We start from the raw sequence: 72,089 nt of genomic DNA, 5'->3' as shown, positions 1-72,089 counted from the left end.
CTTGTACACGTGTTTGTCCAAACCAGAAGAAGCCACACCTCTTATATTTCCACCCTATCAATTGCACTCGCATCTTCATTCTCTGAATTGAATTCTCCTCGTGATATAATATTCATGATGGTCTTAGTGGCTTGACCAACAGCACGGGAAGTCTTCTTTGCAGCACCAGCAACAACTGGCTGCAGGGAGATGATTGGCAGACTAGCCCTCTCTTGAATCATAGCTGGATATCAAATAATAGACACAAAATCATCAGTTCTGTAAATAACAAAAAACAAACAATTTGACTTGCTGTGGGAAAGATAGGCAGCACAAGAACCTACACATAGTATGTTGGTGAGCAAGTGCACCAATCTGTCGAATTCCAGCTTCTGCTGCTTGAACTGCTTGAGCTGATTTATTGACCCCATCAGTTATCTCTTGGCTGTATGTCAATTGAGATAAACCATATTATTGTACCTGAACAGTATCCGAGAAAATGAAATTGGATACTTACAGGCCACTAAACTTTATAGCTCATCTTGTTAAGGTCGTGGTTGTTCTCTAGATATTAGTAATACTGACCATAATGCTATCATCAGACAGGCTCTCACCAAGACAAGTTGAACATCTTAATGACTAAGGCGGACATTAGACATCTATAAATTACTATGAAATACATAAATAGACACAGCTAAAGGGCCTATAAATCCTCATGGAACTTTTTTACGTCCCCCCAGCATCAATATGTCACAGTCAAATCACTTCCTTTTACTGGGGTAAGGAAACCCGTGTTTTGTTTATAAGATAGGACAAAGTAAACGGACATGATCAGGCTCTTGCTTATATGTTCAAGAAATACAAAATGTTCTTAACCGGCATTTGGACCAATGGAAAAGGGGAAAATTTTATGAAAAGAATTAATGATAAACAAAGAGTTGTCATGAGAATTTGATTGTCACCTCAAATCACTTAATTCCAATGTAAGATCACTTATTTCCATGCCTGAAAGCCTAATTGCAGCCATTGTACTGGGCAGTTCCTCACGAGCTGTATCTGCTAGCTTCGAAAAAGATGTTGCTGCTTTCCCCATTGCCTGTCAAGCAGGGAGGAAAAAATAGAAGAAAAGGAACCAATATTGACAACAGAACACTAGAATCGTTAAATTGCATAGGATAATTTGTATGATATTAAAATCTTCACAAATAGGAACTTACAATTACAAGAGTAACAGACAGTTTCAAATATCCAGAAGAACTAAAACTCTAAGGATACGATAAAATGAAAATGCACAAAGCAACTAAAGGAACTGTTGAAACCCTTTAGCTGAAAATTAACTAATGTTGGATTTGACTTCCTAAAGCTTGCACATTGGAAGCGGCTTGCAGGTAGTTGATTACCAACATAATTATAGTTATGTTATTTTCATAACATGGATCTAGTAACAAGGACTTACATGGCAGGCTACTGTTTAAAAGTAAAAGACTATCAACTATAATTTTTTAGATATCATACAACTTTTCCTCCATAATTAGCTTGCCCTCCTTTTAACTTACAACTCCAAGAAATCAGGCATTCAGTTTAAGCAGAAAGAATCAGGAAAGTGTAATTTCCTGATGGAAAAATCAACTGTCAGTTTCTTAAAATCTCATAATAAGAAAGCTTGGCATAGAATTTGATGTTGGACGGTCAACATATCTGAATCATCAAACCCTAGCAAGCAAGCTAATCACTGATAGACCATTAAAGCAACTGATGCATCACACTGCACAAGCTACTACTATTGGTCATAGCTACCCCAGGTCAAATCTCAAGAAATGCATGTCGTGAGACCAGCCTTCTTAAAACAGAAACAGCTAAGGGAAAGTTAACTAATTTAGTATCAATTAGCTTAGTAATAATAACCTTTCTTAAAACATAAACAGCTAAGGGAAAATTTAACTAATTTAGCATGCAACCAGCATAATTACCCAAACAACCTATCATCAGCATTCTACTCATACAAACATACTGAACAATACATTCATCAGCACAGTAAACCAAAGTGCATCCAGAAGATCGTCACCAAGACCAAAAAATGCACACAAGCAGATGATACATATATGTCAAATGTAATAGAGCAGAAACAGAGGCAAAACACTATGAAGAAACAGAGCAAGCATATCAATAAACATTTTTACTAATGTCAGGATTTAATAAGAAATCTAATAATTCTCCAAATAATATTCTAACTGAAGAAAGAAAAAACAATGTCAATCTTTTATTCTGACACTCAAACTAGACCAGTTAGTCAATAGATATTTCTTCTTATGAAATATGATATCACCATCAGAAGTCAGCAAAAGCCACGTTAAGATGTCAGAAGTGCAGGAACTCCCATTAGCAATCCCTGCTTCAAATGACATTACCTAACATTTCTTTCTTTCAAACCAAGGTCATTATGGATTGATTAAATTCATGGGTGTCAATTTCTTTTCTGTCACTAAAAAATAAAAGCATGTCAGTCAAGCTTTGTCTCATGATGCATCACCTAAGTTTGCAAGAAAAATATGCAATGCAACATCTGTTGCTTTCCAACAATACTAAAATTAGCAAAATGGACATAATAAAATACAAAAACAAAGCAAAAGTAGAGGCAAGCAGATTTACTAAAGAAAAAAAAAGAAAACAAAAGGAGTAGTGACAAATAAAGAGAAATAAAGAAGGAAACAGAAATGGGGGGAAAAAAAGAGAAATGGGAAAGGTAGGTTGGAACAAAATCTAGCAAACAATCCTACGCTTGCAGTTATGAAAAGAGAACTGCACTCAGATGTAAAGTCAGATAACTTACATAGAGTGTTGGAACAGCAGCAACAACAAGGCTTGTAAATGCTATAGAAGTCTGCAAGACATCAAAGTAAGCCACATTTATCAGTAATCAAAAAATTGAGTTCAGTCATTGCCAACAACTGCATTACCATCAAAGGGTAAAGACAAAAGTCGTGAACATTTCAACTCAAAGAAATTATAGTTTCACAACACTGTCCAGCTGAAATATTTACCAACACACCTATCACAAATGCAGCATATTTTGATTGGAGGATTCAACTGAATCCGAACTATCAAAGTTGGAAAAAAACAATCAACATACCTAACAAATATATTGATTTGCTGCATCTACACCAAAATAATACAAACAGGTGGTCCTATGCAAGCAATTCAGAGCTTCTAGTTTTCTCAGAGAAAACACAAACCATAGCATGTTATAAATGAATACCAATACAGTAAAAACAGTTTACAATTCCCAATTCTAAACAATCTAACAGCACCTTCATAAGCCCCAAATTAGCACAGCTAAAAAGCAGCTATCTTTCTAACACAAACCACCCAATAAAAAAGACCCATCAAGAACTTCATAGCCATTAAGCTCAAAAGGGGGGGGAAACCCAACTTTGCAGACAAAAGAATTTAATAGCCAAAAGTCTGTTAAACATCCTAAACACAAAAACCAAGTTAATTTGTAAGAAAAAGGGACCAACAAATAGTACCAAATTAAGCTAATAAAACTGAAAACAGAGAGAGAGAGTACCGTGCAAGCAATAAAAGATAAGAGAAAGAAAGCTTGATCACTCAAACTAAGCTTAGTCCATGACTGAATATAATTGGGAACAATTGGATTCCCAACTTGGACATTCAAGTTCCTCTCCAATTCATCTGCACCAAGAACTTCAACATTTGAATTCAATGACACTTGTTCATTAGTGGAAGTGGATTGTTTTCTAGTGGGATTTGAAGAAGAGCAAATTGGAATTAAACGAGAGGGTCTTGAGGAGTTGGGGTGTGGGGATATTACGGAGAGAAAATGATTGGGGAGTGGAATTGAATTTCTGGGAAATGGAATTGAATTCCTTGTTAGTGAACTTAATGAATTAAAAATAAGAAAGGAATCAGCGTTTAGGAGATTGGGTTTCATTTGTAGCAACTTTTTGAGAGAGCCGTTGGTTTTGAGCTCTTCTTTAACATTAACACTACTCCATTGGTTATTTCTTCCTTGTTTTTATTATTAGGGCTTTGTCCAGAAAGAAGAGAAGAGACTAGCTCCTCCTTTTCTATTGTTTCCAATATATATATATATATAGATGGGTTGTTAACCCTACGCCTGGTCCGAGTTAAATTTTATTAATATAAAAAAAATATTCAGGTTATAACAAAATTCGAGAAAACTTGTGTTAATTTTAATAAAATATAATTCGGGATATGAAATTAAGATAATTTATAAAAAAAAATAAAATTGCAAGCCTAAAATCTAATAACTTAATATCAAAAAATGAAACAAAAACAAAATTTCAAAAACTATAACGTTGAAGAAGAAAACCTGATTCAATTCGGGCTGATTTGACTAATTCATGATCCGCTATACGAGATTGAGATAAAAAAATAGAATTTTAAAAGAAAGACCTAGCAAAAAAGATCAAAGTTAAGAAAAAAAATAAAAATACCAAGATAATTCAGGTTAACTTTATTAACTCACTCTCGGGATAACCTAACAAAAAGAAAAAACAAAACAATGACAAAGCTTAAGAGTCAATAATTAAATGTAAAATGAAGAAATTGAAAAAAAAATCAATGTCATAAAAAAAATGTGAAGGGAAAAAAAACGTAAATCAACCTGAGTTAGCTCAATTAACCTTCCACCCGCAACATGAGAATGGAATAAAAAAAAATTAGACTTTCAAAAGAAAGACTTAGCAAAAAAAAATTGAAGTTAAAAAAAAAGACATTGAAAAAGAAAACTCAAGCTTAGGTTAACTTGACTAACTTGTACTCGAGATAACACAACAGAAAGAAAAGCAAAAAAATCACAAAGCTCAAACGCTAATAATCTAATGTCAAATAATAAAATTAAAAAAAATTAATTTCATAAAACGACATTGAGAAAAACAAATCTAATTCAATCCAGATTATCTCGACTAACTTATTATCCTGGATATAAAATTAAGATAACTAAAAAAAATAGAACAAGTAATGAATACAAGGGATTAATTGTTGGTGTGAGTTATTGCAGAAAATTTGGAGGATAAGGAAGGAGAAATTAAACAGTTCTAGCTATATCTATGTGTGAGAATAATTACCTACCTAGATTAGAATTTCTTGTATAGCCTATGTAATTGTATACTTGTGTACTGATTTGCAATCAGAGAGATATAAAATATTCTTAATGCCTTTTTATCATGGTATCAGAGCAAAAGAATCTAGGACTCTGCAAGCTTATTTTTTTAGAGAAAAGCTACGGCATAACAAATACCCTTAATAGAGAGTTCCCATGGCGAAAGTCAAATCCTTACAGAACTAAACCACCAAAATATCACAAATATTGAATCAAACACTTACCCCATTAAATTAAGAAACCATTGGTGCACCAATTAGGATCAAGTTGGACGACAACAACTATGGCCTTTGGTCTCAAGTTGTTGAGATGTATATCTCAAGTGAAGACAAGTTAGGATACATAAATAGGGATGTCCCACAACAGCACGAGAATGATCGTAATTTCAGAAAATGGAGAATAGAAAACGCATTGGTAAAAGGGTAGCTAATTAATTCAATGGATCCAAAGCTGATCGGAAATTACATCAGATTTTCAATGGAAAAGGCAATATGGGATGCTATTTTTACAACCTGTTTTGATGGTAGTGACACCTCGCAAGTTTATGATCTTAGAAGGAAAGCAATGAGACTTAAACGAGGTGGAGGATCTATCGAAACATACTATAATAATCTTCAAGGTTTATAGCGAGAAATCGACTTTCATAGTCCAAATCTAATGAAGTGTAAGGCTGACATACAGAGCTATAACTCTATTTTACAAGAAGATAGAGTGTACAGCTTTCTGAATGGACTAGATGATCGGCTGGACAAAGTTAGAGGAGTCATGCTCCAAATCCAGCCCTTCCCTACCGTGGAACAAACATATGAATATGTTCGAAGGGAAGAGTTAAGGCAGGTTGTAATGTTGACAAATGAAGGCTGTACACCAAGTGGAGTCATACTCTCAGGAGGTAGACAAAGGCCATAACAAGCATCACTCCAGCTGTTGTCCAAACCAACGAAAACAAAGCAACATGTGGAAGGCAGAGGCTGCACACACTGTGGAGATGTCAAGCACACAATAGAAACATGTTTTAAATTGCACGGGTACCCAGATTGGTGGCATGAACTAAAAAAAAAAGAAACGAGAGGCTGGTATAGAAGAGACATAAGACAGAGCATCACTTCTCAGCACTGAACCTCAACTGTCCCTTACATCTCAAAAGGTCCCTTCCCCTGCTTTAGCCAATAATTTTGTGGCTCATGATAATCCAGGTAATCATGGATGGGTTGTTGATCTAGGGGAAACCGATCACATGACATTTGATCCACAAGATTTTTCCAAAATCACCCAACCAAACTAAAATAGCAAGAAAATTAAAGATTTGGGGTCAATTAAGGGCTAAACTGAAAAACTTCACAACCAAAGACTATTTTACAAAAGGCACCGAACTCTAGAGACCCAATCGACTGAAATTATGGGTGAAATTGAAGAAATTTGAAAGTTTAATTGTCAATTAGAGGTTAAATTGAAGAAATCTGAGACCAAAGACTAAAATAAAAAAGGTGTTGGAATTGAAGTTCGTCAGGGGCAAAATTGAATAAAATTGAAAGTTTAAAGTCAATCAGGGGTGTAATTGAGACAAATCATAAATCAAAGGACTAAAATGTATTTTGCCAAAACAGCGCTGTTTATGGGTGACTGTTCATCTTCTTCTTCAGATTTTGGCTGAAAAGGCTACTCAAATGGCCACCTTCCCAAGGCATTTTATTCTTCACCTCTCCACCAAGATTTGGCACCAGTGGAGACCAAACGTCCCTCTTCCACCCCAAGGTTGTCAAAACGCTTTTTTAACACGACACGGAATATATAATATAAACTCGGATCGTAAACTTGAATCGTAAAATCTTAAAATTATAAGTAAAATATTTTAACTAATTATATATTGACAATTTCAATCAAGTAGTAAATAATAATATAAAATAAAAGTGAAATAAACAATACAAATATTCAAACATCTTAAAATACATGATTCAAATAAAAATTCATACATGGTTTACATAACTTAACAATACAATATAATACAATTATGTCCATAGAATTTCATTAATAAACCTAAAACAAACAATCTGTTGGTGTGTCATATAACTAAACATAGTCTTATTACCTTTATTTTTCTCGTTATTCCTAAAATATTCATTAAAATCATTACCATCTAAAAAATTATTATTACTACTACTAATATTAGCATCGATATTGTGAACATTAATGCTACTATTACTAATATAAAAAACTGATGATGATTTATCTCTCCTTTTATTTTTTCTAAAACACCTATTTATATTTAAATTCAACTTAATTTCACCGGCCAATCCAATAACTTATTTATTCATATCATAATTTATATCAAGTCTTATATCAAATCAGGTGGGAGTTAATTGTATATTAGCCAAAATGAAAAAAAATTAGTACACCGAATATTGAAATGACATTTAAAGAATTAAATTAAATCATCATAATTAATAATTATTTTTTAAAAAATAAAACTATACAAATTGAAGGCCAAGTGGCCTTAGTATAAAAGGAAAGCAAAACGTAAGGCCTCACTGTTTTCAGCCTTTTTCTTACCAAAATATCCTCTTCTTCATTGCCTCATTTGGGATCCAAATAATAAGAATTGGCTCCTCCCAGAAGGCGAATGGTACAATGGGGAAAGCCTGCCTAGCAAAGCCAAGCTTGGAAAAACCACCTAAAGCTAAGACTACTTTTTGGGTGTTGCTCTTGAGAGAGAGATTAACATAGTATGGAAGACTGGAAGTTGTGGTGTTGCTACGGCAAAAGAGGAAGGGGAAAGGGGAGTGGGGACTCGGGAGGGACTCAAGGAGAGTACAATGTAGTTAGTGTATTTTGTAAATTGTAACTTTTGTTAAACTCGTAAACTCGGTCCGAGTTGACCGAGTTAACCGAGTTTTACCAATTTTAATCAAGTTTGACCGAGTTAGCTCATTTTCGAGTTTTGAACCCGATTCTACACGTTATATATGAGTTGACTCGTAAAATCATACGATTTTACGAGTCAACTCGCGAGTTTAATAACATTATTCCACCCCCTATAAATAGATGTGGATTTCATGGCCTAAGGGAGGAGGAAATCAGGTCCAAAATTGACAAAAAAAAAAAAAAACAGTCTCCCCTTAATATTTTATCTGTCATTATCATTTTTTTCCTCTTCTCTACCGCCGTCGTGACTTCGGCTTCCTCAACCGCCACCACCACACCTACACTGTCACCATGAAATTGTTATGAATTCCCTACCCCTATGTATATGTCCATCTTTCTTATGCCAAAGTATGTTGCTCATGTGATAACATCCATTCAGAGAACATTAGACAAGGATGAAAATAGGTTGTTTTTATCTAGATTTGTGGAGAAAGGGAAGAAAAGGAAGAGGAAAGAGGTAGAGAGTCTGTATAAAGGGGCAGGGGTCTTGTGTAACAAGTCATTGACGATCAATAGTGGTTCTGTAAAAAACAAGGGTAATGTTTTGGGAAATTATTTTTAGCCTACTTTATCTGAGTCGATTGCACAATAGAGGTCTAGAAATGGTTGACGTTAGTGGCAACGTGATGACCAGAACTTGATAATGAGTTCTTTCCAACATGGGAAGAATGATGTAGCTGAGTTTGTTGAGATTGAGAGATCTGCCCTAAACAGACTACGTAAATAGCTTAGTAGATGCTTTCTGGTGTAACAAGTCTAGGCCCAAAAGAAAGATTGGTCACATTATACTAGGATAGTGGCTTGAAATGGTGATAACATGAGATTCGATCATTGGACCAGACTCAAACTTTTACAAGAGATTCTACATGCTATTTTCTAGTAGGAAGAAACTGCATCACTCATCGGACTGTTGGATCTCATATTATTATGCCTAAAAGTTGTTGTTTGGATCAATTTTTTTTATTTTTCCTATTATTATTTTCAGATTTTGTGTTGATTTCTTTTATGTGTTAGGATTCTTGATTTTTTTCCCTAATCTAGGTCAATTTTTCTAGCTTATAAAAGACATTGTAAACGTTTTTAGGAGGAAGACTTGGTCAAATTATTATTTGAGAAATAAAATAAGGTTTTAAGTTTCTTTGTGTTTTAACCCTAATTTAGTTTATCTTTTGTCTTTCTATGCTTGTTACAGTCTTGTTATGTTTTCACCTGCATCACTAAGTTATTTATATAGTCTGCAGATCCACATCTAACTATAGTAAATCTATATCAACCGGTGCATAGAGGAATTTGGATCTTCAACATATAAATATTGCCATTGAAGTGGCTTGTGCACCGAAGTACCTTCATCATCAGCGTGAAACTCCAATAGCTCATTGTGACCTTAAGCCGAGCAATATTCTCCAGGACAAATAAATGGTTGACCATGTAGGAGACTTTGGTCTAGCTAGATCTCTTTATCAGGCAGCCAACAGTTACAATTCTATAAGAACTCTTGGAATACGAGGGCCGGCCTATTGATTACATCACTCCTAGTATATCTACTAGAGTTCTAGTAGAGGAATTTGGATCTTCAACATATAAATATTGCCATTGAAGTGGCTTGTGCACCGAAGTACCTTCATCATCAGCGTGAAACTCCAATAGCTCATTGTGACCTTAAGCCGAGCAATAGTCTTCAGGACAAATAAATGGTTGACCATGTAGGAGACTTTGGTCTAGCTAGATCTCTTTATCAGGCAGCCAACAGTTACAATTCTATAAGAACTCTTGGAATACGAGGGCCGGCCTATTGATTACATCACTCCTAGTATATCTACTAGAGTTCTAGTAGAGGAATTTGGATCTTCAACATATAAATATTGCCATTGAAGTGGCTTGTGCACCGAAGTACCTTCATCATCAGCGTGAAACTCCAATAGCTCATTGTGACCTTAAGCCGAGCAATAGTCTTCAGGACAAATAAATGGTTGACCATGTAGGAGACTTTGGTCTAGCTAGATCTCTTTATCAGGCAGCCAACAGTTACAATTCTATAAGAACTCTTGGAATACGAGGACCGGCCTATTGATTACATCGCTCGTAGTATATCTACTAGAGTTCTAGCTTCTAAAGCATTCTTCTTTGCAAGTATACATACTTTTTCAATGCTTTTGCTACACTTCATAACTTGTCATACGTAACTTTTTCTGCCTTTCAAAACTAATTCATTGTATATGATGTTGCAATATGCTTTGGGAAGAGAATTGTCAGCAGATGTTGATGTGTTCAGTGGTGGTATACTTTTTCTGGAGATGTTTACAGGAATGGGCCCAAAATTGAAATGGTCAAGGATAGCACGAACCTACACAATTTTGTAAAATCTGCAGCTTTGCCTGCAAGAGTGATAGAACTAGTGGGACCACAGCTGCTCCGGGAAAGATTAGGAGTACAGGCGCTTCCTGGCCAGAGCAACACGATCAGAAATGAGAAAATAGAAGACTTAATCCAAATATTTAAGCAGCAGTTACTTGCTCTGCCGAATTGCCTCGAGAGCAAATGAAAATGGATGGTTTTGAAGCTGAGCTGCGTTCTACCAGAGACAGACTTCTATGAACTTCTTAGGACGAGGAATGCACAGAGAGAGATTAAATTTTTAGGATGATTGAAAGAGTAATGTTATATAAATAAATCATAAAAAAATTTCGTGCAACCTCACTTTATTTATGAGTAATGTTTTTAGCCCGACTCTACCATTGCGTTTTGAATCATTAGGGGGATCGGGTAATTGCGTTATGTTTTTATCATTTTTTGTTTTTTTAATAAAATTTGTAAGCTTTTCTATGAATACAAGTTCAAGTCTTCAAAAAAAGTCATTGCAACTTTAATCTAGATGATTAATCCAAATAAAATTTATTTTTGTAATTATTCCTAATATTATCAATCCATTTATAATTTTTTTTTATAAAAATATAATTCCTTAAATTTCTTCTTTTTAAATTGCCCATGAATATTTAATGAGAATGATTTTTTTATGTTGATCTTTTATATAACTTTCTCAAATTCATTATTATTTTATTTTTTAGACTACTATGTTAAATTTTTTCATGACTTGAGTTTTTATTGATATTTTTTCTTCATCATAAGTTTTTATTTTAAAAAATTATTTTTCCAATAAAAAAGACATAATTTTGCTAAAAACAAATATATGAATAAGGGAGGAGGGTTTTGACAAAAAAAATGATTTATTATTGATTAAATCATTAGAATTCTTGCGAATGTTTATTATAATTAAGTTAGGTTTTCATTCAAAAACTCATGCTACTTGGAAAAAAAAAAAGCATTGAGAAGAAAATAAAATTTTGACTAAAAACTATATTTTTTTTTCTATGTTAAACTCTTTGAAATTTTTAGAAATATTCATTTTAACAACCATAAAATTAAATAAAAATATATTATAAAAATCACCTCTCAGCAACGCGCTACCATACAACTAATAGTTCTTAGAACAATAATATATAGGCGTGCGAGTGATTCTCTTATCATTAGTTATTATGATCTATTTTTATTTCAGAACTCGAGCTTATTGAGCAAACAATATACTTATCTCCCAATAGAAAAATTATACGCCCACAAAAACAAGTAATACGGTTTCCTTTGTGCTCTCAAAACGGCAGGACTCGATTGGTGACCTTTCTTCTCGGTGAAATTAAAGGGACTCACTTTGTGTATGTTTAATAGAATTAGTGATACAGTTGAATGCAATTGTACTTGTGATAATATGTATTTCTCGCTAGTTAGGTGTGAGTTTATTAAAATTAGATGAGATCTCAGACAAATTATATAAATGTCTTAATATATATGTTTATAGACTAATGAAACATGTCTAAAATCAAGAGGAAATCTGGTTGAGTTATACTAAAATAACAATTAAAAAAATCATAATTTTTTATTTGATTGTTAGATTACGCTCAAATTTTTACTTTAGAAATCATTTATTTTATAGTAGCTATGCTCTCAAAATGGCAGGACTCGATTGGTGAGCTTTCTTCTCGGTGAAATCAAAGGGACTTAGTTTGTGAGTAATTAATAGAACTAGTGACGTAGTTGGATGCATTCGAGCTTGTGATAACATGTATTTTTTTGCAGTTAGGTATAAATTTTTCATAACTAAATCAATATTTACTTCAAATAGATTATATTAATAATTTATAAAACAAGCTTAGATCTAAGAAAAAGTCTGATAGCATCAAATTAGAATAACGGTTAAAAAAACCATAATTTTTAATCTAATTATTAAATTATATTCAAATTTTTACAAGAATTTTTTAATATCATTTTTCCCCTCGTTGAAATCAAAGGAGCAAAAAGTTTCATTACTGATATTTTCTGGTTTGTGTGTGATTAATAGAATTAGCTAGTGACACATGCAGTTAGCGTATTTTGTGATTTTATTGCCGCATTCACTGTTATTATTATTAGAATCAACAACTTCACGTGAGCAAGATTTGGCATTTAGCACTCCTATTCACGTCCACCTTGATCGGTCCATGAGAAATTCTGCCGATGTTGAGAGGGAACACGGATTAGCCACCTCTGCATTACATGTCAGTCTTTGACCTTGTTGTCTCTCTGTTATCGAAGTTTCAGTTTGTTTTCTTCGCCTAAAAATTGACTAATTTGCAACCAGTCTAATAGGGGAAGGGTCGGCTGGTGCGCTTTTGTCATTTACACAAAGCACCAAGGCGTGAGCAATGGGAAGTCAAAATAAATCGGCATATTTCACTCCACAAGGCATGTGATCAAGGCCTGGCTAGTAGCTTAATTAAGCAGGATCCTGAAAGCAGAAGAGATAAAGAGGCTTCTGTTCTTCTTTCCCTGTTTTTTCACCATGGAACTAGCTAGATATCTTTCTTTCCAGTTTCCATGGTCATGGCAAGTCTCACGTGTTTGCCCTTCTCCATGTTTTGAAGCGTTGGGCCCACCACATTCATTGGAAAGAAAACAACACCTTCGAGGGGCAGCAAGCTGATACCCCAGGCCTCCTCGTTCTCACTTGTGCATGCTGGTGCAGGGCTCTATACTAGATGTTTATGGGGGTTGCTTCTTCCTTGATGGTTTTTCGAACAATCTTTTAAATATTTTTGACTTAATATAAACAAATATGTGTAAACTCATGTTTTATTTGAAGTAAGGAATGTCAAAGAAAGGGTGCCAGTATAAAAATACAAGAGTTTAGGGGCTGAACTAAAAAATAAATAGCTGAGCCTTTTAATGCATGCGTTTTTTTGGAAAAATAAATACATGTACAGCCTAATTGCGCTTCATTTAGCTTCGCGGTGCAAATTATGTTTCACCCAAAACACGAAAAAGTATCATTTTTTTTATATTTTTTCTCGTGAAATGTAGTTTGTACCGCAAAAGCATTACGTAGCCACACGAGCCCAGCTTTCGATGCAAATAAACGACATGACTGCAACTTTTAAGCTTCCAATTATCTTCGAGTCCAAAATCGTTGCATGCCAAAAGTTGAGTAACCTCCTGCATTGATATAAATGCCAAAGTCAAAGGGGACACGTTCTTAAGCAAATGGGGTAAAAGCAAAACCATCTTTAACTTTTCAAGCTTGGCCAGTTCTCCAGAGTCAGACTCTCTTTCTGTAACAGTCACTGACCCCCAAATAGAGGTGGAAAAAAAAAACCCATTAAAATTGTAGGTCCCGATTTCTGGTCTGCGCGTTAATCTAGCTTTAGGAAATCCTTCCTTGCAGATAAGCTCAACGAAGGATTTAGAGGTAAAAAAAGGTAGCTCGATGTTATAGTCTGAATGGGTTGACTAAAAAAAAGAAACCTAGCAATACAAAAAGACCTGCCGAAGCTCTTTTCATTCACTTAAAGCTTTTAGACTATACACTTCTACCTTTTACGCTGGAAAGAGCTGAAATGTATCTTTCTTTGCAGAATCCCTCTGCAATTCTCAACTAAAATTTGTATATTTTATCTTGAATTGTTTATTCTGAGAATACCCATATCCTTCTTTTTAACCTTTATGTTCTTCCGTTCTCAAGCTCCTATCTTTTTCTCTATCCTTTATAGCACCTTTTTGTTTCAGTCTCTTCTTTGGCTTCTTGCGTTATACTGCCATAATCGACCAAAATGGATGTAAGCTCTCTAGCCATTTCTCGGCTTCTTATTTTCAACCTCTCTCAGATTTCGCTTCTTTCTGTTGTTTTCTCTTATCCCCCGTTTTAATTTCAAGAAACTCTTTTAATTTGCCTTCAAAATTGATTCTTTTTTGTTTTTGGTGTTTTGTTTTGGTTAGGAATGGAGAAGAAGTGGACAAATACCAGCATTCGGAAACTGGGACCAGGCAAATGACCTTCCAATCACACTGTATTTTGAGTCTGCAAGACAGGCAGGATTGATTCGACACAGTACTAATTCCTCTGGAGAATGCGGTCATCGGTACATGCGTAGTGATCTACATGCTTCTGATTTCAACAAGCCTTCTCGTTATCATGTTCCTCCCAGAAAGGTTCGTCCTTTATTTTGCTTTTTTTTAAAATAAAAAGAAAAACAATTCTCTCTCTTCCCCATACACACACGAACACTGCTTTTATTTTTTTCAGTGAATTTTTCAATGATCAAACTAGAAATAGAGTACTGGTCACGTTCCATATTCTTAAAGAATTTATCTGGAAGAACATAAAAATCGGTACACCTTGATTTATATGGTTATATTCTCCATATATTCTTACATGACTTTAACAAGGAAATGATAGTAATGATGAAGGTGTGGAATTTGAATGATGGTGTTGAATTTGTAGACAAGAATGAGAGAACAGCGAGGCCCGCATTCAAAAGAGCAGAGAAAGCAGGGCAAAGTCTGTGACGTGACTGAACCGGCAAGGAAACAACAACCCACAATGCTACATTGTCATAAAATAGACGCTGTAATTTGTCCTAAAGTTCCTCTTAAGCCTCCAAAAGCTGTTGATGAAGATCTCTACAAAATCCCACCAGAGCTCCTCCGCTCTGCCAAGCGGGTAAGTTTTCTCGTGTAATTTCCTCCTTGTATATATTGAACAAAATAAAGATGCAACACTACATATAATCACTGGGCATTGTTACATGGAAATAACCTTTTCCTCCTCGGTTTCAAAAATGAAAGCATTGGTGTTGGTGCAAATTTTGTTTTTTCAATGCCTCAATGATTATTAAAGGGTATATTTATTTAAAAAAAATAAACAGGAAAATATTTACAAGCCAGTCTCAAATGTTGGCAATTCTTTGTGGAAACGTGCTAAAGAACAAGCCAGTCATTGCCCAGAAAGGTCATCATTTTGACAACTAAGTCTCAAATGCCACTAAAATTAAAACAAGTTTCTTTGTTGTTGAATAAATTTGCCAGACACCGTATGAGGCCATATGGCTGCAAGAAGCTTGCCTCAAATTAAGCAATTGTGCGTCTTCATTTATTATATTTTTTTTCTGGCAAGAAAACATCAATAATAAGTGATTTATTAATTATTATATTCCTCTTTTTTCTTTCATGCAGAAGAAATGCCCCGGATTGTTTTCATGCCTTGTGCCTGCTTGTGCTTCATAGATTTAGACTCCAAGGCGTTTCTGTCACCATAGTGCTTATGTGGAACTAAAAAACAAGAAAATAGTGTTCACTGCTCCAAGCTCTTTTTGTTCCACCAGAATGCTTAGCCTATAGTAGTAGTAGTAGTTAAAATTTACTAGCTATGAATGAAAATGGGATTCTGCAATGCCATTTGATAATTTGGGTTTTAATTTCTGAAAGTTAGTGTTAGAGAATAATATAAATCATATCATGGAACCTCACCTAACAGTTTAAGATTTTGGGTTGAGATGATTCTATGACATGATATTATAACCTTGATGACCAAGCAGTCACGAGTTCGAATTTCATCATCCTTATTTATTTGATAAAAATTAAACACAAGGTAAAGTGAACCTGTGCAAGTTTCAAGATCAGCACAGTTTCAAGATCAAAGAACTTTCACTTGAAGAGTATCTTAAAAAATAATATAACTCATATCCTGAAATTTTATCTAACAGTTTAAATTTTTGAGTTGAGATGGTTATACAGTTAAACTTCATTTACGATGTAATGATTAGGTATACATTTTTCCTTCTCTCTGCTATTTTCGGCAATGATGCATTTCTATTTAAAGGAAAGAGAATTGCACTGTAATAATTTATTGAGTTTACATTATAAAAGAAAGATAAGTGAATGCTGGCGCTGGGCTTATCCCAACTGATGATTAACTTGATGGTTATATATTCTTAAAAACAAAATTCAAATCTCATACCTATTGCTGAGGTGGCTAACGTTGAAACTAGAGATGACGCATGATCTACACTGGTAGACGAGATGGATAAGGTGCATGGGCTGTTTTTGTAGGCCTGCTTGTCCCTTTTTTTGGGGCTATAAGCAAGCCCAATATAGGCTGCCTCCTGGGCTTTTTTTTTAGTTTTTATTTTATTTTATTTTCCTTGAATTTTATTTAAAAAAAATAGAAAAGATTATTTTTGAATTTTTGTTTGAGTGAGATTATGATATCTTTTTAATGATATTAGCAGGTGTTGATTTTTGTTATGCTATTCATGATTATTATTTTTTATTTTTTTCTTAAAGTTTAATGAGAATTAATTATAATTGAATAAATATTATTGTATTTGAGATGCTATTCTATTATATATCACTAAAAACATCAAAAATATATATTTTTTCTATTTTTAGTGAAGCTTTCATTTATGCTTCTAATAAGTTGTGTTCTTAGAAGCAATTATTTTGGTGAAGTAAAATGGAAAAAAAAAAAGGAGGCATATTAGTTAGACAGTGGGTTTTCTTTGTTTGTTTTATGAAAATAGTTTTTTTAAAAATTATTTTTCAAACTTTTATGTATTTTTTTATCATTAAAAAATTGGTTAATGAAAAATATTTTCTAGAAAAAAAAAACTTGACTTAGTTTTCAGGAAAGTGTTTTCCTTTTATTTTTGGTGAAAAACACTTTTAGAAGTTGTGAAAAATTCATAAATATTTTATTATTTGTTGATTATATTAAATTTGGTCCTTAATCTTTTGATTGTTATATATTTTGTTTTGAATCCTTTTTTTTTTATTTCAATTTCATCCTTTAGAATTTGATTTAATTTGATTTTTATATAAACTTTGGTTCTCATTTTGTTTATTATTATTTGCTTCTTTCTTATTATTTTCTTAATTTAAAATTTTTATTTATCATATTTGGTTTCAATTCTTTTTATTGCTATTTATTTTTATTTGAAATAATTTATGAAATTTTAATTTTTTTTTTAATTTCATCTTCTTTTAATTTTTTTATTTGTCAGATTTAGTCTTCATTATTTTATTTGAAATAATTTATGAAATTATATTATTTTATTAATTTCATCCTCTAACTTTTTTATTTATAAGATTTGGTCCTCATTCTTTTAATAAACTTGAAAAGAATTAAAAAATTAATAAGTTATTTTCTAGCTAATGTTTCATGACTTAGATAAATACTGGAAAGTCTTTTCTAACTTATTTCCATGACACTATTAAATATCAAAAAATAATTTACTTTTCAGAAATCTACTTTTCAAGAAAATCATTTTTTTTAAAAAATTATTTTCTAGCAAACAAACGAGGTCTAGATAGAAACTTTTTTTTTCTTTATTTCAAATTACCTAGATTTGTTTTTCGTTAATTCTAATGGCTTATGATTGTTGCCGGAATAAGAACCCAAGAAATGTTTTTTTTTGGAAAAAGTATGTTAATAATAAAAGAAGGAACTATGCTAACAATATTTTTTTTTTATATAGTGGAAATAATTACTTTTCTTATTAAAAAATAATTTTAATGTTGTATAATTTTTTTTAAAAAAGAAAAATTTGAAGAGCTCCCTACATGATGCAGGCAGTATCTTAATATTCATCTTGTCTCAATTTATCGACTCAATTTTTTTTAGCATAAAAAATTGTTCTTACATTCATTGATACATATATTTCTTAAATTATTTTATTAAAGACACCAATTATCTTTTCTATTTTTCCTGATGATGTAAAGTATGTTGCCATTGACTTGTGAGAAGTCTTTTAAAAATGAGGAGAAAAGGTGTTCTTTGCAAAAGCTTCGTGATGGGGCCATTTCAACAGTCCAGACCTAGACTTGTACACCGGGAAATTGATTGTTTAGTTGAATTTTGAGGCGTCCGAGGAGACAACATGGCCATAAAATATACAGGCAAGAGCTTCCAAGTGAAGAGAAGTGCCGCACAAGAAAGTTACAGTGGAAAAGGAGCTACAAAAAGGTAAACTACATTGATTCCATCGCCCCAAACTTGCTTTTATTTTGTGAAGCTACATCAGTCACCTGTTGTAATTCTATCTTGTTGAAATTAAGAGGTGATCAGGTCAACCCTTTGGTTTAAAAATTACAGATGGAAATGGACAGTGTAACTTTTAGAAACGTGTGTGTGTGTGTTATTACACAAGTAGTCATCGTTTCTTGTTGAAATGGATTTTGCCTGAAATGCATGAAAATAATTTTTGGATTCTGGCTAACAGGCGGCAGAAGCTGAATTCCATTTCTTCTGACAGATGAGAGGAAAATGGATCAGAAAAAATAGATATTGCTAATGATTTGGGCCTTTCTTTATTAAGAAAACCATACATTAAGCATGGAATAATTGTCAAAATTTGATAAAATTGCATAATTTTTAAGGTAATGATAGTCAAACTCAAAAGACTATTCTCTCACATTTTCATGGTGTTTAAAAGTATATTAGCGGTTGCTTTTCAAAGTATTTTTTTGTTGGAAAATACTTTAAAATGATATTTTTTTTATTTTTTAAATATTATTTTTGATATTAGCACATGAAAATAATCTAAAAACATCAAAAATATTAATTTAAAATAAATAAAAAGAAATTTTTTTTTTAAAAAGAAATTTTTAAAGCATAAAAACAAATATTTACTGAAACCTATCCGCAAATTCACAGCTAATATACTTTCCTACTACTGTCCAAACACATAGCTCGAGAAAGACAGCCTTTGGCATCTAACAATCATGTCTGAAGTCACAACAAAATATAGATTCCGGCACATATAAAACCATCAACAGGTTTACCACACGTCGCGAGCTGGGACGGTACAATAATGCAGGTTTAGATGTCCATTAGCAAATGGTCATTTTCTCAGTGAGATATTGCACTAAATTCCATTTAGTTTCACCCCACAAATGTTGAAAGCCAATCAAATCCCAGTATTCGATTCTACAGATTATGTTGATTGTATAGAGTTTAAATTAAACAAAACTAAGTATGCATGTTAAGCATATAATTGAATTGTATTACATTTATACTAAAATTAGGGTATATGTAAAGCACTTATATCTTATAATCATACGAAGAAAAAATATGTTTGTGAAGCATCGATCATTTATTTTTAATGTTTTATTGTTTATCTCTAAGTGCAAACAAATGATTTCAATAACTTTTGTGATCAATTTTTTATTTACTCATAATTTATTATAATTAAGTTAATGTTTTATATTAAACTAATTTCATTGGACTTCACTTTTAATTTAGCCTTAAATGCTTTTATTAACCATGTTCTTAAAATAAATTTATCACGGTCCCCCATGTGAATGAAAATTGTCTAACTAGTATATAAATTTTCAAAGATAAGTAGAGAGATAATGACATGTAGGGTCACTAAATCATGATAGATAACTTTTGATTTTGAATCTTCCTTATTAACATACCTTTAGATTTACTCAACTAAATATGAATATAATATCTTGAACTATTCAAATTTTTATGTAATTCAATACAATATTACTTATATAGTTCTATACCAAGATATTTTTTTCTGGTTCTCATGGTTGTATTTATTTTGGCCATAAACAACTCCAATATTCTTTAATGCTTTAAAAAATTCAGTTTGTTTTTTTAATTCTCATATAAACAACCATATTTATCACTTGTATACATGATATTTTATTTGGAGTATTTTTCTATACATCACTTGATATATATCGATATATGAGAATCACTAAGAGCATAACTCACCCTTTATCATGTTGTAACCAACACCTTTTTCATCATAATAATAAGTAAGAAATAATAATTTTCAAGTGTAGTTAAGAATGTTATTTGACTTAGTTTTTCCTTTAAATCCAGATCTTGGGATCTTCAGTCAACTAGATAAGGTTACCATCATTACACCCTTTCATCCTTGAAAGGCTTTAAGCTCACCCCCTTAATGAATTATACACGAACTCTTATGGTAAACTTTTAGTTAGCATATCCAAAATATTTTTTTTTACTTTACATAGTTAATGAAAATAATTCAATTCAAAAACAAATTCTTAATTGTATTATGTCTATAACATATATGTCCAGACTTACCACTTTACATGCTACTTTATACTTTTTCTATTGTTGACTGACTATTGTTGCATGAGACATCTCAACGAGCTGATTAGGATTGATAGGGGTAAAATAAGAAGAAAAAAAAAGTTATCATCTAGTTGTATGGTAACTAGAAAACCAAACTAATTTTTTAAGGGTTCTAGGTAAGGAATTGGTTATAATAATAGAAAACATGACAATCACCTTGTACATCATGTCTAGGATAAGCTGCTTCGTGTTTATTTTATTTTTTTATGATAAATGGTACCTATTGTTTTTATATGCTAAGAGTTTACCTAAATTGGTATAGGTGAAATTGTTGTTAAATGTAAGGGACTATACGAGTCTAAAGTAGTGATTTAGGTTCAGCGCATGACTATAGAGCCTAATCCTTGTTTTTGATATACGAGTGTTGTAGCTAAGGAGATGATAATGGTTAATTAGGTCTTGCTTTTTTTTTTTTGTTATGTTTGAAATGGGTATAAAGGCCACCTTTTGTTCTTAATGGACTCAAGTAAGATCGCGTCAATCCAACCCAAATTTACTAATCATGGATATAGATTCAACTTGCTTATCCTTGATTAGCTATTTGAGGAAGAATCTAATTAAGATTTATAATTTTTAGACTGATTTTGAGTAACAATGAAGGTTTAAACAATATCAAATTAAAGAAACGCAAGAATGAAAAAATAAATATTTACATACAAAGTCGATTCATTTACCCTTAATTTTAAGTTATGAGAGAAATATGAACTATACCAAATTAAAAAATAGTAAGAACACGAAAATAAATACATACAAACTCGACTCATTTACAATTAATATGACATCCAAGAAAAAAACCTAATTAAAATTTATAAACTTTTAGTTGACTTTGATCTATGAGAAAAATACAAATCATCAAGCAAGAATATGAAACACTACATCAATATTTATATTATAAATTTTTTACCTTTGATGCAACATTTAAAAGGTAACCTAAATAGTATTTTCAATTTCTAAGCTGATTTTGAGTTAAAATAAATAAATAGACATGCCAAATCAAAAACAACAAAAACAAATTCACACATCAATCATACCAAATATGAATTCATCATAGTTTAAAAGCTAATAACATGGTAAACATTAAATAAAATAAACAATTCAATACATTAGGGGTTCAAAAGGGCTACAGACATTGATTGGAAACCGTTGGAAAAGGTCTGTTAATGGGCAGCTTATGACTGTCACGAGCTAGTGCTTGGGGATGACCTGGGCAGCAATGATTTATGTACTTTACACATTAATATTATGCCTACAGAAATAGACAATAAATACATTGGTTTTTGGGATGAAAAGAGCTATAGTTTTTGGCTTGTGGTAGTCGGAAAGGTGGTTGGAACTCTTGAGACATTTGCATAAATTTTAAATTATTAATATTTGAGTAAATTAAATATAAAAGTTCGTTACTTCTTTTAATTATTAAAAAAAAACTTTTATAAATTTTAATTCTATATAAACCTCACATTTATAAATTTTTTATTTATCAAAGACTATATTTGGTAATAACTCAAAATTAATTCATCTTTGTATGGAATTATACTAAAAAAGATATATTATTCTAAAAAAGATGTATTATTCTTATTATTCATCTCATCCCTAATGACAATGATCATTATATTTATTTTAAAGATGTCATCACAAACATACTCACTTCTTACAAACATCTCACTTTTAGTGAGTATAAATTTATTACTTTCAAAGACAATTTTAAAATTATTCTTGCTTAACAATGAGCTATATACTAAGTTCTTTCTATCAACAATATGAAACACATTATCGAGGGTGATAACCTTTTTAGAAGTCATCTTTGATATGACATTTCTAATATCCCGTATCTTAGATGTTGATGAATTCTCTATATACAAATGTTCACCATTAAATTCTTTGTAAATGAAAAGCATCCTTCTCTCAGCATGTACATATCTTGTTATACTAGTATTAACTCACCACTACTCGGGATTGTCAATCAGGTTGACTTCAAAACACAATAGAAAACAAATTCATTTCTAAAACTTTATTTATGATATGATCAACCTAGTGACATTGACTTGACAATTCCTTTTCTTTTAGAATTTCCTTGTTGAGTCTTATTTCTACAATCTTTGGCTTAGTATCTAGTATTATTGTAGATAAAACATTTTTCATTGAATTTATTAACAATTTCATTTCCCTTCACAACAAGTTGTTTTTTTTAAGGTCTTCACCACTTATTCAATAAATTTTGTTTCGAAGACCATCGAGGAAGTATTAGCTCTCTTTTCAGATAACTTATTGTTCTATTTTATCCTCATTCTTATGATATGGTCTTCAACTCCCAACTCCTTTCACTTATGCTTCAAATAGTTTTTGAAATCTTTCTGAAATAGAAGTCCAATCGTAAAAAAAAACTAAATAATTTAACAAATAAAAGTTTTATTACTAAGATTGTTGATATACATTTTAATTGTTCAGTTAAAAAATGGTATATATTTAACATGCATCATTTCAATATGATTTTATTTTAAATATAAACAAATTGCATGAAAAATCCTAAGGCTTTAGTAACTAGTTTTTTTGTTTAGTATATACATTTAGTTTTATGCAAACTAGTTTAATAATTTAGGAGGCAACTTCAAATTTAAATTAAAGTTTTATCATTAATATAGTTTGTTAAAACTTTTTAATGGATAATAATTTTTTAATAAGATTTTAACTTTAAAAATAAATGTACTCCGTTTTTAATTTGATTTTAAATATACCCGTTTGACAACCTTTTTAAAACAAATTTCCAACAAATACTCATGACTGCAATTATTAGTCAAAGTCGGCTTGACAATTTATTGTTGCTGGTGACAGCTAGTAATGTTTTTTGAATATTTGCCACCTACGCCTCTCTCCGAGAATGTCGATAAGCAAGACATGAGTGGTAGAAAAAGGCCAGTAAAGTCCTACGCACATCTACCTAATGTAAAGGATACTGCAAGAAGATTATTCCTTGCAGAGATTCTTTTTACAGTATACGAAAAGATGTTTACCTAGTGCAATTCTCTTAATAAATGCGCAGGATATACGTTTTAAAACTCAACCCGGTTTAATGGGTTGATTTAGAAATAATCTGGCTTGGTGGGTTGATTCAGGATCTAACTAACCTGAGACTAGAACTAGATTAGATTTTTAAAAAATAAAGAAAGTTAAAAATCCGGGTGACTTGACAGATTGATCTGATAACTCGATTGACTTGATAAGACCCGGTTAAAAATTCAGTTCCAAGCTGTTGACTATTTTTTTTTATCGAAACGATTTCGTTTTGATTTATTAAAAAAATTAGGTTTGACTATAATGATCCAATCAAAATTTAATGAGCCGGGCAAAACCTGTGACCCGAGACTTGGGCCAGGCCAACAGGTTTTAAAACTCTGCATCAGGGGAGGTAAACTAGTAAATAGCAGAAAAGTGGAATAACCAGTCAGCCAAACATGAAGATGCTGGATATCCCCAACACTTTTTACTCTCTATCCCTGCTCTTGAATCCTATAGCACCGTCCAAATTTTGTCCTAATTTTTATACTTAAGCCGCCGCTTAAAACCAAAATCATCCAGAAAAAGAATTGTTTTGTTAGTTTATATGGTATTGCTGCCGACACTCTAAAAGTTGGTGGTGAAGGAACAATTTATACCCTACAACTGCAATCACTAACTAGCCAGTCTCTGCGAATCACTTTCCAATCAGTTGGCCCTCCCTCCCAAGTGTGAATTACACTTGGTTTCAAGTGAAGACGGGAAAACAAATTGAAGAATTCAGAGGCAGGAAGATAAAGACAGGATGTAAGAAGTTACCAGTATGACTATTGTATATTCATTCATCATGTTTGAGGTTAAACTCCATATGATCTTTGCTCATGTGTTACCCTTAGATGGGCCAAAACTTTCCAGTAAATGACACTGAACTCATGTGACAGAATAGGAAAAATGTACCGACACTGAACTTTTTACAGTAAATGAGCTAACTATTGGTCTGTACAATAAGAGAGTGAAGGAAGGCAGCATGTACAAGAACTAATTGGTAATATCTTCGGACCAAGCGATTTATTTCGTCATAGAGTATGTGTGATTGAAGCAGCTCTATTCAGTATCTTGAGGATGCCATTAGCTTTCCTCTTGGCTCTTGAAGTCCCATGCTCAGCAAGTATCGAAAGTGTAGCATTGGCCTTTTCCTCTTCCATGACGGCCCGCCATTTAGTGCGGTCATTTAGACAGATTGTATGTAAAATCGCAGCACAATTCTCCTTGTTGCGCTCAGAACTACTCTCCCTTATAATGTCAATTAAGCAAGGCACCGCACCAAGCAGCCCCATTTCCTGAACAGCCTCCTGTTGGCTAGTAAGTATTGCAAGAGTAGCCAACAACTCATCAACAAGGATGCAATCCATTATCTTTTTTAGGATTACCCTGACTGCCCCTTCTTGGACAGCCCTGACTTTATTCTCAAGGACAAGACAAAGGTTGAATATTGCCAATGCAGCATCCTTCATTGCCGGTGGATGCCCTTCTTCTAAAAGGCCAATTAGAGGATTGAGAGCACCAGCTTTTCCAATAATGAGCTTGTTTGAATCTAGGGATGATAAGGAGAAGAGAGCGGCAGCAGCATTGCTTCTTGTTTCAATGGTTCCAGATCTTACAGATTCAACAAGCAGAGGGATGACATGTGGATTTTCTGCAAATAGCTGCTTATTATTTTCATGAATGGAGAGGTTGAAAATTGTTGTAATCAAATCTTCTTGCAGATCAGGGTGAGTGTTAGCTCTGCCTGGTGATAGTGGATTGAGCAATTGAGGAATGGCATCCGTTGAGTCACTGAAAAGGGCCCGAAATGATGGCTTCTTTTTAGTTATAAGCCGAAGCTCTTTTGCAGCTTCTTTTTGATCAGAAAGGGAAGAGGACATCTTTTCAAGCAGTGACTTCAAATAGACTCTGTCAGCATCAGTATGCACATCATCATCAACTAGGGGCTTTGGTAGCTCAATTCCACGCTCCTTGCGCCACTTTGAAATCATTTCTTGCACCAAATGATTAGGAGTCAGGAAAGTATGAGAAATGACTTGCTGGGTCTGGGGACATGTTCTGTGCCCTTCATTTAGCAATCTTTGGATGAATGGGCGATCGTAAGTCTAGAAATCATCAAACATTTTAGTAAATGAGTAACTCGGTAGCCATCAAATCATAGAACAAATATGAAACCAACTACTATACCACAGAAATTCAAGTAAAATGAACATGGACATGCACATTCCTCTTTCTACTTCTGCAAGGTCACTATCACAAATACAAATCAGTCATAGCACAAGAGCATCTTCACTTTGTTGGTGACAGGTTCATTAATGCTCGAGAGCAGGGTTCAATTCCTAGTCCTAGTCTTTGAGGCCTCTATCGAAAATTAATTGGCCATCAGACTAAGTTATCTCTAATGTGGAAAACGATGGCAAACGGTTTAACCAAAATTATCAAGGCTGTATAAAGAATCAAAACTGGAATTTCCTTTAGCTCTTATCTCAAAATCTTGGATGCAGACAATGATCAATAATCAACCAGATTTTCGCCCATAAATTTCTTTCTTTTTCCAATAAATTTGTTAACTGAAATCAAATATACAAAAAACCAAAGAAGAAAAGAAAACAAGAAAACAAGAACCAACCCCATTGTTTGAAAAATTCAGTACTTGCAGAAATTCCATCAAAATAAAATCATGCAAATCCAAAGCCTCAGCAATTTTGAAGCAGAACCCAAAAAAGAATCCGTATGTGCAGAATACTTGAAAAATCTATTACACTCAAATTCCAACATCAAATTTAGCATTAAACCCTTAAAATAAATCCCCAGAGATAAAGAATTTCTTGCATGCACATTCGAATAGCATCCAAACCAATAACAATTCAACTTCATACAACTCTCAAAATCCAAAAGAAATATAGGAAAAGAAATCCCAAATGCATAAATAAAGTAAAGAAGACAAATTTTCTTGGTCTAACCTGTCCAGTAGCCAGGACAACAGGGTCATTCATTATCTTCTTCGAAATGGGACATATAAATTCTTCAGGGATAACTGTATTATCCACCACCTTCGAAGATTTCTTGAATTTCAATTCTTTCAAGACACTCAAAATCCTCATGGCCTCATCAGTAACCTCCACTCTATAATCCTCCTCGACAAGAATTGTCTGTACTAGTTTCTCCAATTCTTTCTTTAACTCTGTTTCCTTTGTCATTGTACGTTGCATAGTTTCAAGAACTCCAGCTTCAGCCATAAAAAAAAAAAAAAGAACAAGAACGAAAGGAAGGAACTGATCAGATAGGATTTACGAGTGAAAAGAACTGAGAAAAGAAAGAATTATGCTTTGGGTGATTCATCAGTTTATTTCCCTCTTTCTTGCTCTCGTTTCTCACTTTCTTTCTCTCTTGCAGTTTCTCGTGTTGTGATTTCTCTCTTTAACCCCACTGTTCTTTCTTTCTCTACACGGTGAAAAGGCTAAGAATTATGAGAAGGAATAGTTGGGTTACTTAACACTTTGACTTTTGAGAGGGATATATATAGTGCCCACCATTATTCTGTACAACCAATTATTTCTTGCCAAGCAAGCAGTTTTTCCCAAGCTTTGAATGACATTGAAGCTTGCTTTATACCCTCAAAATTTCAGAGTACTTAAGAAGTCACAAGATTCTGATGGTACAATCTAAGACATCTTATAATTACCCTATAGTGCTTTTTTTAAAAATTATATATATTCTACTCCTGATATTTAAAATTAAAAAAAATACTAGTCAAAATAGTTCTTACCATTAAATGAAATTCAAAATTTAATATTTGTTTTTAAAATAATTATATAATAGTTTTCTTACACTATATATATTGCAAGAGTTAAAAATACTAAAGAAATATTGCATTATATTTTTAAGAATATTATCTTTTATTCAAAGAAAATGATTACCACTAAAGTTTATAATAAAGAGATAAGTATTTGTTAGGATCACACAATTTAATGAAGAGAATGGTCCTAACATAAAAAGCGTAATAATCACATATAGATAAAACAAATTTACATGATTTAGATATGATCATGTTCACAAGGAAATTTTATTATTATTAAAATTGATTTAGTTTGGAAAGCTATCAATCCTAATCTCAAAAAAAAAAAAAAAACATTATGGCCATAAATATATTTTATTATTCACCATCATAGTGTAATTGTTTTTCCTTCTCATGAAAACCCAATGATCTTGGTATTGGAGATATTTTGGTTTTTTTTTTCATAGTTTATTGGTCATTATCAAATTGATCATAAATAAAATTATCATTTTATTTTTTTAAAAAATGCAATGAAATGACTTAATTACTTTTAAAATTAAAATTATTAAAATTGGTATCTAGAAGCTTTTTAGTCTTTTCAATTATTTAAGAACAGTAAAATAACAAAAAATAAAACTTGTGCCTGTTTTTTTTTCTATTCAACCTAATATATTTTTTTGTTATTATCATGTTGAATAAGATAATTTGATCTTTTAATAAATATAAAATATTAATAAAATAAAAAAATGGTTGGCACATGACGCACACACATGCAGCCTTCTAGCAGCATATGGTGTCTCCTGACGGTCAAAAACATCTTTCCATCATGTGATCGGAATCATTACAACATCTTCTTTCAAGTGGGGAGCACGTGGCTGCGGCGGGGAACAGATTGTTGCCGACATGTCTTTCTTTTTTTCCTCTTTTCTACTCTTGAAATTTGTGATAGTCATTCAAAATTTCAGTGTTAGTCTCATAGTTATTGGTATTTAAATTTTATTTTTTATTCTTTTGATTTCTATTTTTTTTCTTGATCTTTTTGTACAATTTTTATTTGTTTTTAATTTTATTTTTCAATACAAATTTATGATATATATTTTTTTCATTTTGGTCCTCATTCTTTTTATTTTTTTGTCCTATTGTTAAAGTAATTTTTCTTTTCAATTTCACCTTTCTATCTAAAATTCATCATTATATTTATTTTTTATTTCAATTTTGATACTTATTCTTTTAATTGTTATTTTTTTTGTTTTTGATCTTTTTGTATAATATTTTTTACTAATTTTATCTTTCAATATTTTATTGGTTAGAGATTGAGCTTTATGTTTTATTCATATATGATGCTTCTAATTTAATAACCTCCGTCACAGGTTTAAATTTAACATTTTATTTTGGATATGGTTCATCTAGATATAGTAGCTTTCAATTATGGAAATACCATCATCATAATGGAATTAGACTAGAGCCTTTGTTGGTAGGATTACCTAATATATGCTAACTAGTGGAATATGACATTTGCGATGGCGACACATCAATTAAAACAAATTTGCGCACACAAAATATTGTATCTAATTCTTCTAGAGAAATTGACCTGCAATACATAATTATTATATTATAAAAATAATAATAACAAAAGAGACACTACAAGATTTCATAGTTTTACCGACGGATAGATTTTATTGGTATGAAATTCAGAATTTATCAATAATTTTTTTACCGATTAAATCACTAACAAAAAACATCCGTTGGCATACTGTTCATCAGTAATAACACATTTTATCGCTAAATCTATCGGTAACAAGAAAAACATATTACCGATAGTTTTACATAGAAATTGACCAGCAACGAGAATTACTCAAACTTTGTACCCCGGAAACAATTTTGTTTTTTTTTTATTAAAGAAGGATACAGCAAATTATGAATAATTATAAAATATACCAATTAAAGAAGGAAGGCTTTTCACTGGACCCCTACCACCCACATGCATTGTAGACGTCGTTGTAGGGGGTGTTTAGTGTTATAAGTTTGGGTTTTTTTTTTTAATTTAGTCCCTAGAGTTTTATACTTTTATGTTATAGTCCTCAAACTTCATTTTCATCAAGTTTAAGCTCATGAGTTATGAGAGATAAGAGAGAAATTCATTAAAAAATTAAGAGGAGAGAGACTTCATCCGGTCATATTTTGGCCACAAAAGTTCAATCATGATTTTTCACATCAACCATGCAGGAAAAAAGAAGAAGATAAATACTTAAAAAAAGTTTTGGATATAGTTTGATTTTTTTTGTTTTTATGGTGATTTTAGAATATTTTGTGGTTATAAATGGGATAATTTAGATTTCTAGAATGTTTATTTAGTTAAAATAAATTGAAAATTAAGCTTTATATGTAAAAAAATCCTCAACCTTGATTTTTTTACTATGGCAAGAAAATTGTTGTAGCGAACGAGATATTATTTTTTAATATTGAGCTGATAATACATCATATTCCTAATAAATAAATAAATAAAGAGGTTGCGAGTGCCCGATCCAAGTACCGATATGCATGCGTCATTGCATGCATTTAAGCCTGGCCTTTCAGGCCTCCAAAACTTTTTTTAAGAATTTTAGATAAAGTTTTATTTAAATTAATAATTTCATTTTTATTTAAAAAAATATATCTAATTATACCATACTTTTCAAATGAGATTAAAGTTTTTAATGTTATGTTTGCAATAATGTTTTTTAATAATTATATATAAACCTAATATACATTAAATTGTAAAAAAAAAAACAATTGCACATGAATATTGAATGAGAATAAAATTAATTTTATTGTTGTTTTTATATGATTTTCTTGGATTAATTATTCTTTATTTTTTTGTACGATCACATGATTTTTATGAAGATATTGCTTTTTTATTTTTGTTTGGAACTTGCTTTCTAGATCCAAGTAAGTTTTTGTGCAAATAAACATTCTAATAGTAAATAATGTTGAATTTTTATTAAAAATAATGTTGTTAACAAAAGAAATTTCATAAAAAAAAAATGCATAAATAAAAAAGGGAGATTTCAATTTAATAAACACATTTTTCTCCTGCAAAATTTTAAAACTTCAAATACTTGTGAATATTTATTTTAATTACTCTATAATTAAATAAAAATTAGTTTTAAAAATGATCTCTAAGGCATCATGATACGGGCGTAAAATCTAATTAGTCTTTAAAATCTAATTAGACCTGATTGGTATTGCAGTGATATTACTTCCTAATGTTTATTTTCTACTCACAGTGCTATTGCTAAATCACAACCTATGATGAAATATTAAAAAAAAAAAGAGAAAAAAGAAGCAACGTATGGCCCTCTCCAGAGAACCATGCGGATGCGGATGCTGACGCGCGCTGGTTCATGTCAGTTGGTTGCGGCGTTATCATTTTCTATATAGCCAATTATAATTATTAAGAAATATTGAGTTATTTTATTTTATTGTTTATTAAAAATAGAATAATTTTTATTTTATTTTATTTAGCCTATGTATAGTTTTTTTGTATTTAGATTAAACCTATTCCTTTTAATTATTTTAATTGCATTATGCAGTATCAATAAAACCCTAATTTTCTCCTTTTTATTTTTTATTTTTGTATCTCTCTTTATTTCCTTATATTGTTTAAAATGGTATCAGAGCCAGATTTTATGGGATGAGGCTTAATCTCAAACACATCTTTCACGGATCCAATTAGTATTTTGTTTTCCTTTGTTTCTGCAATATGATATTTCGTTTTTTTTTTTTTTTTTGTGTTATGATTTTCTTTGTTTGTTGATTATGGCTACTAAAAGAGATGATTCGCTTCATTCTGTGAGTGTGAGGTTGGATGAAAAGAATTATTTGTATTGGAGTTATGTGATGAGAAATTTTCTTAAGAGTAAAAGATTGTGGGGATATGTTAGTGGAACTTCTATAAAATCTATGAATATTAATGAGCGTTATACTGCCTTGATAGATGCTTGAGAAGCAAACAATGTAAAAATTATTACTTGGATTAACATTTTTGGTGAGTAATCTATAGGTACACAGTTGATGAAGTATAACACAACAAAGAAGGTTTGAGGTCATCTTTAAAGGTTATTCACTTGATCAAATTTTACAAAGCAGTATCAATTGGAGAATGACACACGAGCTCTTCACCAGAAAAATATAAGTATTCGGGAGTTTTATTTTACTATGACAGATCTTTGAGATCAATTGGCTTTTACAGAATCGGCAGAATTAAAAGCACGTGGTGCCTATATTGCTTATAGAGAGCAGCAATAATTGGTACAATTTTTAACGACACTTCGCAGTGATTTTAAAGGACTTAGAGGTTCAATTTTGCATCGCTCTCCACTTTATTATAAGTATTCAGAAGTTTTATTTTGCTATAACAGATCTTTGAGATCAATTGGCTTTTACAGAATCAACAAAATTAAAAGCTCGTGGTGCCTATATTACTTGTAGAGAGCAGCAACAATTGATACAATTTTTAACGGCACTTTGCAGTGATTTTAAAGGACTTAGAGGTTCAATTTTACATCGCTCTCCATTTTCTTCTACTAACTTAGTTGCTAATGAGTTACTGGCTGATGAAGTACATCTTTAGTCTTACTTTGAAAATGAAATTATTTCTAATTATAATCTTTGTATGCTAGAAGTACCTTCTAAGCCACTCTCTAATAATAAGAAGAGTTGCCTTTGACAAGTGCAATTTCTGTAAGCAGAAAGGTTATTGGAAGATTGAGTGTTCTAATTTGAGACAGTAGAATCAATCGTAGCAGTAATCTCAAGCTTGAAAGCTTGACAACTAGTCACAATCTAATGCTCGTAGACCACCTCAAAGTTACAAACCACCACAGTCTAATACTACAATAGTAGTTTCATCAAGTCCTTTCATCAATCCTAGTACTCTAACTGAGTAATTTCAGACGTTTCTCTTCTTATAGCTATAAGCAGTGCCTACTTCTTCTTTTTTAGATCAGTTATGTGATTCTGGTAATTATTTAGTCATCTTTTCCTCTTTTTTTTATTGAGTGCAGGATCAACAGTCACAGAAGTTGATTGGAACAAATCGTATGAAGGGGGGACTATATATTTTGGATGAGTTAAAAATGTCAGTTACTGTTGTTGCTACTAGTGTTGATTTTTTTTTTTTTCGTTTGAGTTTTTCTTCTAGTTTTTATTTATGACATTCTCATCTAGGTCATGTTTTGTATTCTCGTTTGAGAATTTTAGCATTCATAGGAGCTTCAGGAAATTTATTTGTAATATTTTTTATTGTAGTGGATGTAAACTAGCAAAATTTTCCTCCTTACCTTTTAATTAAAGTATTTATGTTTATTCTTCTCCATTTGATTTGATTCATTATTATGTATGGGGACCTTCTCCTGTTGCCATAAAAGGAGGGTCTCAATATTATGTTTTTTTTTTATCGATGATCATATTCGTTATTGTTGGATTTATTTAATGAAATATCATTCTAAATTCTTTGAGGTATATACAACCTTTCATGCTCTTGTCAAAACTCAACATTTTACTGTTATCAAATGTTTTAAGTGTGATTTTGGTGGGGAATATACTTTAATAAATTTTATGAATTGCTTGCCCTAGATAAAACTATTCACCAAACTTCGTGTATATATACTCCTGAGCAAAATGACTTTGTTAGAAGAAAACATAGGCACATTGTTGAAACTACTCGTTCTCTCTTGTTGTCTATTTCTGTTTCTGGTGTGTTTTGGGGTGAAGTTGTTCCTACTGCTATAGGTTTGATTAATATAATTTATCTTCTCATATTTCAGGTTTTTCTCTTTTCAAAAAGTTGTATGGTTCTGTAAGAGTGTTTTACTTCCATCCACCTTTTTCTTAGAGCTGCGTGCATATTTTGATGCTGATCATGACAGTGATTCTACAGATCATAAGTCTGTTATTGGTTTTTGTATCTTTTTGAGTGATTCTCTTATTTTTTGAAAGAGCAAAAAAACAACATATTGTTTCTCAATCACTACCAGAAAATCGATAAATACAAACAAAAATATCGAGGAAATTTTTCCATTGGTAAATTGCCGACGGATTTCACCGACGAAAATATTCCCTCAATATATACCGAGGGCATTATAGTGGGGAAACAAATTTAAAACAAAGCAAAAAAACAATGACGTGTCATTTATACCAACAAAATAAATTCTGTCGGTAAACCGTGAACACTGTTCATCATGTCAATTACAAAGGGAATCACAAACGGAAAATTCCGTCGGTATTTTCCAGAGAGCTCTGGAACTGTTCACTTCCTAATTGAACTGTTAATTACTGTTCCTTACAGACAAAATTACCGATGAATTGAAAAGTCGTCGGTGTTATTTGACGATTTTCTAAAAATTTTCAATTAAATTAAATATTGCAGTCGGAATCACCGATGGATTGAAAAGTCATTGGTAATATTTGGTAGTTTCTGAAAATTTTTTATTAAATTAAAAATTTAAATTAAATATTATAGATGGAATCACCGACGGAATGATTAAAAATATTAATATTTAATTATCTGTCGGTAAACGTAAAACTCCCCAATAAAAAGCCTAGAATCCTTAATTTCAGAACAGACGGGGCTCCTTTGTTCTTCTTCGTCTTCTTCTTCCCCATATGTAAAAAAACATCAATATCCATTTCTTTCTCTTCTCTTCTCTCCTCAACTCCTTTTCTTCTGCTTTATGCTCAGGTATGTATTCTTCACATTTCTTCTTTTTTCTTCTCAGTTTTTTTTAATTAATATACTTTACGAATTTGTTTTTTTTTTCTTTTCTTAACTTCACTTGCAACCACATTAAGGTAAGATATTTTTTTTCTTCTTTTTTCATGTTTTGTTTTTCACTATATTTGTTTATTTGATTTTATTTTTAATTGTTTTTGTTCTTAATAATTGTATGAATATTGTTGTAGGATTTTTTTCACATGATATCAATTTTTAGTTGATTTATTTATAGGATTTTTAATTTTTTAGCAATCACAACTTCATTTTTTTCATATGAATTTTTTTAGTTGAATTTATTTTTTCATGTTATTTATTTGTTGCAAGTTTGTTTGAGTTGATTTTTTTTTCCAAGCGTTTTGAGTATTATAAAGTGTTGATTTTATATTAATTTAATTATTTTATAGTTTTGTAAAATGGATTTTTTAAAAATATATTTTTAAATAATTACTAACAGAATTACATACGGTATTTTTCCAAGGGAAATACCAACTGAATGAAGCGGGTAAATTTTTTTTGCGTGCTTTTTCCGTCAGTAAATCCATCGGTAATAATTTTTTTTATTACCAACAGACTTATTGAGGAAAAAAAAATTACCGATGAAAGATTCACCGACGGAGCATTTCCATCGGTGATTTCATTGGTAAATTAATTACCAACGGAATGATAGTACAAATACCAATGGAAAATTCCATCGGTAAATATAAAGATTGTGGTAGTGAATCTTCAACCGAAACAGAATATCATGCTATGATATCTACTACCAGAGATTGTTTGGTTACTTGTAGATATGAGAGTTTCTCTTTCTCATCTCGCTTTAATGTATTGTAACAACCAGAGTTCTGTTCAGAATGCTCACAACTTGGTTTTTCATGAATGAATTAAGAACATTGAGATCGATTGTCATCTTACTCATCATTATCTCAAGCATGACACTATTACTTTGCCCTTTGTTCTTTCTTCTTTGTAGATTGTAGATTTCTTTACTATGTCACATTCTATTTCCCGCTTTTGTTTTTTAGTTGGAAAACTCTCGATGCTTGTAGCTATCATATCATGAGTTTGAGGGGATGTTAAGAAAATTAGTGTTATTTTATTTTATTGTTTATTAAGGGTAGAATAGTCTTTACATTTTGTTTTTAATTTCCTTTATTTAGTTTATATATAGTCTCTAGTATTTAGGTTAAACCTATTCCTTTTGATTATTTTAATTGTATTATACAGTATTAATGAAACACTAGCCTTTTTCTTTCTCATATTTATATTTTTTTTCTATTTCTTTGGATTGTTTAATAATAAAGATTCTTTTACTGGTGCTTCTTATCTAGCTCACATGATAAGATCACAAGTTGAATGAGGATCACAGGGAACATGAATATATTTCGGATGATGAGGAAGTGGAAAAGGGAGATGAGGAGTGTCCTTTGATTATGTTGTCTGCTGAAGGAAAAAAAAAACGGATCAGGGAGCCTTGGAGACAAACTTTAATAATCAAAGTCATGGGGAGGAAGATTGGTTATATATATCTAATGGAAAGACTCCAAGCACTGTGGAGAATCCAGGGCGATTTAGGTCTGGTAGACTAGGGGGATGACTTCTTCTTGGCTATGTTTTCCAATTCAGATGATTGGGAATATGCCTTATTTGGGAGTCCTTGGATGGTGGCGGACCATTATCTTACAGTGAGACAATGGCATCCAAATTTCAATCCCGATGAAGCCACAATAGATAAAGTTGCATTGTGGATGAGACTCCCAGATTTGGCAATGGAGTCTTATGATAACAAGATTTTGTGGAGAATTGGTGAAAAAATTGGCAAGACTCTGAAAGTGGACAGGACAACATCAATTGGTTCTCGTGGGAATTATGCTAGAATCAGTATGGAAGTGGATCTAACAAAGCCTCTTCTGGCAAAGTTCCAGCTGAGACGAAGGGTTCGCAAAATAGTCTACGAGGGCCCGCACCTTATATGTTTCCATTGTGGCCAATATGGTCATAGAAAGGAGGCATGTCCTCATATACAACATGCTGCCAATCCTGAAGAGGTAATGCACCAGAAGGAATGTGGAACTACACTAGAGATAGGTAATGGGAGCACGTAATAGGCAGTGGGTATGGTGATCAGATCGGAAGTGGTTGAATCCTACGGGGACTGGATGGTGGCGAAAAAGCCGGGGAGGAGATTGGGCATGAAATCTGAAAACACGGCTTCTCCTAAATTTTCAGATTCAAAGCAAAGATCTCATGCGGGTGACAAGGCTACGAAAGCTTAAAAGACGGGACATGACAACAAGCATAATTGAGGGATCACGTTTTAATGCTTTACAAGATTTGAATATCGCAGTCTTGGCCTCTAATGAGGCAGGAAATAAAGGTAAAGCTACTGCTAATAATTCTACGAAGGCAAGGAATGTATTTGATATAAGAACTAAGAAGCCCAATCAGTAAACAAGATGGTAGGGGGGATCCAGCCCATGGGCCTAATGCCCCTAGTACAAACAAAGAGGCGGTAATAAAGAGGGCTGAGTCTTCTTACTTTTAGTTTGTTCCAGATAGCCAAAGCTAAAACCCAGGCACAAGAAACTTTACAAGCAAATAATACGTCTCAAAATTGCATGACGATGCAACATGCAAGCGAAGGGTTTATCAAGGCACCTTGTGCTGTGGGAGAGCAAGTTTAAACATGGCAGCTACAAAGTGGAGGCAAGCACCAGTTATCTAGGCCACCTGATACTGAGTTGATGATGGAGGATGAGAGGGACACCAATACAAAATGTTTACCTGATAGGGTGAATCATGTTGTAGGGGGAGGACACTGTTATGATTGAAACGGAGGTTTCCGATAGGATTTGATCAGATGATGTTCGAGTTTGTATTTTCATTCAAACCTTCCAGTGTTTATGATGTGTGCATATTATATATTGGAATTGCAGAGGGGCTGGTAGCAACCGTTTTTGTTCTATTATGCATGACTTCAAGAATGGAACAAACAGGTATTTGGGAATATCTTTCAGCGTAAAAGGAAGGTGCTAGATCGGCTTGGTGGTGTCCAACGTAATATGACAAATGGAGGAAATCCATTTCTGCACCGGTTGGAGAGAAAGTTGACAGAGGATTATAACCAGACTGTCACAATAAAAAATCAAGATGTCAGTGGATTTCCTACGGGGATAAAAACTCTTCCCATTTTCATACCAAAACAGTTATCAGGAGGCAGAAGAATAAGATTAAAGCCCTAAAGAATGCTAATAGTCGGTGGGTGGGGGATGATGAAGCTCTTAAGCACATGGCTGTATAGTTTTACAAGCAGTTATTCATTAGTGAGGACAATTCGGGACAAGCCTTTCCTATCCAAGGGTGTGGAAGTTGAATATCAACTTCGATTTAGGCTAATAAAATTTAGAGTTTATAAAAGTTTTAATATTAGTTAAAGGAGAAATTAATCATAGTTAATATAAGAATCCTTGATGAAGAAGGATTTGTAATAAACTAATTAATTACAATCCTTGTTTAATTAGAATGTTAGATTCCTTATTAGATTAGGATTTCCTTTGAATAGTTTAATTCCTTGATTAGCTAGGACTTGAGGTCTATAAATAGACTTGTGATCTTAAGCATTATACACAAGTTGAGAGACATATAGAGAAGAGCTAGAAAGGTGTATCTTTTGAGAAAACTCTTAATAAAATATCATTCATCTCATTCTTCTTCTTGTTCTTTAGCTTTGTTCTTATATTTGTTCTTATAAATTAGCTACCACACCCTATTCTTCTTTTCCAACAAGTGGTATAAAGTTTATGTTTGATTATTTAACATTGCCAATTCAAACTTGTTACTTCAATGTTCTAGGTTGACAAAGGACAATTATCAAACTTGGTGTATTCAAGTAAAAGCTTGGCTAGGTTTCCAAGATGTATGAGAGACAGTTGAAAAAGACTTTGAGGAGCTTATAGATTGAGCAATGTTGACTTCAGCCCAAAGAGAGGTCATGCAAAAGGCACGAAGAAAGGATCAACTAGCACTAACAATCATCCACCAATGTCTGGATGACTCCACTTTTGAGATAGTGGCTAACTCGATCATTGCCAACCAAGCATGAAAATTTTTACAAGAATCAAACTAAGGAGCTGACAATGTGAGAAAGGTATGTTTACAAAAACTATGTGGTAACTTTGAAAAGTTACATATGCTTGAATCAGAGAATATTTCATAATACTTTGCAAGAGTATTGGCCATATACAATCAAATGAAAACATATGGGGAGAAGATGGAAGAGACACGTGTGGTAGAGAAGATCCTACACTCGCTGCAAAAGAAGTTCCATTATGTGGTGGTCGCGATAGAGGAATTGTAAAATATGAATTTTCTTTCAATACAAGGTCTCATGGGAAAATTACAAGCCCATGAGGCAAGAGCAAGATGATTTTGGATATTCCCAAGGAGAAAGAGGAAGATTTGAAAGAGGAGGCCGAGACAGCCCCAACAGATCAAACAGTCCATCGAATGAAGGGAACTGGTCGACCGGTTCTATTGGTAGTAGTAATTCAAGATCCAGATTGGACAACATGTTTGACAAATCAAAAGTTAAATGCTATAATTGTCAAAAGACAGGTCATTATGCTAGGAATTGCTGGAATCCAACCAAGAGGGTTGAAGAGAATGCTAATCTTATGATAGAAGAAGAGAAGGAAGCCACTCTACTACTAGTGCATAATGAGAGAATGCAAGACAAAGAGAACATGTGGTACCTAGACAATGGAGCCAGTAACCATATGTGTGGAGACAAAGACAAGTTTATGGAGCTTGATAAAGCAATTAGAGGTAATGTCACCTTAACAGATCATTCAAAGGTTGCCATAAAAGGAAAATATATGATTTTGATTAAATTAAAAGAGGGAAGTCATCAATTTATTGGTGATGTCTATTATATACCAACAATGAAAAGCAACATATTGAGCTTAGGAAAATTGCTGGAGAAGGGATATAAGATTAAAATGAAAGATTGTTCTTTGACATTACTTGACACTAAAGGAGATATGATTGCAAAGGTAGTCATGACAAAGAATAGAATGTTGCTAAATATAGAGACGAATATGCCTAAATGCATGTGTGAAAGATGAAACTTAGCTTTGGCATATGAGACTTGGACATGCAAACTTTGATAGCTTGAAGATGATGGCACAAAAGGATGTTGAAGGGTCTACCATCCATTATACATCCAAATCAGTTGTGTGAAGGATGTTTAGTGGGCAAGCAATTTTGCAAGAGTTTTTCGAAGGAGTTTACATCGATAGCAAATCAACCCCTACAAGAAATACATATTGATGTTTGTGGTCCTATTAAACCATGTTCGTTTGGTAAAAATTCATATTTTCTACTTTTTATTGATGATTATAGTAGAAAGACTTAAGTATACTTCTTAAAAGAAAAATCTAATGTGTTTAGTTGTTTTAAGAAGTTTAAGGCATTAGTTGAAAAAGAAAGTGGTTATTCTATAAAATCATTTAGGATGGATATGGGGGGTGAATTTTGTTCTAATGATTTTAATGAGTTTTGTGAAGATCATGGTATAAATAGACTCCTAACGGTGCCCAGATCCCCATAACAAAATGGTGTGGTGGAGAGAAAGAATAAAAGCATCCTCAACATGGCAAGAAGTATGCTCAAAATGAAGAAGATGCCTAAAGAGTTCTGAGCTAAAGCTATAGATTATGCTATCTACTTGTCAAATAGATGTCCTACTAAAAGCTTGAATGGTATAACTCCACAAGAAGCATGAAATAGAAGAAAACCAAGTGTCTCTCACTTGAAAGTTTTTGGAAGCATTTGTTATGTGCATGTAGATGATCAAGTAAGAACCAAACTAGATTAACAAAGCAGAAAGATGATCTTTGTGGGCTATGACCAAAAGTCCAAAGGATACAAGCTTTACAACCCTAATGAAGGAAAGATGGTGCTTAGTATAGATGTTGAGTTCAATGAAAAAGGAGCATGTGATTTTAAGGTAAATGATGGTGAGAAATATGACTTCTTACCGATTCTTGATGAAGAGGAGGAAAAATATAAAGATCATCAAGAACCTATAGTCACACCTCCACAAACATCAATGAGCTCAACTTTTTCTTCTTCTTCTAGTGAAAGCTCAAGTAATGGTACTCCACCAAGTCTACCAAAAAAGATGAGGAGCCTTAATGACTTATATGAGGTAACTAATCCTATTGATAATGATGTAACACTATATTGTCACCTTGCTACATGTGATCCTATAATGTTTGAAGAAGTAATAAAGGATGAAAAGTGGAGACTTGTTATGGATGAGGAGATTGCATCAATTGAGAAAAATAACATATGGAAATTGGTTCCTAGACCAAAAGAAAAAAAGCCAATAGGTGTTAAGTGAATCTATAAAGAAAAGAAAAATGTCAAAAGAAAAGAAGAGAGGTACAAGGCGAGATTGGAAGAAAAAAGTTAAAGTAAAAAACAAGGAATTGATAACAATAAAGTTTTTGCTTTAATCAATAACACTAAAGGTAAGTTACAAGAAATTAAAGACGTGTAAGCCTGAAAGTTAATCTCATTTGGAAAAGTCAAGAATCCGGTTGAAAGTTTAGAAACACAAACATGGTTTGGGAAAATAAAATTAATATTGAGTACAATGGTGAAACTACCTTCATTAATTTGTGGTAATGATGTAATACAAACAACATCAATGCTATTAAGGCAAGACATCGTGAAGAGAAAGAAAAGATGAAAGAATGATGACAGTTGATATTGAGGGGGAGTGTTGGAGTTCAATATCAACTAGGATTTAGGCTAATAGGATTTAGAGTTTATAAAAGTTTTAATATTAGCTAAAGGAGAAATCCTAGTTAATATAGGAATCCTTGATAAAGAAGGATTTGTAATAAACTAGTTTATTACAATCCTTGTTTAATTAGGATGTTAGATTCCTTATTAGATTAGGATTTCCTTTGAATAGTTTAATTCCTTGATTAGCTAGGACTTGAGGCCTATAAATAGGCTTGTAATCTTAAGCATTATACACAAGTTGAGAGAGATATAGAGAAGAGCTAGAAATGTGTATTTTTTGAGAAAACTCTTAATAAAATATCATTCATCTCATTCTTCTTGTTGTTCTTTAGCTTTGTTCTTATATTTGTTCTTATAAATTAGCTACCACACCCTATCATTCTTTTCCAACAAAGGTGCCTTCCCGAATCTTGATCAGCCGTTGGAACCGGTGGCAGATGAGGAAGCTGGGAAGGCACTGTTTGATATGAAGCCATTTAAAGCTCCTAGGCCAAATGGTTATCAACCGTATTTCCATCGGTCTCAATGGCATGTAGTTGGGGGATCAGTTTGCAGATTCATTAGAAAATTTTTTGAAGGCACAATATGTTGAAAGTAAATCAGATTTTGATTCTAAAAAAAAAATAAAACAATCGGTCTATTAATCAATCAGTTGAAATAAGTTGAATTGGTTGATCGGTTTAGTCGGTAGAATACAATTCCTATTTAGTTAGAATTTCTATGTATTAGTTTATTTTCTTAATTGTTTAGGACTTTATGCCAATAAAAAAAGCTTGTAATTCAACATTATATATAAAAAAGAGAATAGTTAAGAGAGCTTAGAGAGAAACACTTAATAAAAGTATACCTTGTTCTTAAGTGGTATCAGAGCTTAAGTTTGTTCTTCTTGTTCTTAAGTTTGTGACCATGCATTCTTATTTTGATCATATACCACACCTATTTTTCTTCTAACAAGTGGTTTCAAAGTTTAAGTTTGATTATTTAACATGCCTAATCTAAATTTTCCACTTCAATGTTTTAGGTTGACAAAGAACAACTATAAAACTTGAGTTGTTTTTTTTTTTTAACATAATAGTTTTCTATTTTTTTTATAGTTAGTATTCCTAGGGTTATATATATTTTGTAATATGTTTTTGGCAGGTAAAGCATGAATGAATAAAATGAAGTATTTTGGGAGTCTCTATAACTATTCTTGGTCTCTGAGGGTTTTGAATTATAACAAACTCCATTATCATTTACTCTCGTCTATGCCAGTTGGTATTGTCATAACCCATTTTTGGGTTATTCCCCAATTCACATTTTTTTCTCTATTAAAAAAATACAAAAAAATAAAAAATATTATAAAAAAATATAACAGTGAAAAGAGGATGCTAGAACGCTCAAAAAATGGTCAAAAATGGGTTAAGGAAGTTCAAAAATACAAAGATTGAAATTTAACGGTATTTTGTTGACTGATGAGAGCCCTGTTAACAAAGAAAATTCAATTGAGAAAGAAAAGTCCAAAATCAGATGTTTATAGGCTCAATTAAATTTTATTGAAGGTTTAATTGAATTTATAGAGAGTTTGATTGCAAGAGAAATTGATTTTGGAGTTAATTTGGGCTTTAATTGGAAGAAATTAAAGTTCTGGGGTCAAATTATAATTTTTTAGAGTTAATTTGGTCAAATCAGAGGCTTAATTGCATAAATATTGAAGTTTGATGGCCAATTAGGGACTTAATTGAAGAAATCCAAAACCAAGGACCAAAATGAAATATGCGCATAAATGGAGGCACTGAAATTGATTGAATCAGGGGCCAAATTAAAGAAATTAGAAGTTTATTGATCAATTGAGGGTCAAATTGTACTAATTCGAGACCAAGGATCAATTTGAAAAAGGCGGCCAACTTCAAGGCCGACGATTGAATTTGGCAGGGATGCAATTGAATTGATTTTTAAAATCAAAATTCCAATTGAGGACTCGATTGAACAAATCACAAATTGAGGACTGATTTGTACTTTGACATAAGTTTGGCGCCATTTTCATTTAAATGAAACGGTGCGTTTTGGCTAAAACGGCGCCGTTTCATACAATGTTCATTAAAAAAAAAGAGGGCCCGAAACGGTGCCGTTTTGACAGCACTATGGATCTTCTTCTTCCCCTGAACGCGCGAGGCAGGGGAAGAAGAAAATTTTTCTTCCCCCTGTTTTCACCGACTTCCCCTTCAAAAAGACGCCGACTCCCCTTTAAGAAGACGCCGACACAGCCCACAACTTTCCACATGTTGCAGGGGCGGTGGAGGGGCGACAACACTGTTCACACGGGCTGGGCTGAGCCCAACCTATGCATTTGGGCCAGGTTTCGCCCAGCCCACTGAATTGGGCCAGATCCGGTCAAGTTAAAAAAAAAATTTAAATTTTATTTTCAAAATTTTGTGACTTTTTCATATTTTGCTATACGCTTTTTGCTTAATATCGGTTTGTATTTTATTTCGAAAAAATACGAATCCAGTATTAAAATACCCGGTTTTCGTCAAAACTTCCAAAAATACAAAAAAAAAAGAAAAAAAGAAAAAATGTTTTTGTGCATACGGCCAAGTGTCTCAAAACTAAAAAAAAAATCATATTGTGTCTTTCATACAAAAAAAAAAAAACAATGTTTTAGCATGCATTTTGCTTTAATAACCATTTTATTAAAGTCAAGAGAACATTGGCCAAAATTTCAAAAACAACAAAAGTTTTATTTTGTTTGTCTTTTAGTATCCGGGGTATGACATTACACGTAATACGTATTCCGGATATCAAATTCTTTGTTTTCAGACTCTAAAACGATTAGGTTCTACTCTATTAAGATAAAAACCTCCTTATTGAGGAGGGCTTTTCTTAAACCTTAAACAGACAGGACCAACGACTAGAAAACACAACAAAACCTTAGATTTTGATCAGAAAAATAAAATAATGCAGCTTACCTTAGGTAGGGCGTAGTTGGGGTGCTAATACCTTCCATTTATGCAACCAGTCTCCGTACCTCATCTCTGAGACCAATTAGGGTTACTAGTGACTAGAATACTAGGTGGCGACTCCTAGTCTATATTTTACTGATAAGAGACAATAATTCCTTGTCTCTCCATATTTGTCAGGTAGACGACCATATACATTTTACCTGAGTGGTGGACGATCTTCGCGACGCCGCACACGTGCAACAAGTATTATAACCCACCAATTCTTAGTGGTTTTGGTTAGAGGTCGTAAAGGACGTGTATCAAAACTTAATAATTACTAATAATTAGTTATTGTATGCTATTGAATAAACATGGCTAGAAGTGGTTGTGTAACATGACATGTTTGTTCAAGAAAGGATAAATATTTTAGTTGGATAAAATTGTTGAAAAAGAAAAATGGTTGATTATTCTGATCGTTGTGGCTACTACGTGTTTCGTTTTATATTTTGTTTTTTCTTCTTAATTAATAATGTTTTTTTTTTAAATAAACAAACTTTAAGCTGCTACTAAATCATTGGCTAGGCTATACTATGGATCTAGTTAAAAATTTTATGAACATAGAAAAAACTTGTTCAAGCATTAACCGAGTTTTTTAATAGGCAAAAACTTTTTAACCATAAACTCCAAATTTGATAAATATATTTAATAAAATAGATTGAGGATTATATACATAAATAAATGTTAAAAAGATATTCTAACACTAACTAAAAACTATGTTATGAAGTTGAGAAACATGTATAAAAAAAAATATTCAATCATGTGCTGCAGGGAGACCTTTAATTTTTTATATTACACGAATTGTTTTTTTTAATAAGAAGAGTAATAATTTAAATTTCATTGAAAATAAATATTTTTCTAATAAAAGTCTTCATTTTTTTAATGTCTTTGATTTCAACAAAAAAAAAAATAACATTTTGTCTATGTCATTTATTTAATTAAAATGAAAAGCATTTAGAAGACAAACTACAAAAAAATTGAAATAATTAAAATAAGGATATAAAAGATATTCTTCCACCAAAAATCTCTTTTATCTTATTAACATGCTAAATTTTTTGATGATTGCTTTTGCGGAAGGCCATCATGCTCAATAATAGCTTTGTATTTTCAGCCATTCTGCATAAAAGGTGAGGCATGTGGAAATTATATTGGACTCGTGAGTGAAACATATTACAAGCCTTTTGCTTGGGAGTTGTTGAGGAATCCATAATCCTTTGATTATCAAAAACCCTTCTGCTCCCTCCCCCCACCAGCCCCGAGATTCACACATTCAATGAACAAAACACCAGGTAAACTAAAATTTCATTTCGAGCTATCCAAATCATTTAAGTTAACAGCACCAGGGCACTCATTGTAACAAAAAATGTGAACTAAACTTATTGTAATAACTATCTAAAGAGAAACAGAGTTCAGTTTTATTCGGGTCTTGCATTGATTGAGAAAAGTTTGAATCTTTATGTGGTTATTGAGGGTTAAGTGTGTTGGGGCAGTGGACATAGTCAAAGAGGGAAAGTGGGTTTTGAAAGAGAGGAACCAGGCAGTTAAGAGACTGAAGAAAGAGGGATTCTGGTGGCATAAGGTGGATTGAAAGGGCAAGGAATAAAGCTAGCATATTCGTGATGAAGGTAAGAGGTGGTGCAGGCTATTTGATGGGCTTTCAGAGAAAGAAACAAAAAGAGTAGAAGAGAACGCATGACTGAGTAAATTAATTGAATTATTCAAAATATTCATAAAAAAATCAAGTTAAAATTAATTTTTAATTTTTTAAAATAATTTTAGTTAGAAAATTAAAAACATCAATTTGATTTTATAAACCAAAACCAAACCTCATTAAACTAATTTGATTGGAAAAAACACATTATAAATTAAAAAGCTAAATATTAAAAATTAAGGATCTATTAAATCAATGTTTATCAAAATAGTATAACCGAATCAAACAGATAAAATATACTCTTACTATTTTTATTCTAGACTAGAAATATTTTAATATAAATTCAATTTAAGTATAGTTGTATCGAGGATATGGTCAAAACTCTTCAAATTCAATCGAACATATTTATATATTAATTTTAATATCCTTAAAATGAGTTTTATAGTTAGAGACTAAATCCCTCAACAATGGATAAAAAAAAATTACTTTTGACGATAACTTTTAAAATTTAAATGTTGATTAATAATTAATATGTAGATCACATTCATCTACCAACTAGACCAAATCTCTAAGAGAAGAATATGAATTTCAATAGCATATGGGAATTTATTTATTTATCATTTTACTTGGCTGTAGAGTCCATGTATTTAACAACAAAATTCCTGATATTTTTTTTATAGCACGATAGAGGTTTAAAATCATCTTTCATCCCTATCGATTTATTAATTGGAGAATATTATGTCTATTATTTGCTTTAACTGAACTGTATACTTGCCTTCATTTGTATCCTTCGTATAGAATTACTATGGTTTGACCTTTTCAATTGCTCGTTAATTTGATGTACAGTAAAAAACTTTTATAACGAGGTTTGATCTTTGATTAGGCTGCGGTGGGAACGTGAAAAATTCTGACATATCCATGACTTCCCTTGTGGTAAAATATATTAAAAATTCTGATTATAAATTAATGGTAAAATGACCAGTTCCATTCCAAATGCACAAACTGTGTTGTTGTAAGCATAGAAATATATAATAGTGTGTAGTTGCTGCAGAATGGTTCTTCACGAGGGATAAAAAATAAGAAAAAGGGAATAAAGATAATCATTGCAGACTTGGCCAATCTCCATTGGCTTCCCTTGTGTAGAAAGCAAAGCAGAGACTATTTCAATGATCACCATCTATAAATAATCTTGTTTCCCATGCAAGATTTCTCACCCCTCAACTCTAATACACTTTGAAGAATTAAGCTAGAGATAGTCTGATTACAATGAAAGAGTTCATTTTCTTGCAACTTTTGTCTTTCTGGCTTTCGCTGCCTCATTTGCCTTTGCCTCCGACCCTAGTCCTCTACAGGATTTTTGTGTAGCCATCAATGATACTAAGGATGGTGGTATGCTATGTTACTATCTGAAGTTCTTAACAAACTTTTCTGATGAATTATCTGCAACATTGCTTTCTTTTGATTTGTACGAAGAACTTGATGCTAACATAAATTCTTTCATGCAGTGTTCGTGAATGGGAAATTCTGCAAGGACCCAAAGCTTGCCACAGAAAATGATTTCTTCTTTCCAGGGCTTAACATTGCCAGAAACACCTCCAATCCAGTTGGCTCGGTGGTCACTCCTGCTAATGTTGCTCAAATTCCAGGGCTCAATACTCTTGGAATATCGCTGGTTCGCATTGATTATGCACCATACGGTGGCCTAAACCCACCACACACTCACCCTCGTGCCACGGAGATCCTAACAGTCCTGGAGGGAACTCTCTATGTTGGCTTTGTCACATCGAACCCTGATAATCGTCTCATCACCAAAGTCCTAAACGCAGGAGATGTTTTCGTGTTCCCAGTTGGACTCATTCACTTCCAATTCAATGTGGGGAAAACCAAAGCTTCGGCCATTGGTGCCTTGAGCAGCCAGAACCCTGGTGTAATTACAATCACAAATGCAGTCTTCGGATCCACTCCACCAATTAGATCTGATGTTCTCGCCAAGGCCTTCCAAGTGGACAAGAATTTAGTGGACTATCTTCAGAAGCAATTCTGGTACGACAACAATTAGAAGAAAATCCTATTGGTAATATACGCTGACTGGAGGCAATATTGCAGCATACCATATTGATTGTGTTTGTTATCTTTTCCATTTGTTATGATTATTATTCGTCTTTGTTGTCACTTAATAAAGAGCTGGATTGCTTGTTTTAAGCTCCATATTTGTTCTACTATTTGTTAATTAAAAGCTTCTATTTTCTTCATTTTTATCTTTTTTCAGTTAGGACGCACACAAAATTTACTGTTAATTCGAAAATGTAGTAAAATTTATAGGTGCACCCAGTTGAGAATAATTAAGAGGCTTAATCTATTAATTAACCAATTTTTTCTATATATATTTGTATGACAATATACAATAATAATGGTGGAGATTACAACACAAGAATATGACTCAAATATTTCCTATATAGTATGCCTATAATATTTTCTATATATATACATTCTATAATGTGTCCCCTCAAGCTGAGGGTGAAGGATCGACCTGAAGCTTGAATCGAAAATAAGTAAACGGAGTAGTTGAAGCAGCTTAGTAAAAATATTGGCAAGTTGATCGTGAGAGGGGATAAACCGAATTTGAATCTCTTTCTTCGCAACCCTGTCTCATACAAAATGATAATCAACCTCAACATGTTTAGTACGAGCATGAAAGATAGGATTTGTAGATAAGTAAGTAGCGCCTAGATTATCACACCAAATAGTAAGAGCAGAGTTAGAAAGAATCTGCAGATCTCTTAATAGATACTGAAGCCAGATAACCTCAGCAGTGCCACCTGCCAAAGCTTTATACTCTTGCCTGATTTCCATGAAACTGGTGTTTGACCAACTGAAGACAAGATAACCACCTGTAGACTTGCGATCATCAGTACTATCTGCCCAATTTGCATTTGTAAAACCATGTAGAGCAAATGAGGAACTGTGAGTGATATGCCATAGATGACCGTACCTCGTAGATAACGCAGAATGCGCTTAACGACATCCCAATGAGAATTTGTAGGAGCATGCATAAACTGGCAGTCTCTGTTAACAGCAAAGTAGATGTCTAGTCTCGTAAAGGCGAGATATTGAAGAGTACTCACAATTTGACGAAACCATGTAGGGTCAGAAAACAAGGGATCTAGCAGTATATATGTTGACTTTGAAAGTAGAGATAGGAGTATCAACTAGTTTACAAGAGGTCATACCCGCTTGAGTGAGGATGTCAAGAATATACTAATGCTGGCGTAACATCAAACCCATAGCAGTGGACTCAACCTCAATATCCAAAAAATAGTGAACGACGCCTAAGTCACGAAGCTTGAACTCTGAACTCAGTAATTGTATTAGGCCGTGAAGCATAACAGTGTTGCTACCTGTAAGCAGAATGTCATCAACATAAACCAGAAGATAGAAGATATCAGCACCAACATACAAGATAAATAAGGAGGTGTCAACCTTGGAAGCATGAAAGCCAAAAGAAAGCAGAAAATCACTTAGACGAGTGTACCATGCCCATGAACACATGAGATGGAAGAGCAGAGTCAACAAAACTTGGAGGTTGTTTCACGTAGACCTCTTTGGCAAGAACACCATTGCGGAAGGCATTATGAATATCAAATTGATGAATCTTCCAATTACGCGAGACCGTAACGGAGAAGACTAATCTGACTGTCGCTTGCTTAACAACTGGACTGAAAGTTTTGGAATAATCAATGCCTTCTTGTTGAGTAAAGCCTCTAGCAAGCAAATGTGCCTTATACCACTCAATATTGTCATCCACACGACGCTTTATCCTATACATCCACCGACAACCAACAACATCATCAAAGGATGAAAAGGAACTAAGGAGCAAGTGTTATTAGAACGTAAGCCTGAATTTCATCGGACATAGCACCATGCCATGCCTCGCCTTATACTTGTCAGCATCAGAGAATGTAAGGGGCTCACAAGTAGGAGAAGACATTAGATGACAGTGAGGAGCAGCAGAGGTGGCTGCAGATGCTGTGAGGAGTGAAGTCTTCAGCAACTGAGGGCGAAGAACCATCAGATGCTAACAAGCAGCAGATCGAGGGAAAAATAATTTGAACTAGGGAGCTGCTAAAGAGGATAAGATGAAAGATCAATAAAGAGTTGCAGGCCTACAGGAGAGTTTGTTGAAGGACTGGAGCTCACAGCAACAGATGTAGGAGAACCTACTGCAGAATCAGAGGTGGCTGCAGTGACAGACCTAGAACTATGCAACTTTAAAGGAGGTGAACTTGTTCCTACATAATGATCATTATAAAAACATGAAGATGGTGACATAGGGGCAGGGCCGGGTGGCGGTGGTATAGTGGCAGGCAAGGGTGGGGAACGGTGGGGCTGTGTGGGTGGGGCTGGAGGGGTAGCAAATATGCTGGTGTGGTGTTTGGCGGTTCAGCAGGGATAAAATTTGAGGGGGGGTAATCAAGGTGGGCAAGTGTGTGGACTGGGAAGGAGGTTGGTGGGTGGGCTATCTGTTCAGATTCTGTAAAAGGAAACACACCTTCATAAAAACGAACATGACGGGAGACATATATACGTTGAGATGTGAAATCGAGACAACGATAACCAAGATGAGAGGAACTATAACCTAAGATCACACATGGAGATGAACGGAAATCCAACTTATGAGCATGATATGGATGCAAAAATAGAAAACAAAGACACCCAAAAATACATAAAAAATCATAATCAGAAGTACGATTAAACAGACATTCAAAATGAGATTGATTTTGGACGACAAGAGTAGGCATGCGATTCATAAGATATATTGAGTATTCAAACGCATAATTCCAAAATCATAATGAAGCACTACATTGGCCTAGGAGGGTAAGACTAGTTTCGACAATATGGCAATGGCGACGCTCAACGCTGCTATTTTGCTCATGTGTATGAGAACAAATTAACCTGTGATGAATACCAATAGTTTGAAAGAAACTATTTAACTTACGATATTCACCACCCCCAATCAGTTTGAACAGATTTAATTTTGCGGGAAAACTGACGCTCAACAAGCACTTAAAAACGTTGGAATATAGAAAACACATCGGATTTTGCAACAAGAGGATAATACCATATATAATTTGTTTACACATCGATAAGAATAACAAAGTAACAAAAACCATTAGAGAAAAACATAGGAGCAGGACCCCAAACATCACCAAATATTAAATCAAGTGGGGCAGTAGTTTTGTGATCCTTAGGTTGCAACGACAAACACGAAGACTTGCCAAGTGGACAAGCTTGACATTGAACAAGAGAGCGTCTAGAAGTACACATTATTTTATTTTTGGAAACTAACAAATTGAAAATATGGGAAGTAAGATGACCCAATCGACGATGCCATAGATCAGCAGTTGCAGAGACGCAAGGAGACCAATAAGCTTGAGAAATGGTGGTGGCAGAAGACTATCATTGCTCTGATCGGAAAAGAGCACTGCTTTGGTGGTGAGATCCTTTACATAAAACACATAGGTGTGAAATTCAAAACAAACATTATTATCACGATAAAATTTTTGAACAGATAGCAATGGTTTGGTAATGTGAGGAATATGGAGAACGTTAGATAATGTAAAGGTGCGTGTAGGGGAATGTAACATGGTATGCTCAATATGAGATATGGAAAGACCCTTACCGTCACCAACATGCAAGTGATCATTACCAAGATAAGGTGCAGAATCGGTCAGAGTTGCAAGATCGGGTGTAATATGTTGGTATGCACTAGTGTTCGGGAACCAAGTAGGGGTAGAAACAGTACCAACACTTTTTACTCTCTCTCTATCCACATTTCATTCCTGCTCTTGAATCCTATACCACCGTCCAAATTTTGTCCTAATTTTAACTTAAGCCGCCGCTTAAAACCAAAATCATCCAGCAAAAGATATGTTTTCTTAGGTTATATGGCATTGCTGCCGACAATCTAAAAGGTGGTGGTGAAGGAGCAATTTAGACCCTACAACTGCAATCACTAACTAGCCAGTCTCTGCGAATCACTTTCCAATCAGTTGGCATCAAAGGTACCAACTTGGTTTCAAGTGAAGACGGGAAAACAAATTGAAAAATTCAAAGGCAGGAAGATAAAGACAGGATGTAAGACCTTATGATCTTTGCTCATGTGTTACCCTTAGATGGTCCAAAACTTTCCTGGGACAGAATAGGAAAAATGTACCGACACTGAACTTTTTACAGTAAATGAGCTAACTGTTGGTCTGTACAATGAGAGAGTGAAGGAAGGCAGGATGTACAAGAACTAATTGGCAATATCTTCGGACCAAGCGATTTATTTCGTCATAGAGTATGTATGATTGAAGCAGCTCCATTCAGTATCTTGAGGATGCCATTAGCTTTCCTCTTGGCTCTTGAAGTCCCATGCTCAGCAAGTATCGAAAGTGTAGCATTGGCCTTTTCCTCTTCCATGACGGCCCGCCATTTAGTGCGGTCATTTAGACAGATTGTATGTAAAATCGCAGCACAATTCTCCTTGTTGCGCTCAGAACTACTGTCCCTTATAATGTCAATTAAGCAAGGCACCGCACCAAGTAGCCCCATTTCCTGAACAGCCTCCTGTTGGCTAGTAAGTATTGCAAGAGTAGCCAACAACTCATCAACAAGGATGCAATCCATTATCTTTTTTAGGATTACCCTGACTGCCCCTTCTTGGACAGCCCTGACTCTATTCTCAAGGACAAGACAAAGCTTGAATATTGCCAATGCAGCATCCTTCATTGCCGGTGGATGCCCTTCTTCTAAAAGGCCAATTAGAGGTTTGAGAGCACCAGATTTTCCAATAATGAGCTTGTTTGAATCTAGGGCTGATAAGGAGAAGAGAGCGGCAGCAGCATTTCTTCTTGTTTCAATGGTTCCAGATCTTACAGATTCAACAAGCAGAGGGATGACATGTGGATTTTCTGCAAATAGCTGCTTATTATTTTCATGAATGGAGAGGTTGAAAATTGTTGTAATCAAATCTTCTTGCAGATCAGGGTGAGTGTTAGCTCTGCCTGGTGATAGTGGATTGAGCAATTGAGGAATGGCATCGGTTGAGTCACTGAAAAGGGCCCGAAATGATGGCATGCTTTTAGTTAGACGCCGAAGCTCTTTTGCAGCTTCTTTTTGATCAGAAAGGGAAGAGGACGTCTTTTCAAGCAGTGACTTCAAATAGACTCTGTCAGCATCAGTATGCACATCATCATCAACTAGGGGTTTTGGTAGCTCAATTCCACGCTCCATACACCACTTTGAAATCATTTCTTGCACCAAATGATTAGGGGTCAGGAAAGTATGAGAAATGACTTGCTGGGTCTGGGGACATGTTCTGTGCCCTTCATTTAGCAATCTTTGGATGAATGGTCGATCGTAGGTCTAGAAATCATCAAACATTTTAGTAAATGAGTAACTCGGTAGCCATCAAATCAGCTACTATACCACAGGAATTCAAGTAAAATGAACATGGACATGTACATTCCTCTTTCTACTTCTGCAAGGTCACTATCACAAATACAAATCAGTATTAATGCTCGAGAGCAGGGTTCAATTCCTAGTCCTAGTCTTTGAGGCCTCTATCGAAAATTAATTGGCCATCAGACGAAGTTATCTCTAATATGGAAAACGATGGAAAACGGCTTAACCAAAATTATCAAGGCTGTATAAAGAATCAAAACTGGAGTTTCCTTTAGCTCTTATCTCAAAATCATGGATGCAGACAATGATCAATAACCAACCAGATTTTCGCCCATAAATTTCTTTCTTTTTCCAATAAATTTGTTAACTGAAATCAAATATACAAAAAACCGAAGAAGAAAAGAAAACAAGAACCAACCCCGTTGTTTGAAAAATTTCAGTACTTGCAGAAATTCCATCAAAATAAAATCATGCAAATCCAAAGCCTCAGCAATTTTGAAGCAGAACCCAAAAAAGAATCCGTATGTGCAGAATACTTGAAAAATCTATTACACTCAAATTCCAACATCAAATTTAGCATTAAACCCTTAAAATAAATCCCCAGAGATAAAGAATTTCTTGCATGCACATTCGAATAGCATCCAAACCAATAACAATTCAACTTCATACAACTCTCAAAATCCAAAAGAAATATAGGAAAAGAAATCCCAAATGCATAAATAAAGTAAAGAAGACAAATTTTCTTGGTCTAACCTGTCCAGTAGCCAGGACAACAGGGTCATTCATTATCTTCTTCGAAATGGGACATATAAATTCTTCAGGGATAACTGTATTATCCACCACCTTCGAAGATTTCTTGAATTTCAATTCTTTCAAGACACTCAAAATCCTCATGGCCTCATCAGTAACCTCCACTCTATAATCCTCCTCGACAAGAATTGTCTTTACTAGTTTCTCCAATTCTTTCTTTAACTCTGTTTCCTTTGTCATTGTAACCTCCACCACCTTCGAAGATTTCTTGAATTTCAATTCTTTCAAGACACTTAAAATCCTCATGGCCTCGTCAGTAACCTCCACTCTATAATCCTCCTCGACAAGAATTGTCTTTACTAGTTTCTCCAATTCTTTCTTTAACTCTGTTTCCTTTGTCATTGTAACCTCCAGCACCTTCGAAGATTTCTTGAATTTCAATTCTTTCAAGACACTCAAAATCCTCATGGCCTCATTAGTAACCTTTTCAAGAACTCCAGCTTCAGCCATAAGAAAAAATGAACAAGAACGAAAGGAAGGAACTGATCAGATAGGATTTACGAGTGGAAAGAACTGAAGAAAGAAAGAATTATGCTTTGGGTGATTCATCAGTTTATTTCCCTCTTTATTGCTCTCGTTTCTCACTTTCTTTCTCTCTTGCAGTTTCTTGTGTTGTGATTTCTCTCTTTAACCCCACTGTTCTTTCTTTCTATACACGGTGAAAACGCTAAGAATTATGAGAAGGAATAGTTGGGTTACTTAACACTTGGACTTTTGAGAGGGATATATATAGTGCCCACCATATTCTGTACAACCAATTATTTCTTGCCAAGCAAGCAGTTTTTCCTACGCTTTGAACGACGTGGAAGCTTGCTTTGTACCCTCAAAATTTCAGAGTACTTAACAAGTCACAAGATTCTGATGGTACAATCTAAGACATCATTATAATTACCCTATAGTACTTTTTAAAACAATTATATATATATATATATATATATATATATATATATATATATATATATATATTGCAAGAGAAAAAAATACTAAAGAAATATTGCATTATATTTTTAAGAATATTATCTTTTATTCAAAGAAAATGATTACCACTAAAGTTTATAATAAAGAGATAAGTATTTGTTAGGATCACACAATTTAATGAAGAGAATGGTCCTAACATAAAAAGCGTAATAATCACATATAGATAAAATATTTTACATGATTCAGATATGATCATGTTCACAAGGAAATTTTATTATTATTAAAATTGATTTAGTTTGGAAAACTATCAATCCTAAACTTAAAAAAAAAACATTATGGCCATAAATATATTTTATTATTCATCATCATAGTGTAATTTTTTTTTCCTTCTCATTAAAACCCAATGATCTTGGTATTGGAAATATTTTGGTTTTTTTATGGTCCATTAGTCATTATCAAATTGATCAGGTGTGGAATTGTCATTTTATTGTTTATAAAACACAATGAAATGACTTAATTACCTTTAAAATTAAATTTATTAAAATTGGTATTTAGGAGCTTTTTAGTATTTTCAATTATTTCAGAACAATAAAATGATTTAATTACCCTTAAAAAACTTAAAACTTGCGTCTGGTTTTTTTTGTTTTTTTCATATCTATTCAACCTATTTTGTTTTTGTTATTATCATGTTGAATAGGACAATTTGATCTTTTAATAAATATAAATATTAATAAAATAGAAAAGTGGTTGGCACGTAACGCACACATATGCAGCCTTCTAGCGGCAAATGGTGCCTCATGACGATCAAAAACATCTTTCTATCATGTGATTGGAATCATTGCAGTGTTTTCTTCCAAGCTGACAACACGTGGTGGCGGCGGGATCGATTGGTGCCGGCATGTCTTTCTTTTTCTCTCTCTTCTACTCTCGAAATTTGTAATAGTTATTCAAAATTTCAGTGTTATTCTCTTAATTATTGATATTTAAATTTCATTTCTTATTCTTTTGATTTTTTTTTCTTGACCCTTTTGTACAATTTTTATTCTTTAATTTCATTTTTCAATGCAAATTTATGAAATATTTTTTTTTTCAATTTGGTCCTCACTCTTTTTATTTTTTTAGTTTCACTATTAAAGTAATTTTGCTTTTCAATTTCACCTATCTTTCTAAAATTCATCCTTATATTTATTTTTTATTTCAATTTTGATCCTTATTCTTTTAATTGTTATTTTTTTTTTATCTTTTTGTATAATATTTTTTTACTAATTTTGTCTTTCAACATTTTATTGGTTAGGGATTGAGTTTTATGTTTTATCCATATATGATGCTTCTAATTTAATAACCTCGGTCACAGATTTAAAACGTTATCGTGGATTGGCGTCCTTTGTTTAACTTATTTTCTTTTTTAATCTCATCATTCGAGATTGTTTTTTTTTAATGAGCTTTATAGTTTTCTTCTATTTATTTTCTGTTGGGTTATTTCTATTTTATGATCCGAGGTCACAGGTTTGACGAGTTAACTTGAATTGATTTGTTTTTATTATCCAGGTTACATGTCTATAATACTAACTTGGATTGACTCGGATAGATTTTTTTTAATCATATTTTACCCAATTTGTTCATTCCATATTTAATTGGCTGAAAAAAATATTTTTTTCCCAAGTTATCATGATCATATTTTTAAAGAATTTGGATCATTTACTATAGTTGCCTATTTTTTTATCTTTTAATTAAAATAAAACCAACTTATTTGATCCAATTGGGTTTATAATTCAAATCATAGATTTTTTTATCCTCTTTTAAAAGGCTCTTATAATATCTAAATATCATATTTTATGAAAAAAAAAAGGCTCCTTAGAATAACGCAGGCCTATATCTAGTAAATTCTATTATCACATTGTACCAAAAATATTATGTCTAACATAAAAGCAAAGTACATAAACCTATAGCATAATCCATAAGTACACATGTCAAGGGTGTTTAAATGCTCGAAAAAATATTTCAATTGGAATCGTCTCCTTAAGTGAAATAATGTAAGTAGAATTTCATCATAAATTTTTCATTTGCATCTAGTTTACATGTGAAGATAATTCCACTTCATTTATAAGGGTTTTAAGCTCATTCTAAATTCTTGACAACTTACAATAACATTGATTCATTCATTTTTATATATTTATGATATGGTTCATCTAGATATAGTAGCTTTCAATTATGGAAATACCACCAACTAAATCGCCGACGGAAAACGTCCATCAGCATACTGTTCGTTGGTAATACGTACCGCATTCTGTGGCTAAGTCTGTCGGTAACAAAAAAAATATTACCACTGGTTTTACATACGGAAATTGTGCGCAAAAAAAAAAATTCCAGCTGGAAATATACCGACGGATTTATTTCGTCGGTGATAGTGGCATATCCAGTAAATATTTTTCAGCACCCGGTGAAATACCGACGGACAGTATCCCTCTGTAAATTCGTCGGTGAGTGTGGCATTTCCACCACTCTCTGTGAAATGCCGATAGACTTTATCCATCTGTAAATTCGTCGGTGATTGTGGCATTTGCACCAAGCTATTGTGAAATGCCGACAGACTTTATCCGTCTGTAAATTCGTCGGTGATGGTGGCATTTCCCGCTCTCTGTCAAATGCCGACGGATACATTCCGTCTGTAAATCCTCGGTGGGTATTTTTAAATTTGTTTTTTTAAAAATTATTTAGAATAAATAATATAAAAGTATATAAATTAATAGTAAAAAAACCAATTATGCAAATAAAATTTTATTAAACATCAAAAACAAAAAAATAAAGTTAAATAATATTCATTACAAATTGAATGTGTTTCAAAAAAATATATTAAATTAGCACAATGGCGGAGTTGGAGGAGGAGGAGGATGAGGCTGGTTGTTATACGGCCAGAAAGGGGACGCACATGTATCACCACTCTATGAAGTCATGTTCATAACCATTTGGTGGAGTTGTTCATAATTCACCAAGAGTTGCTCGTATTTCTTAGTGAGATTAGCCTTGTGTTGTTTCAAGGCCATGATATCCTCAGATTGGGTGCTCGATACTGATTTGGAGCTCCCAACGGTTGAGACACTACGAGCCTCCCACAAGTTCTAGGCCGTAGTGTTGATATGTTAACTTTTACCGATGGAATTACCGACGGAATCATTCTGTCGGTGATTCTGACGGTGAATTGGTCACGTCACTGTACGGAGATCCCGGTTTGAATCCCTATGTAATTCCGTCTGTAATTCCGTTGGTAGATACCAATCGAAGTATTTCATCGGTATATACCGAATAAATTATAGATGGAAAAGATTTTGTCGGTAATTATGATCGCAAATTACCGACAGAATTATTTCGTCGGTTTTAAGTGAATTTCTAGCAGTGAAAGAGAGGATTTTCATATACAGAAAAGGAAAGGAAACTGACCTGCAATACATAATTGTAAATTATAGTTTCTTATGTTTCTTATACATAATTTTATAGCATTTTCAAGAAGCCAATTTAAATATAAAACTGAAAACGCCTTTATTTTATAGGCCACGTTTTCAAGAAGCCAATTTAAATATAAGACGTCATCTTATATAATTATTTTCTTACCACATGCGCGTAAATTAACTTATTGTTTTTATACCCTCTGAATATTTGTAAGATCTTATAATAGGTGAGATTTACGGGTCCCATGTGTAAAACTTAATATATTTCTCACCAGCAACGAGAATTACTCAAACTTTGTACCCCGGAAGCAATTTTTTTTTATTATTAAAGAAGGATAAAGCAAATTATGAATAATTATAAAATATACCAATTAAGGGAAGGAAGGCTTTTCACTGGACCCCTACCACCCACATGAACTGTAGACGTCGTCGTAGGGGGTGTTTAATGTCATAAGTTCACTTTGATTCTTGGAGTTTTTTTCAATTTAGTCCTTAGAGTTTTATACTTTTATGTTATAGCCCTCAAACTTTATTTTCATCAAGTTTAAGTCAATGGATTATGAGAGATGAAAGAGAGTCATAAAAAAAATAAGAAGAGAAATAGAATTCATCTGATCTTATTTTGGCCATAAAAGTTCAATTACGGTTTTTAACATCAACCATGTCTGAAAAAAAATAGATCAATACCCATAAAAAAGTTTTGGATTTAGTTTGGTTTTATAGTGATTTTAGAATGTTTTGGAGTTATAAATAGAATAATTTAGGTTTCTAGGATGTTTATAAAAGTGTTTTCTAGTAAAAAAAAGTTGAAAATTAAGTTCTATATGTCAAAAAAAACAACCTCGATTTTTTTATTGCCATAGATGGCTGGAAAATTATTACAATTAACGATATATTATCTAATATAATTTTTAATATTGAGTTGATGATGTATCATCTCCCCAATAAAAAAAATAAAAATACTAAGTGGGAGGTGTGATCCAAATCAATATATGCATAGTCATTGCACTTAAGCCTAGCCTATTAAGCCTACAAAACCCTTTTTTAGAATTTTAAATAAATTCTTATTTAAATTAATAATTATAGTGCTATTTTAAAAAATATATCCAGTGCCATACTTTTAAAATGAGATTAAAGCTTTTAATGTTATATATATTTGTAATAATTGTTTTTAATAATTATATATGAACCTAATGTATATTAAAGTGTAAAAAAAGAAATTGCACATGAATATTGAATGAGAATAGAATTATTTTTATTGTTGTTTTTATATGATTTTCATGGATTAATTATTCTTTATTTTTTTTTTATATCACATGATTTTTATGAAGATATTTTTTTTTGTTTGGAAGTTGCTTTCTAGATCCTATTAAGTTTTTGTGCAAATAAACATTTTAATAATAAAAAAATGAATTTTAATAAAAAATATAAATTAATAATGAGATGGGAGTTTTGCCACCATAAATAAATTTCTTCACCCCTTAATTTAAATTTTTGATATTTTTATGAATATTTATTTTAAATAACTTGAATTTTTATTAAAAAATGATGTTGTTAATAAAAGAAATTAATTTCATCAAAACAAAAAATGCATAAATAAAAAAGAGATTTCAATTTAAGAAACACATTTTCTCCTCCAAAATTTAAAAACTTCAAATACCTGCGAATATTTATTCTAATTACCCTATAATTAAATAAAAATTAGTTTTAAAAATGGTCTCTAAGTCATGATCATACGGGCGTAAAATCTAATTAGTCTTTAAAGTAACTGTTATTGGCATGAAGTCACAAGTCACAAACCCACGCAAATAGGATAAAACTGTTGAGAAAGAAAAACGGTTAATTATTGGCCACTACGTGTTTCGTTTTGTATTTAGTTTTTTCCTCTTCATTAATAATATGTTTTTTTTTTAAAAAAAAAAACAAACCCACATTTTAGATGCTATGGTTACTGATCTAGTGATCATTGGCCGGGGTATACTATTGGATCTAGTTAAAAAATTTATGAAAGTAATAAAATTAACAATTTTTTAATAAATAAACTCAAAATCTAATAATAAAATAAATTCAGGATTATATACATAAATTAATATTAAAAAAATATTTTAACACTAACTAAATACTAAGTTATGAAGTTCAGAAACATACATAAATAAAGATATCTGATCCTGTGCTGCGGGTAGTTTTTTTTTTATAAAAAGAATAATAATTAAATTTCATTGAAACAAAATATAAAAGTCTCCATTTTTTCTTTATATGATATCTTTGATTTCAACAAAAAAAAAATATAACATTTTGTTGTATGTCATTTATTTAATTAAAATGAAAAGCATTTAGAAGACAAACCCCGAAAAATTGAAGTAATTAAAATGAGGATATATATAAAAGATTTTCTTCCAACAAAAATCCATTTATCCTATTAACATGCTAATTTTTTTAAGAATATTGTTTTTTTCTTATATAGCATTGTGTTAATATCCAAAAAGTAAGACTCAATTCTAACAAAAGCTAACAAAAGCTAACTCGTTGCCATTAAACAAGCTTTAGTAGGTTAGCCTTGAAAAATTATGACCAAAATTTTTACCTGACTTTTATGCTAAATTATACTATGAAGAAGTTGATCCGATGAAATTAAATAAAGTTAGATGGTAAAAAAACAACTTAGATGATGTGGGGAAAAACATGTATCTTTCATTTCAGTCAATTATTTCAATTACTAGTCAATGATTAGGCTGCGGTAAGAACCTGAAGATTCTGACATATTATAATTAATGGACCGAGAGAAAGTGAAAACTTGATTTCGAGCTCTCTAAATAATTTCAATTACTAGCCTCTATCTCTCTCTTGCATCACAAGTATATTATTATTGAATCTGACTTTGCTAATATCATTAGTTGGATGAATAATCCTAATAAAACAGACCTTGGTTGCACCATAATTTCATTTCGATCTCTCTAAATCATTTAAGTTCACAGACCTTGGTTGCACCTGTTTTATTCGGGTCTTGTATTGATTGAGTAAAGTTTGAATCTTTATGTGGGTATCGAGGGTTAAGTGTGCTGGGGCAGTGGACATAGTCAAAGAGGGAAAGTGGGTTTTGAAAGAGAGGAACCAGGCAGTTAAGAGAGTGAAGAAAGAGGGATTCTGGTGGCATAAGGTGGATTGAAAGGGCAAGGAATAAAGCTAGCATATTCGTGATGAAGGTAAGAGGTGGTGCAGGCTATTTGATGGGCTTTCAGAGAAAGAAACAGAAAGAGTAGAAGAGAACGCATGACTGAGTAAATTAATTGAATTATTCAAAATATTCATAAAAAAATCAAGTTAAAATTAATTTTTAATTTTTTAAAATAATTTTAGTTAGAAAATTAAAAACATCAATTTGATTTTATAAACCAAAACCAAACCTAATTAAACTAAATTGATTGGAAAAATCACATTATAAATTAAAAAGCTAAATATTAAAAATTAAGGATCTATTAAATCAATGTTTATAAAAATAGTATAACCGAATCAAACAGATAAGATATACTCTTACTATTTTTATTCTAGACTAGAAATATTTTAATATAAATTCAATTTAAGTATAGTTGCATCGAGGATATGGTCAAAACTCTTCAAATTAAATCGAATATATTTATATATTAATTTTAATATCCTTAAAATGAGTTTTATAGTTAGAGACTAAATCCCTCAACAATGGATTAAAAAAAAATTACTTTTGATGATAACTTTTAAAATTTAAATGTTGATTAATAATATGTAGATCACATTCATCCACCAACTAGACCAAATCTCTAAGAGAAGAATATGAATTTCAATAGCATATGGGAATTTATTTATTTATTATTTTATTTGGCTGTAGAGTCCATGTATTTAACAACAAAATTCCTGATATTTTTTTTATAGCGCGATAGAGGTTTAAAATCATCTTTCATCCCTATCGATTTATTAATTGGAGAATATTATGTCTATTATTTACTTTAACTGAACTGTATACTTGGCTTCATTTGTATCCTTCGTATAGAATTAATATGGTTTGACACTTTTCAATTGCTCGTTAATTTGATGTACAGTAAAAAACTTTCATAACGTGGTTTGATCTTTGATTAGGCTGCGGTGGGAACGTGAAAAATTCTGACATATCATGATTATAAATTAATGGTAAAATGACCAGTTCCATTCCAAATGCACAAACTGTGCTGTTGTAAGCATAGAAATATATAATAGTGTGTAGTCGCTGCAGAATGGTTCTTCAAGAGGGATAAAAAATAAGAAAAAGGGAATAAAGATAATCATTGCAGACTTGGCCAATCTCCATTGGCTTCCCTTGTGGAGAAAGCAAAGCAGAGACTATTTCAATGATCACCATCTATAAATAATCTTGTTTCCCATGCAAGATTTCTCACCCCTCAACTCTAATACACTTTGAAGAATTAAGCTAGAGATAGTCTGCTTACAATGAAAAGAGTTCATTTTCTTGCAACTTTTGTCTTTCTCGCTTTCGCTGCCTCATTTGCCTTTGCCTCCGACCCTAGTCCTCTACAGGATTTTTGTGTAGCCATCAATGATACTAAGGATGGTGGTATGCTATGTTACTATCTGAAGTTCATGTTTTTTCTTAACAAACTTTTCTGATGAATTATCTGCAATATTTCTTTCTTTTGATTTGTACGAAGAACTTGATGCTAACATAAATTCTTTCATGCAGTGTTCGTAAATGGGAAATTCTGCAAGGACCCAAAGCTTGCCACAGAAAATGATTTCTTCTTTCCAGGGCTCAACATTGCCAGAAACACCTCCAATCCAGTTGGATCGGTGGTCACTCCTGCTAATGTTGCTCAAATTCCAGGGCTCAATACTCTTGGAATATCGCTGGTTCGCATTGATTATGCACCATACGGTGGCCTAAACCCACCACACACTCACCCTCGTGCCACGGAGATCCTAACAGTCCTGGAGGGAACTCTGTATGTTGGCTTTGTCACATCGAACCCTGATAATCGTCTCATCACCAAAGTCCTAAACCCAGGAGATGTTTTCGTGTTCCCAGTTGGACTCATTCACTTCCAATTCAATGTGGGGAAAACCAAAGCTTCGGCCATTGGTGCCTTGAGCAGCCAGAACCCTGGTGTAATTACAATCGCAAATGCAGTCTTCGGATCCACTCCACCAATTAGATCTGATGTTCTCGCCAAGGCCTTCCAAGTGGACAAGAATATAGTGGACTATCTTCAGAAGCAGTTCTGGTACGACAACAATTAGAAGAAAATCCTATTGGTAATATAAGCTGACTGGAGGCAATATTGCAGCATACCATATTGATTGTGTTTGTTATCTTTTCCATCTGTTGTCACTTAATAAAGAGCTGGATTGCTTGTTTAAAGCTCCATGTTTGTTCTATGTATAAATAATAGCACTACTATTTGTTAATTAAAAGTTTCTATTTTCTTCATTTTTATCTTTTTTCGGTTTGGACGCACACAAAATTTACTGTTAATTCGAAAATGGATTCAAATTTATTGGTGCACCCCAAGTCTACCTGACAAAGTATTATCAGTGATGCCCTTGAGCACGACAACCTGTGTTTCTTTTAGTAAGATGCGATGTACATGATTAAGACAATGAGCAATAGTTTAATAAATATTAATATTAAAATTTTATTGGTCAATTTAAAAACTAGTTTGGTATTTAATGATATAGGCTATAATATAAAGTGTTTATTAAAGAAACTAGTTCTCTCTTTGTTTATGTTTATAATTAGAGAAGTGCTTACATGTTGTATCTAAACTTTAAGATTATGAACTCATGTTTTTCCATTAAATTATGTTATTTCTTAAATGATTTATGAACAACAAGTCCAAGCTGTTATCCACTCTTTGCCGAGAAATTAGGAACATATGCATGTTAACCTTATCCACAATGACAACATCAAGACATTTGATGATATTGTTCATCATAAGAAGATTGGCTTCACGCCGAGAAGCCTGTAAACGAGGCTTTCATATCTGCGACTAAGATGCGTTGAGCATATGACTCTAAATATAAAAAGGGCAAGGGTGAGGGTCTCAAATATAGCAAAAGAGGAATAGAAGCAAATAGTAGTGGACATAAGCACAAGCGTGAGAAACATAGTTGTAAGAAAGACAAAAATATGAATTGTTTCAATTGTGATAAAGCTGATCATTTTGCTCATGATTGCTGTCGCACGTGTGCGGCGATATCATCCACTCTCAGGTGTATCTATCTGACAAATATGGGAAGACAAGGAATTCTTGTCTTTTATCAGTGGAAAACGGGAATGGGAGTCGCCACTTAGTATTTTGGTCACTAGGATTCCTAACTAGTATCAGAGATTAAGCACGGGGACTAGTTGCGTAAAAGGAAGGTATTAGGACCCCAAATACGCCCTACTTAAGGTAGGCCGCATTGTTTTAATTGTCTGATATATGCTAAGGTGTTATTTGTATTTCTAATTGCTCGTCCGTTTATGGTTTAAGAAAGTCCTCCTCGGTAAGGAGATCCTTATCTTATCGGGTAAAACCTAACTGTTCTAACGTCAATAAAAAAAACTACCTTTTTAATATCAGACATATGTTTTACGTATAAATTCATAATCCCAGATACTAAAAGAAAACAAAATGATTTTTTTGGAATTTTTGAAATATTGGCCTAGATTTCATGACTTTAATAAACTAGTTATTAAAACTAAAATGCATGCTAAAACATATTTTTTGAAATTTTATTTGTATGAAAATATAACATGATTTTTTTTAGAGACAACCATATGCATGAAAATAAAACTTTTTTATATATAATTTTTGCAATGTTTTGACAAAAACTGGGTATTTTAATACTGGATTCGTATTTTTACGGTATAAAAGTACAAACAGATATTAATCAAAATACACGAAAAAATCATAATTTTTTCAAAAATATTTTTTGGGTTGGGCCGGACCCGGTCCAGCAATTTTGTTCTGGGCCGGTTGATACGATCCAGGCAAGGTCAAATTCGGATTTTGACATAAAATGTGCAACTATCCAGTTTTACGGCAACAGTCATAATTCTCGATCCGACCGTTGGATTAGACTGAAAATTTACATAGACTCTCCTGACATGTTTTTCGACCTTGGGTTTACATTTCAGGTCAATCGGAGTTCAGGAAGGCATCACGATACTTGTCAACAGAGGTTGTACGAATTTTGTTATTTACTTTCTTTTGACTTGTGGACTTCCTATTTGGCTAGGATTCTTTTCCTAAAAGGATGTGGTAGCTTATTTTGGGAATATCCTAATTCTACAAGGATCTTTAATAAGCTGCAATATAGTTTTCCAAGTGTGGCAAGGATTTATTAATGTTTCAAAATCCTTTTCTTACAAGGATTCCTTATTCATCCTAACTACAACAAGGAAAGAAGACTTCAGAATTAATTCTAGCTTCAGATTAGATTTCCTAGTTTATTTGGAACTTCTTAAGGGTGAAAAATCTGATTCTAGCATATTTAGGATGATACTTTTTTTTATTTTTATTGTTTTTTATTATTTTCTTCTTGGTCTTTGAGTTATGATTACTTATTTGGGTCAATTGTAAGTGGGCTTCATATAAGTCTACCTAAGGGGGGTCCATTAGGGTTTATTTAAGTTTAGAGTTAGTATAAATAAAGGCATAACCAGACATGTAAATTAGACAATTCAGATTAATAAAACTTCTTATTTGCCGCACTTTTTGTGTGTGTGTGTGTGTGTGGTGAGATAATCTCCCTTCCATGGTTTTCTAAAGAACTGAAAATGACTTATCGAAGAACAACTGACTTCGTGACGTCATCCTTATACTTCTCGTTCGCGAATCAATATTCGTTGGGTGGAGGTTTTCCATTTCCAATAATGTTGGTGCCTAGGTACAAGTTATCTTTGTGTCACACTCCCATGAAACCTGATTTACTTGGCTTTCCAGGAATTGATGTCTTTGCGTGTGGGTTGTGTGACAACGTTATCACGAGGTTCGCATCAACAAGTTTTCTGCCATGTTTTCACTTTCTCTCGGTCAACTAGGTCCATTAATTATAATATGTCAGAATCTTTAAGTTCTTACTGCAGCTTAATCATTGACTAGTAATTCAAAATAATTGACCTAAATGAAGGGTACAAATCAAGCCATGGTTCGTCTAAGTTTTTTTTTTTTATCCGCTAACTTAACTTAATTACATGGGATTAATTTCTTCATGATTTAATTTGATATAAGAATCACATAAAAAATTTGATCAAGATATTTCAAGGTTAACCTATTAAAAAAGGTTTAATGACATTCATAAAGAGTATTCCATGGCAACACGTGAGCTTTTATTGTTTTTAAGTTTTTTAATATACTTGCATTAAAAGTATTGTAATGTTAAATTTTTAGATTTGAGACTTACTTATGGGATATTAACATAATGCTATATAAGAAAAAAAAAATATTATTGTAGAAAGATTCTTAAAAATATTTAGCATGTTAATAAGATAAATGAATTTTTGTTGGACGAATATCTTTTATATCCTTATTTTAAATATTTCAATTTTCTAGGGTTTCTCTTCTAAATGTTTTTCATTTTAATTAAATAAATGACATACAACAAAATGTTATTTTTTGTTCGTTGAAATCAAAGATATCAATAAAGAAAAAATGGAGACTTTTATATTTTGTTTCAATGGAATTTAGATTATTACTCTTTCTATATATAAAAAAATTAGTTTAAAACAATTAAGTGAAAAAATCAAAAGGCTCGCAGCAGCACATGATGAAATATTCTTATTTGTGCTTGTTTCTCAACTTTATAACTTAGTTTTCAGTTACTGTAAAAATATCTTTTCAATATGTATTTACATACATAATCCTCAATCTATTTTATTAAGAATTTATCAGATTTTTATTTTATGGTAACAATGTTTTTTGCTATTAGGAAACACGTTAGCAACGCCATAATATTTGTTCTAATGGTTTGACCATTTTGGAGATTAACAAACCATTTATAATATAAATTTCAAATCATAAATATGATATTCGAACATGAATATTCTAACATGTTGTTAACTTTAATTTTATTATAAGAACATATAAATAATAATTATTTAACATGCTAATTGTTTCAAAGTTTTCATCCTTATATAAATACTCCTTATTATTGGAGAACTTAAGAAAATAATTATTTACCACTCAAACTTGTAAACTATATTTACTAGACCTTTACACCTTTCAATAATAATATGCATACATCCTAAGTATAGAACAAATTGTTTTTTTTTTAAAAAAAAAGTTAATAATACATGCATATTTTGCTTGCTTTAATATGAAATCAAGAGTGGTCGTGTGATGTAGAATTGAAAGAAAACTTACTTGTGACATGAGAATTCGCTTTCTTGCCCTTGGATCAATTATTATAGTGTCACTACAATTACTAGAACAAAAATGATATTTCATAGTACGAACGTCTTTATAAATCTTATCAAGTTAATGCTGAGAGTCCAAGATGGGAGAAGAGAAAGTGAGAACTATATTCTTTCAACCATAAACTCTTCTTTTCATATGGGTTATGTCCCTATATATATAAGTAGAGGAAGCAGTTACTTTCTTTGGTAACTCCTCTAAATACTTTGACCAAGTCCATCCCTCATGGACGGACCACGCCTAACCCAATAACCAACATCTCTCACTCGCCCATGAAGGACTAAATTTCATCTAATACATTATATTTCAAACTTGCATAAGAATTTCATACTTGAGGAACGGACCATGCGACCTGAAGCATATAGTGAACGGAACATAATTCAGGCCATATAGAAGACATCAACCTCATATTTAATTATTCCTTAAAGTGTAGTAATATACCCCAAGCATTTTTAGTTACACATGAGTAAATATAAATGAATCCCTCGGGAATTTCATACTCAATCCATCCTTACAATGACAAGCATTTTAAATCATATCAAATTTATTCAAGTGATATGATCTCGACTGGTAAATACAAGTAACAGGTGTAGAACTAAAATTACTTTTTCTTTTGCACTCATATCAATCAAATCTGAATTAACTTGATTTCCAAAGAGTATTTCTTTAAGTCGAATCATTCTACGACCATAGCATATACTACTAAAGTAGTGATCATTTATACATCACCTCTTGATACAGTCAAAAGTCACAAAGGGTAAGATTTTGAGATCTTCAATATGATTTCTAAGACTCACATAATAAGAAGCAGGGATCCATTCTTTATTCCTGTAATGGTCGTTAGTACATGTACTATGAAATACATGCTATAGTGGAGCTTACTTTTTTTTTCTAAAGACAAAGAGTGTATGTCGTTGCTCTCATTGTTAGAGGAAATATATCATACAAGTCTTAGTTTTGTTGCCAAAAACATAGACTTCAAATAAGAAATTCTCATTTGTTCATTGTCATTAGTGGTTAATGAATAATTTCATATTCGACTTCAATCATAATAGACACATGAATTGTGGGAATTCATTCATGTCAATTCTTTTATTTAAGAACCTCACCTTGATCCCAACCAAGGTGACATTTTAATAATTACTTCGAGTTAAAATTGCTTCTAGTGCGCTCAAGTCGCTTATTGAGCATTAAAACTCAATTAGTCTCATCTCTACTCACCTTACAAGGGCTAGAGGTGATTGCTCATGTGAGTGAGTTAATCTAAGTATATCGACATAATTTAACAAATTATATTATACGATACTCGATATATTCCATAAAAGAAATAATGAATAAAATGTTATTTTAATGGCATTTATTCATTACTCAATCATTATAAGCCTTCGTATGATCTTTAAAACTAGTTATATTACTAATTACATTCTACATAGGCCAACAGACTCACATGCCTAAAAAATGCATCTCTTGCTATTGGTTTTGTGAGTGGATCTACAACTATAAAAATTGTATAAATGTGTTTTATGATCACATCATGTTCAATAATTGCTTCTTTAATGTAGTGATATCTCATCTTGATGTGGTTTGGTCATTCCATGGTATTTTGGATCTTTAGCCACAACTATTCAAGCAGTGTTATCAAAGTAAATTGTCACTAGGTCTGATGCTGATTTGACAATTTTCAAATGATACAGGAAACTTTAACCATATAGCATTTTGTGTTGTTACGGAACAAGCTACATACTCAGCCTCCATAGTAGATAAGGCTATGCAGTATTGTTTCTTGCTCCTCCTTAGAATTGCACTATCAATAAGGAAGAAAGCATATCCCAAAGTTGATTTGGATTGGTCCACATCTCATCTCTAATCAGCATCAGAGTAATCAATCAATCATAAGTTTTCTTTCCTTGGTAACAGAGCATGTAATTCGAAGTTCCTTTCAGATATCATAGAATCCTTTTGACCGTCGTCTAGTGTTTCTGACTAGGGTTTGATTGATATTGGCTAACCAATCCAACGACACAACATATATTGGGACGTGTGCACATCAATGCATCCATCAAACTACCAAAGGCATTGACATAAGGTACTCTGGACATTTCTCTTCTTCTTCTAGAGTCTTGGGACATATAACGGCTCAGGCTCAAGCTTTTATCACCAGAGATGTCTATTAGTTTGCTATTTTGCATGTGATAGAGCTCTAATATCTTTTTAATGTAAGTATTTTGAGTTAAACCCAAAATCCTTTTAGCGCGATCTCTAATGATTTTCATGCCAAGAACATAGCTAGGCTTACCCATGTCTTTCATTTCAAAGTTTGATGATAACCGCCTTTTAGTAGTATCAATCATCTCTTTGTTATTTCCAGTTATTAAGATTTCATCAACATATAAGAACAATATTATACAACTATTGTTAGAATGTTTTAAATACACACAATGGTTTTCTTCCATCATTGTAAAACCATCCTTAAGGATAGCTTGATGAAACTTTACGTTCCATTGCTTAAAAGCTTGTTTAAGACCATATATGAATCTTTTAAGTTTGCAAACTTTGTGCTCTTGTCCTTTAATCTCGAATCATAAAGGCTAATCCATATAGATCTCCTCATTTAGTTCTTCATTGAGAAATGCAGTTCTAGCGTCTATTTGGTATCACTCTAAGTCCAAATATGTGACTATAGCTAAAATAAGGCGAACTGAAGTAATCCTCACAATTGGTGAGAATATATCTTCATAATCAATTTCCTTTTCTTGAGTGTAGCCTTTCGCTACTAGTCGAGCCTTATAACATTCGATTGACCCATTAGCCTTACGTTTAATTTTAAGAACCCATTTATTTCCATTGGAACTTCATCTTAACAATAAATCGACCATGTCCCAGACTTGATTAGTTTTCATCGACTCCATTTCTTCTTCTATAAGTTTAAATCATTCTCTTGTTTTAGGACCAGACAAAGCATAACTGAATATTTTTGGTTATTCATAATCTTGTAGAGCAATCATGAATGCTTCCCCCTCAATCTTAAATTGATGACAAGGAATTGGTTCACGAATGCTTCTACGAGGTTGAGGTTGCTCGTAATCTTGCTACATGAGAGTAGGAATAGACAAAAATCATGCCCACTATTTCCAGGAGGATTAAGAGTTGCTTCTAAATCCTCTACTGAATGGCTTGTTGCACCATAGTCTAGATTTGCCATTTCATATAATTCAAAAACTTTATTAACCTCACCTGTCATTGGAAAATCCTTTTCTAAGAATACAACATCACGTGATTCAATATCTGTCACTCTTCCATCATCTTTTTTACCAAAAAATACAATTTTTTTGGAATGTTCAGAATATCTTATAAAGATACACTTCTTCCCCTTAGGACCAAGTTTCCCATATTCATGAGAATTATTGTGAATATAAGTTGCACACCCTTATATATGCAAATGACCTAGATTAGTTTTGTCGTTATTTCATAGTTCATACGGGGTGGATGAGACAAATTTAGAGGACACACAATTAAGTATGTAGGCAGCAGTTAACAATGCATCTCCCCAAAAGGAAATTAGTAAGTTAGCATGCGTCATCATTGACCTAACCATATCAAATAGGGTCTTATTTCTCCTTTCTAGTACACCATTTTGTTGTAGAGTATAAGGTATAGTTAGTTGTCTAGCTATACCTTATTCATCATACAAATTTTTAAATTGTTCAAATAGGTATTCACGTCCTCGATTATTTCTTAAGGCTTTGATCTTGGTGATTACTTTATTCTCCACCAGATTGGTGTATCGAATGAAGCAATCCAATGCTTCAGACTTATGTGAGATTAAATAAACATGACCAAATCATGTGAAATCATCAATAAATACGATGAAATAATTTCCTTCATGTCTTGCCCTCACATTTATTGGGCCATAAATGTCTGAATGAATAAGCTGTAATGGACTACTGACACTTTTAGCTTTGTCAAATGGTAATCTAGTTGCTTTTCTAGCAAAGCAATACTCATCAACAGGCAATCTCTCTTTAGTAAGTGATCCTAAAAGACCAGCTCTTACTAATTTATGTAATCGATCTTGCCCAATGTTTCCTAATCTAGCATGCCAAATTATGATATCACTACTATTTGTAGTGTTGGAATTTTGAACAACATAAATAAAAGCATCATCATTAACAGATACATTAACGATGTTTAATAGCTTAAAAACATTTAATACAAAACCAGAACCATAAAAAATATTATCAACAACCAACAAACGCAATATTAAAGCCCAATTGTAGTAAAGCAAGAACAAACACAAGATTTCATCAAACTTCTGGAGCGTAGAGTAAATCATGAAGATAAAATGTGTGACCGCCCTGTAAATCCAGTTTGCAGGTACCGATCCCAAGCACAGCAGCGGAAACATTATTCCACATGTATATGTATCTACTTTCCTTTGAAATTAGATGAAATTTCATAAAGATTGTTTGATCTCTTTTTATGTGGTTGGTTGCTCCTAAGTCTACAGTCCAAAAGGGAACA

The 72,089-nt window shown here is 32.6% G+C and overlaps 4 protein-coding genes and 1 pseudogene across 6 annotated transcripts in view; 3 read left to right on the top strand and 2 right to left on the bottom strand.

The window, feature by feature from the left end:
* LOC7474647 (uncharacterized) overlaps positions 1–4,073 on the bottom strand; it is a 4,488-nt gene extending 415 nt beyond the window's left edge. Inside the window, exons 1-5 of the mRNA XM_002319097.4 lie at positions 3,548–4,073; positions 2,810–2,860; positions 942–1,075; positions 324–424; positions 1–223 (exon numbers count right to left, since the gene is read on the bottom strand). The exon at positions 1–223 is cut by the window's left edge and continues 415 nt beyond it. Of these exons, the coding sequence (XP_002319133.2) occupies positions 42–223; positions 324–424; positions 942–1,075; positions 2,810–2,860; positions 3,548–3,931 (852 nt within the window). The 5' untranslated portion in view covers positions 3,932–4,073 and the 3' untranslated portion in view covers positions 1–41. The remainder of the gene's footprint in view (positions 224–323; positions 425–941; positions 1,076–2,809; positions 2,861–3,547) is intronic.
* Positions 4,074–13,609: 9,536 nt separating this feature from the next.
* LOC7453593 (uncharacterized) lies at positions 13,610–15,834 on the top strand. The gene is made up of 4 exons (XM_002319640.4): positions 13,610–14,187; positions 14,348–14,560; positions 14,853–15,071; positions 15,584–15,834. Exons 1-4 carry the CDS (start codon positions 14,182–14,184, stop codon positions 15,632–15,634), a joined length of 489 nt encoding a protein of 162 aa, XP_002319676.3. The 5' UTR covers positions 13,610–14,181; the 3' UTR covers positions 15,635–15,834.
* An 8,494-nt stretch (positions 15,835–24,328) lies between these two features.
* LOC18104105 (U-box domain-containing protein 9) lies at positions 24,329–54,466 on the bottom strand. 3 transcript variants are annotated; one of them, XM_052446514.1, is made up of 3 exons: positions 54,044–54,466; positions 26,522–26,677; positions 24,329–25,663 (listed from the first exon to the last, which is right to left on the bottom strand). In XM_052446514.1, exons 1-3 carry the CDS (start codon positions 54,230–54,232, stop codon positions 24,590–24,592), a joined length of 1,419 nt encoding a protein of 472 aa, XP_052302474.1. In that variant the 5' UTR covers positions 54,233–54,466; the 3' UTR covers positions 24,329–24,589. The 3 variants fall into 3 exon arrangements, with proteins under 3 accessions (XP_052302474.1, XP_052302475.1, XP_024439072.1); XM_052446515.1 differs by lacking the exons at positions 24,329–25,663; positions 26,522–26,677 and adding exons at positions 51,658–52,933; positions 53,726–53,977 and having other exon boundaries at positions 54,140–54,466; XM_024583304.2 differs by lacking the exons at positions 24,329–25,663; positions 26,522–26,677 and adding an exon at positions 51,658–52,933 and having other exon boundaries at positions 53,726–54,466.
* LOC18104103 (putative germin-like protein 2-1) lies at positions 46,778–47,746 on the top strand (annotated as a pseudogene).
* An 8,095-nt stretch (positions 54,467–62,561) lies between the features above and the next one.
* On the top strand, positions 62,562–63,598 carry LOC7474644 (putative germin-like protein 2-1). Its single transcript, XM_002319638.4, has 2 exons — positions 62,562–62,728; positions 62,855–63,598. Exons 1-2 carry the CDS (start codon positions 62,605–62,607, stop codon positions 63,406–63,408), a joined length of 678 nt encoding a protein of 225 aa, XP_002319674.3. The 5' UTR covers positions 62,562–62,604; the 3' UTR covers positions 63,409–63,598.
* Positions 63,599–72,089: the final 8,491 nt, after the last annotated feature.

This window comes from Populus trichocarpa, chromosome 13 (genome assembly GCF_000002775.5).
Source record: "Populus trichocarpa isolate Nisqually-1 chromosome 13, P.trichocarpa_v4.1, whole genome shotgun sequence".
In the NCBI taxonomy this organism is placed as follows: Eukaryota; Viridiplantae; Streptophyta; class Magnoliopsida; order Malpighiales; family Salicaceae; genus Populus; species Populus trichocarpa.
Note: the sequence above shows the minus strand (reverse complement) of the source record. Positions and strands in the feature narration are given on the sequence as shown.

Excerpts from the sequence above, each read along its gene's own strand:
- LOC7453593 (XM_002319640.4), top strand. Across the intron at positions 14,561-14,852 it reads ATCATGTTCCTCCCAGAAAG|ACAAGAATGAGAGAACAGCG; the intron begins GTTCGTCCTTTA and ends TTGAATTTGTAG. Across the intron at positions 15,072-15,583 it reads TCCTCCGCTCTGCCAAGCGG|AAGAAATGCCCCGGATTGTT; the intron begins GTAAGTTTTCTC and ends TCTTTCATGCAG.
- LOC18104105 (XM_024583304.2), bottom strand. The coding sequence starts at position 54,232 with ATGGCTGAAGCTGGAGTTCTTGAAAAGGTTACTAATGAGGCCATGAGG. Across the intron at positions 52,934-53,725 it reads TTGTCCTGGCTACTGGACAG|ACCTACGATCGACCATTCAT; the intron begins GTTAGACCAAGA and ends GATGATTTCTAG.
- LOC7474644 (XM_002319638.4), top strand. The coding sequence starts at position 62,605 with ATGAAAAGAGTTCATTTTCTTGCAACTTTTGTCTTTCTCGCTTTCGCT. Across the intron at positions 62,729-62,854 it reads CAATGATACTAAGGATGGTG|TGTTCGTAAATGGGAAATTC; the intron begins GTATGCTATGTT and ends TCTTTCATGCAG.